Source organism: Pleurodeles waltl, chromosome 6, assembly GCF_031143425.1.
Source record: "Pleurodeles waltl isolate 20211129_DDA chromosome 6, aPleWal1.hap1.20221129, whole genome shotgun sequence".
Lineage (NCBI taxonomy): Eukaryota > Metazoa > Chordata > Amphibia > Caudata > Salamandridae > Pleurodeles > Pleurodeles waltl.
In genome coordinates, this window is record NC_090445.1 from 166,881,862 (window position 1) to 166,953,950 (window position 72,089).

The window sequence follows — 72,089 nt, forward strand, 5'->3', positions numbered from 1 at the left end:
CACTCTGATACAACTTGAACTGTAGCAAAAGAGTTATTAATATGTTCCCTAAACACTGAAAGAAGCTTGTCCATCCCGTACCACAAAAAGGCAGGGGTGGCAGGGTCAGAAGGAGAACCAGATTTAACAGATAGAAAAAGGGACTGTACCTCGTCCAGGTCCAAAGGTTTAAAATGTAATAGTCTGGAGTGGTCTGTAGATAGATCAAACCATGCTTCAGAACATAGAACATTTCTGGATGCTTCTGGAAAGGAAAAATAAATGCACATTAATTTATCCAGAAAAAAAATAGCAAGAGCATTACATCTATCCTCCAAAGGAGATATCAATAAATAAACCCTCTCCAATGAGATTAGAGACTTCACAATAGAGACGATTTCTCTGGACAAGTTTTGGGCCTGCCCTATTCTATTGGCATAAAGCTCCTGGCGCACCTGCTGTATGCGCCTTTGATACATTTTTACAGCTGTACTTGATAAATGTCCTTGCTGGCTTCCGCAAAATCTTTACTGCAGATGCACTCACAACACTTATAATTCTTTTTAAGTGTGACTAGCTCCTCATTGAATCATTCCGCAGTGAGCCTAGTTCTTCGTGCTAATCTATCAACTACAGGAGTGATTAAATCCAGAACCCAATATATCCAGTCTTCAACCCGAGCATTGGCTAATGTAACACAGTTTCCCAGCTTGGGCTGATTCATGACCAAGGCACTGGTAAAATTAGCCCTGGTAACCTTCGCCTATTTTGCGTCAAAAAGTATAGCGCCGGATTGCAGCATTCCAGAGTGCCGGCCGAGTGCCAAATTTATGGAATCCGGCAAGCCGGTGCAAAGGATGGGCTAGTGTCTGGGAAAATTACATTAGCCGGGTGGGAGTGGAGGTATGGGGTAAAGGGGTTTTGTACCAAAAAATGTAGCTAGGCTGGTTAGAGGCAAAAAAATGCCTTTAACCAGCCTAGTGTCATTTCCTGATTCAAAACCATCCATACCACATGACTCCTGTCTTCTAAAGGACAGGAGTCGTGCTCACCACCCCAGTGGCCAGCACAGGGGACAAGGGTCCCCTGGCATGGCCACTGCACCCAGTGCCATGTAGGGGGCCCCTTTCAGGGGCCCAATGGCACTTTCAAAACATTTTAAAAGTACTTACCTCTACTCACCCTACTTACCTGGGATAGGGGTCCACCCATCCTCTGGTGTCCTTCTGGTGTGGATGGGGGTGGGCACCTGCGGGCTCTTTCCATGGTGTCTGACCATGGAAATGGGTCCATAGATTCCCTAACGGCTGCCCTGACCCGGCATTAAATAATGGTGCTAAGCAGGCTTAGTGCCATTATTTAGGCCCACACCCCGACTGTGCACCATTTTTGTACAGGAGGATAAGTAAGGCGCTAGGGGCTTTGTGTAATTTTTTGGACGGGAACACCTGTCTTGGATCTCATTGAGGCAAGGTGGTTTCACGCATCCAAAAAATGACTTTAACTGCAATATTTTGAGGTTAGACGGGTCTAGCGTCACAACATAAATGGGGAGTTAAGTTTGCGCTGAATTTGCATTTAAAAAAATGATGTAAATTCAGCGCAAACAAAGTATAAATATGCCCCTTATACTAGGAACAGATTGAGACAATGATTTGCCCATAGGGACCTGGAAGGGAATCACCAAATGATCTGACAATGGAAGGGGCACAGGGGAATCAACAACTAGCCCTCTACAATTGGAGAAAAGAGGATCTAATATATGCCCACCCCTGTGTGTAAACAGAGACTAAGGGGCATATTTATACTCTGTTTGTACCGAATGTGCGTCATTTGGGGTTTTTTTACGCAAATTTGGTGCAAACTTAACTCTACATTTATATTTTGACGCTAAAAATATTGGAGTTGGCACAATTTTTTGGATGCATGAACCTACCTTGCGTCAATGAGATGCAAGGTAGGCGTTCCCAAGTAAAAAATGGTGCTATCCTCATAGCCCCATATTTATCCCCGTGCTAAAATGACGCACGGGTGAGAGGAGGGGCTAAATAATGGTGCAAAGCTTGCTATTTTTAACGCCTGGGTCAGACCAGGCATTAGGGGACCTGTGGACCAATTTCTATAGTTAAACACCATGGAATGGGTCCACAGGTGCCCACCCCAAGACCCAGGAACACCCACACCAGACGGACACCATAGGATGGAGGACCCCATTTCAGGTAAGCAGGGTAAGTATAGGTAGGATTTTTTGGTTTTTATTTTAAAGTGCCATTGGGGGCCCTAACCAGGGGCCCCTGCAAGGCACTGGGTGCAATGGCCATGCCCAGTGGACACTGGTCCCCTGTGCTGGCCATTGGGGTGGTGAGCATGAGCACTCCCTTTTATAAGACAGAAGGCATGTGTTATGGATGGTTGTGCATCAGGAAATGAAGCTAGGCTGGTTTGTGGCATTTTTTTGCCTCTAATCAGCCTAGAGTCATTTTTTGACACTCAACCTCCATCATCTCTCCCGCCACCCCCACCCGGCTAGCGTCATTTTAGTTAACGCTAGCCCAAGTTTAATGCCGGCTTGCGCCATTCCATTAATATGGGGTCCAGCTGGTGCTCTGGAATGGCGCAAGCCGGCGCTAAACTTTAGTGCAAAACTGCGTTAGTGCAGTTTTGCACCACAAAGTTTAAATATGGGCATTATTGCAATAACTGAAGGCGTTCCAAATCAGCACCTTACACTGCCACCATAGGACAAGATACATTGTCAAAATGAAGGTTAAGGTCACCTATAATAATAACATTAGAATAGTGTAGGACCAGAGGTGGCAAAACATCCACCACGGATGTCCTAAAACTTGAGGCCGACCCCTGCGGGCAATAGATTAGGATCCTCAAGAGGGAGAAATTGCTGGAGCAGGCCAAAGTAAAGAGAGTTGCCCACTGACATTTCCTATCTAACCTGACTATCCCATACCCAGGGTTGGTAGCTAGCAGATTATCTGAGTCCAAACGTTCTGTAAACCTGGTTTCAGTTAGAAAAATAGCACATGGCACCTGATCAGTGATAAAATCAGACAGTTCATAGCATGCCACACCATGTCGCATAAATTGCCTTTTCTTGCCAAATAGTTTAATCAACTCTGCTGCAAACATGGCTCTCTCCTGCTACATAATTCCAGTGGCCCTGACTATAGGTGTCCTTAATTAGTCAGGCTGAAATGAGCGGGCGATAAGTTCCCCAACTAGGTACATTGGTAAGAAGGCAGCGTTTTTGTGTCAAATTGAAGTAAATGTGTCAAATGTTCTTCCACTGAAGATGCATGAATGGCTCAATATGCTGCAAAGCATTTCCAATAGAATGAGGTGTAAAAAGGAGACTGTTCATTTAGTTGGTAAATTCTGTGTAACTTACAGTATTGTAACAAAAGCTTAGGAGGCTGCTCTGCTGGTGTTCCACCTGTCCCAGCATTCTGCTATCTTGACATTTCGGAATGGTAAAAATACCATTAAATTAAAATTGGTGCTGCAGCGCCTTAACCCTACAATTCTAATGTATGGTGCCATATGCACATGTACATGTTGTGATGCTGGGGCCACACATTTGCGTTGGGGGAATTGCTTTTCCAGTGACAACACGTTTTTTGTATTTTTGCAGTGGTTGCTCAGCATTTGTAAAAACCATTGGCAACGCCAAAAGGATACCTAGCACCTTTGAATTTGAAAGGTGATATCTAGCCGCTTTGCCAGGGCTTGTTTCACATGCCTTTGTCCACACACTGCAGAGACAACTGAGGTGACCCCCTAGAGTTGGGAACCTCCTGAGCTCTGTATTTATCCCATATCTGTATTTTGGTTATTTTGTCATCTAAAGAAATTGGCTGTTGTACTGTTAGAGTGGATGGGGTACTACTCTCCATTGAACAAGACGCCACTGGTGTTTGCATGGGCAGCTAAAGTGGTCAGCTCAGTCACGCACAACTCCACAGGTGAACGTCCAGTGGCTCTTTCACATCTGTCCCACTCCATAACCTTTTGCCATTGTTTTATTATATATATATATATATATATATATATATATATATATATATATATATATATATATATATATATATATATGTATATATATATATACACATCTATATATGTATATATATCTATATAAAGATTTAGATATAGATATGTATATATCCATTCCCCCCTCAAAGCTCAAAGGCAACTGCACTCTAGAACCTCTTGTTCACCAAGTATCACAAAACCCAGGAGTGTCAGATGAACCATCAACTGTCAGTGGCATTCCAATCACTGACCCATTGGAGATTGGGCCCAAACCAACACACACTGGTCGCCTGGATCATCAGAGATTTTTTGTATGCGGCGTGGTACTTTATTGGCAAGCTCGGGGTAGGAAATACTACCTCAAAAGTACCTCGAACTGGTGTTGAGATGTAGTGGTGCCTTGTTCACTAATGGACTTTCACAAAGAAGCATCGACATGAGTCCCAAAACAGCACTTCCCCAGCCACTACAGCATGATTGTGGCCACATGATCAGATGAAAGGAGGAGTGTGCCCTTCCCGGAGGGGGTGGACTCCAGCACTCTCAGTATGTCACTGTTAGCAGGCACTATGGCCAAAGCACATTTACAAAGGAACCAGTAACTTGGTGAAGTTCACTTCTGAGCTTCACAAAAGTACCAAAGGCTTGTCAAACACTGAGACTTATCCACCAGCGAAGAATACACAGACTTATAATTGGGCCACATAAGAGCCTTGATTTGTTTTAATTCTTTTCTCCACCTGGAATTTTTTTCCCCAGTTGGTGAATCGTCCACAGGACCAAAGCCCCAATCAGACATGGAGTGGATTGGGTGCTTTTTATGCCCAATTTTTTATACATTTCCTGTCTTATTTGGTACTACCTTGTGCAAATTAGATGAGATTACCATTGGTACATTTCTGAATACCAATAAAGATGTAACTATGTGTGTGCTTACCATCTTCTAATGTCCCTCTCCCCAATCCTGTCATGGGAACATCAATGTTCATACAATTAAGGGACTGATTTCAGCAGATGGGTTACTCCCTCACAGCAGTGATGGATATCCTGTACGCCAAAATATGAATCCCATTATTTCGATGGGATTTATATTTCAGGGGTCTGGATATCCGTCATCTGCCGAAATCTAAATCAGGCTCTAAGTCTAAATTTTTGATTTAGGAAAATCAAACAAAAAAAAAGCACACAAAAAAAACTACTCACTTAGACAAATGAGGCAGTGCACAACCTAGGTCCTACCTACCTGAACAACTGCATTAGCTTTCACACCCCCTCCCAGATAGCTTCGATCCACCAGATATCGCTTCCCTCTTCCCCGCGCATACAAAGAGCCAGAGCCCCTTCTCGTACCTAGCTTCTAAAGCCTGGAGCAAACTCCCCTCTCAAATTACAGCCACTAGCTCGAACATTCCAGAAGAAACTGAAAACTTGGCTCTTCCAGTAGACCCCAGTCAAGGCTCCTTGAAAATGTTGGCATGCCTGCTCCGCGTCCATGCTTTTTCCCCATCAAAGATGAATTTTGGTGTAAAGCGCATGCTTTGTTGTGAATACAAGCTCACCCTAGGCTTTATTTAAACCGCATTCTTCTACCTGTATGACTTGACGCGGTGTAGCGTAGTGGCCCTGCTAGTTCAGAATTGCACTCTAGAAGGTGTCAATAATTAAAACTAACTGAAATAAATAGTCCCTGGAGGAATTGACGGGGGTCGCCATTGGTTGCAGCTGCGACCCCTGGCTTGCCTTTTGCTACCCCTGGCACTGCCTTTGGACCCCTGGCCTCAGGTGGCAATTCCAGTGCCAAGAACACAGTGGCACCTGGTCCTTAAGGACGTCAGTTGGGGCTCCACTCTTTGTTTTCTGTCTTTTTTCTATTACACTAATATATTATTATTACCACAGTTCTTGAGATGGAAAAATTAAAGTGCAGGTACTCTGCCAGAATACCTGCTTGTTTCTGAGAAGTGCAGGTACTCTCTAATTAAAAGCATTACGTTTTTCTTGAGATGTGCCCATACTCGCCCTCTCAAAATAAAAAATTGCCGGTACTCCGTACCGGACAGTACCTGCCCATTTAAAGCAATGGTTAACGTGATAAAAATGGAGTATAGTTAGCTGGAATATGCCATTTGAGGCAAATAAAAAATGCTTTTAAGTGTATGTTGTGTTCGTGCTTGCGACTGTGTTTATGTGACAGAAAGTGTATGTAACTGTTAACTTGTGTGTATGTGTGTGTGTGTGAGTGTGTGTGTGTGTGAGTGAAAGTGGAGGTTAAAAGGCGTGTGACATCACTTCCCATACCCTTGAGATTTCGATTAATTGAGGTCCATGCCTGGAGGGCGCGTAATTGCGCTGTTATATGCCAACAAGTACACTCAGCCTGCTACACTTTAGTACTAGAATAAATAAGTACCGACTGCAATTGCGTCACGAGGCTATCTAGGCCAGAATTTCGTAGCAGGAGCACGGTTACGCAGAATATCGCCTTTTCAATTGACTCGAAAACGTCTTTACATGTGTTCTTCTTTAACTCAAGTTTACCCCCTTGTGGTCATAGTTGACATCTCGAAATCATTTCCTCGAAACTGAAGTAAAGCAACAATGATGCAATATTTAGGTATTTTCCCTGAAAAGTAGCAAAGATTAATCAAATACAATTCTGACGTGTACCTGTGAAGTTATAACAACTCCTGAAAATGTTCAGTAGTCATAAGAAAATGCGATTAAAGCTACCCACTAGGGCCATGAGAAGGAAGCGTCACAGTTAATGGTACCCACATTCCAACGCACCTGTCTCGCCCATTGAAGAAGGCGGGGGCTTGATGCTTTGGGTCTTATGCGTGCTAACTGTGGAGGTGACATTATCAACTACCTCCTAATTCAGCTCAAAACGCGAGCAACGATGTGGGTGCCAGAAGTGAGTGGGTACACAACAACTCAACGGGGAGAGCCGAGCAAGAGCCTGGCTGGGCTCTAACAACCCGTGCATGAGCCGACCCCTGAAAATGTCTTAGCATCTAAACCATGAAACAAACATCATGTGATAATAAGATAGTCTCTTTCACCCCTTCAATCAATCAATCAATCAATCACAGACATTTATAAAGCGCGCTACTTACCTGTTAGGGTTCCAAGGCTCTGAGGGGGGGGGGGTGACTGCTACTGCTCGAAGAGCCAGGTCTTGAGGAGTCTTCTGAAGGCGAGTAGGTTTTGAGTCTGTCGGAGGTAGGTAGGGAGCGTGTTCCAGGTCTTGGCGGCGAGGTAGAAGAAGGATCTGCCGCCGGAGGTGGTTCGTTGGATGCGGGGGACAGTGGCGAGGCCGAGGCTCGCGGATCGCAGTTGGCGGGTCGGCGTGTAGAAATTGAGTCTGTTGTTGAGGTAGGTGGGGCCAGCTTTGTGGAGTGCTTTGTGTGCGTGGGTGAGGAGCTTGAAGGTGACCCTCTTGTCGACGGGAAGCCAGTGGAGCTCTTTGAGGTGTGGGGTGATGTGGCTGTGGTGGGGTGCGCTGGTGATGAGTCTGGCTGAGGCGTTTTGGATGCGTTGAAGTCGTTGGAGGTGTTTTGCTGGGATTCCTGCATAGAGTGTGTTGCCGTAGTCCAATCTGCTGCTGACGAGGGCGTGGATCACTGTCTTCCTAGTGTCGGTCGGGATCCACTTGTAGATCCTGCGGAGGGTGTTGTAGCAGGAGGAGGTGACGGCGCTGACTTGTCTGTCCATGGAGAGTGAGGAGTCGAGGATGAATCCCAAGTTGTGGGCGTGGTCGGTGGGCATCGGAGCTGTTCCAAGGGTGGTGGGCCACCACGAGTCGTCCCAGGAGGAGGGGGGTGTCCCGAGGATGAGGATTTCTGTCTTGTCGGTGTTCAGTTTCAGGCGGCTATTTCTCATCCAGTCGGCGACTGCTTTCATTCCTTCGTGGAGGTTGGCTTTGGCGGTGGCGGGGTCGTTGGTGAGGGAGAGGATGAGCTGGGTGTAGTCGGCGTAGGTGATGATGTTGAGGTCGTGACGGCGGGCCACTTGTGCGAGGGGGGCCATATAGATGTTGAACAGCGTCGGGCTCAGGGAGGAGCCCTGGGGGACGCCGCAGATGATGTTGTTGGCTTCTGAGCGGAAGGGTGGGAGGCGGACGGTCTGTGTTCTGCAGGAGAGGAAGGATGAGGTCCAGGCTAGGGATTTTTCCTGGATTCCGGCTTCTTGGAGGCATGATAGTAGGGTGCAGTGGCAGACCGTGTCGAAAGCCGCTGAGAGGTCTAGGAGGATGAGGGCGGAGGTTTCCCCGTGGTCGAGTTGGCGTCTGATGTCATCTGTGGCGGCGATGAGGGCGGTCTTGGTGCTGTGGTTGCGTCTAAATCCGGTTTGCGAGGGGTCGAGGATGTTGTTGTCTTCGATGTGGCGTGTCAGTTGAAGGTTGACGATCTTTTCTGCGACTTTCGCTGGGTAGGGGAGGAGGGAGATGGGGCGGAAGTTCTTGAGGTCCTTGGGGTCGGCTTTGGGTTTCTTGAGGAGCGCGTTGATGTCTGCGTGCTTCCAGCTGTCCGGGAAGGTGCCTGTTTCAAAGGAGGCATTGACAATCTTGCGGAGTTGGGGCGCGATGATAGGGTCGGCTTTGTTGAAGATGTGGTGGGGGAAGGGGTCAGTCGGTGATCCGGAGTGGATGGAGTTCATGATTTTGCGTGTTTCGTCATCGTCAACGTGGGACCAGGCGTTGATGGGGTTGGCGATGCTTGGGTTCGAGGTGGTGACGGAGGTGGGCGTGGTCGGGGTGTTGAAGCTGCTGTGGATGCCGGCGATCTTGCTGTGGAAAAAAACTGCGAGGGAGTCGCAGAGTTCCTGAGAGGGTGGGATGTCGTTGACGTTGGCGCTGGGGGTGGACAGTTCCTTTAAGATGCGGAAGAGCTCTTTGCTGTCGTGTGCGTTGTTGTCTAGGCGGTCTTTGAAGGAGGACCTCTTGGTGGTCCTGATGAGGTGGTGGTGTCGGCGGGTGGCGTCTTTGAGGGTTGCGTGGTTGTCCGGTGTGCGTTCTTGGAGCCATTTCTTTTCCAGTTTCCTGCAGGCGCGTTTGGAGGCCAGGAGTTCGTCGGTGAACCAAGAGGCTTTCTTGCTGGCAAGGTTGCTGGGGGGTTTCTTCAGCGGGGCGAGGATGTTGGCGCAGTTGTTGATCCATTGTCTGAAGTTGCAGGCCGCGGTGTCTGTGTCGGTGGGCTCGTTCGGCGGGTTCTGGGAGAGGGTGCTGAGAAGTTGTTCTTCAGTGACTTTGCCCCAGCTGCGGCGGGGGAGTTGGCGGCTGTGGTGGTGTGCGGTGTTTTTGTTGTAGGTGAAGTGGATGCAGCAGTGGTCGGTCCAGTAGGGTTCGGTGGTGTCGTTGAAGGTAACGTGGTCGCTGGTAGAGAAGATGGCGTCCAGTGTGTGTCCGGCGGCGTGGGTTGGTGACGTGACGAGTTGTCTGAGTCCGAGGTTCGTGAGGTTGCTGATCAGCGTGGTGGAGTTGTGGTCGTTGTTGTTCTCGAGGTAAAAGATGAGGTCCCCGAGGAGGATGTAGTCCGTGGAGGAAAGTGCGTGGGTGCTTGCGAGGTCGGCGATGGCGTCGCAGAACTGGGCCCATGGTCCGGGGGGTCTGTAGACGAGCGTTCCTCTGAGGGTGGTGTTGGGGTCGGTGTGGATCCGGAAGTGTAGAAGCTCAGCGGTGTTGAAGTGGTCGTCGGTGTGGGTGGTGATCTTGAGGATGGACTTGTGGATGATGGCGAGTCCTCCTCCGTAGCCATTGGTGCGGTCCCTGCGGGAGATCTTGTATCCATCTGGGATGGCGATGGCGATGTCTGGCGCGGATGAGTCGTTCCACCATGTCTCGGTCAAGAAGGCTACGTCCGGGGCGGTGCTGTCGAGCAGGTCCCAGAGTTCCACAGCGTGTTTGCGTGCGGAGCGGGTGTTGAGGAGTATGCAGCGGAGGTGGTTCGGTCTGGCGGTTGTTGGTTTGGGGGTTCGGTCGCAGGTGAAGTGGCAGTTGCGGCAGGCGAAAGGTCTGTGGGTGTGCTTCGGGGCGTCTTGGTAGCAGTGTTGGTCTCGGCCGTTGTTGAGTGCGTGGTGGGAAGCGGCGTCGTAGCTGAGACTGGGCAGTGTCACTGCCAGGCCTTTCCCCCCTCCTGTGCCAGGCCTTTTTTTGCCCATTTGGAATAGGTTTCGCTTAGGCCCTCATAACTTTTTGTCCACATAAGCTACCCACGCCAAATATGCGTCCTTTTTTTCCAACATCCTAGGGATTCTAGAGGTACCCAGACTTTGTGGGTTCCCCTGAAGGAGGCCAATAAATTAGCCAAAATACAGTGAAAATTTCATTTTCTTAAAAAAAAATAGGAAAATGGGGCTGCGGAAGAAGGCTTGTGGTTTTTTCCCTGAAACAAAGGGTTTCCGCTGCTAAAATCACCAGCTTCCCAGCTTTCAGGAACAGGCAGACTTGAATCAGAAAACCCAATTTTTCAACAAAATGTTGGCATTTTACTGGGACATACCCCATTTTTACGATTTTTTGTGCTTTCAGCCTCCTTCCTGTCAGTGACAGAAATGGACGTGAAACCAATGCTGGATCCCAGAAACCTAAACATTTCTGAAAAGTAGACACAATTCTGAATTCAGCAAGGGGTAATTTGTGTAGATCCTACAAGGGTTTCCTACAGAAAATAACAACTGAAAACAACAAATATTGAAATTGAGGTGAAAAACACAGCAATTTTTCTCTACGTTTTACTCTGTAACTTTTTCCTGCAATGTCAGATTTTTTAAAGCAATATACCGTTACGTCTGCTGGACTCTTCTGGTTGTGGGGATCTATAGGGCTTGTAGGTTCATTAAGAACACTAGGTACCAAGAGCCAATAAATGAGCTGCACACTGAAGTGGGTTTTCATTCAATTCATTTGCTGAAATATAAAGAGTGAAAAATAGCTATCAAGAAAACCTTTGTATTTCCAAAATGGGCACTAGATAAGGTGTTGAGGAGCAGTTGTTATTTGCACATCTCTGAATTCCGGGGTGCCCATCCTAGCATGTGAAAGACAAGGTGCAATAACACTTGTTTTGCTATTCTATGTTCCCCCAAGTCTCCCGATAAAAATGATACCTAACTTGTGTGGGTAGGCCTAGCGCCCGCGACAGGAAATGCCCCAAAACACAACGTGGACATATCACATTTTTTTGACAGAAAACAGAGGAGTTTTTTGCAAAGTGCCTACCTGTAGATTTTGGCCTCTAGCTCAGCCGGCACCTAGGAAACCTATCAAACCTGTGCATTTTTAAAACCTAGAGACCTAGGGGAATCCAACATGGGGTGACTTGTGGGGCTCTGACCAGGTTCTGTTACCCAGAATCCTTTGCAAACCTCAGAATTTGGCTAAAAAAACAAATTTGCCTCCCATTTCGGTGACAGAAAGTTCTGGAATCTGAGAGGAGCCACTAATTTCATTCTACCCAGTGTTCTCCGAACTCGCCTGATAAAAATGGTACCTCAATTGTGTGGGTAGGCCTAGCGCCCGCAACAGGAAATGCCCCAAAACGCAACGTGGACACATCCCATTTTTTGACAGAAAACAGAGGTGTTTTTTGCAAAGTGCCTACCTGTGGATTTTGGCCTCTAGCTCAGCCGGCACCTAGGGAAACCTACCAAATCTGTGCATTTTTTAAAACTAGAGACCTAGGGGAATCCAAGTTGGGGTGACTTGCTGGGCTCTGACCAGGTCATGTTACCCAGAATCCTTTGCAAACCTCAAAATGTGGCTAAAAAAACACATTTTCTTCACATTTCGGTGACAGAAAGTTCTGGAATCTGAGAGGAGCCACAAATTTCCTTCCACCCAGAGTTCCCCCAAGTATCCCGATAAAAATGATACCTCACTTGTGTGGGTAGGCCTAGCGCCCGCAACAGGAGATGCCCCAAAACACAACGTGGACACATCCCATTTTTTGACAGAAAACAGAGGTGTTTTTTGCAAAGTGCCATCTTGTAGATTTTGGGCTCTAGCTCAGCCGGCACCTAGGGAAACCTACCAAACCTGTGCATTTTTTAAAACTAGAGACCTAGGGGAATCCAAGATGGGGTGACTTGTGGGGCTCTGACCAGGCTGTGTTACCCAGAATCCTTTGCAAACCTCACAATTTGGCTAAAAAAACACATTTTCTTCATATTTCGGTGCCAGAAAGTTCGGGAATCTGAGAGGAGCCACAAATTTCCTTCCAGCCAGCGTTCTCCCAAGTCTCCCGATAAAAATGATACCTCACTTGTGTGGGTAGGCCTAGCGCCCGCGACAGGAAATGCCCCAAAACACAACGTGGACACATCCCATTTTTTGACAGAAAACAGAGGTGTTTTTTGCAAAATGCCTACCTGTCGATTTTGGCCTCTAACTCAGCCAGCACCTAGGGAAACCTACCAAACCTGTGCATTTTTTAAAACTAGAGACCGAGGGGAATCCAAGATGGGGTGACTTGTGGGGCTCTGACCAGGTTCTGTTACCCAGAATCCTTTGCAAACCTCAAAATTTGGCTAAAAAACAAATTTTCCTCACATTTCGGTGACAGAAAGTTCTGGAATCTGAGAGGAGCCACAAATTTCCTTCCACCCAGCGTTCCCCCAAGTCTCCCGATAAAAATGATACCTCACTTGTGTGGGTAGGCCTAGCGCCCGCGACAGGAAATGCCCCAAAACACAACATAGACACATCCTATTTTTTGACAGAAAACAGAAGTGTTTTTTGCAAAGTGCCTACCTGTAGATTTTGGCCTCTAGCTCAGCTGGCACCTAGGGAAACCTACCAAACCCCTGCATTTTTGAAAACTAGAGACCTAGGGGAATCCAAGATGGGGTGACTTGTGGGGCTCTGACCAGGTTCTGTTACCCAGAATCCTTTGCAAACCTCAACATTTGGCTAAAAAAACACATTTTCCTCACATTTCGGTGACAGAAAGTTCTGGAATCTGAGAGGAGCCACAAATTTCCTTCCACCCAGCGATCCCCCAAGTCTCCCGATAAAAATGATACCTCACTTGTGTGGGTTGGCCTAGCGCCTGCGACAGGAAATGCCCCAAAACACAACGTGGACACATCCCATTTTTTGACAGAAAACAGAGTTTTTTTTTGCAAAGTGCCTACCTGTAGATTTTGGCCTCTAGCTCAGCCGGCGCCTAGGGAAACCTACCAAACCTGTGCATTTGTGAAAACTAGAGACCTAAGGGAATCTAAGATGGGGTGACTAGTGGGGCTCTGACCAGGTTCTGTTACCCAGAATCCTTTGCAAACCTCAAAAATTGGCTAAAAAAACCGTTTTTCTCACATTTTGGTGACAGAAAGTTCTGGAATCTGAGAGGAGCCACAAATTTCCTTCCACCCAGCGTTCCCTCAAGTCTCCCGATAAAAATTATACCTCACTAGTGTGGGTGGGCCAGGTGCCTGCAACAGAAAAAGGCCACAAACTTGTAGAGATCATGGGGATAGCACAGCGAGTTGCTAAGCACATATTCTTCTTTTATACATCTTTAGGCTGACTCTGCTTTGGGGACCCGCACAAGTGAGGTGTCATTTTACTTGGGAGACTGAGGGGAACGCTGGGGAGTAGGAATTTTGGGCTGGAGCGGTGATCGTACAAACGAAAGTCAGGAAAATATGCATTTTTAAGCAACTTTTGAGGTTTGCAGAGGAGTCTGGGTAAGAAAATGTTGGGGGATCCACACAAGCCACACCTCCCTGGACTCCTTGGGGTGTCTAGTTTAAAAAAATGTCTGGGTTTGGTAGGTTTCCCTAGATGAAGGCCACACCCAGGACCAAATACATAGGTGCCCCCTCCTCCCAAACACAGGTAGTTTTGTAATATATCATTTTGATGTGTCCACATACGTCTGTGATGTGCCAAACACTAAAATTGTGAAAAGAAATGCACTTAGGTTATGTGAAAAAGACCCCTCACCCACCAACCAAGTTGGTGGCACGCTTCATCATCGGGGTCCCACCTGAGACACCTAGAGTGTCACAAGTGTGCTGCGACGCCTGATTACAGCGGAGCAGGTTTTGTCATTCGTACCAGACATACTGGTTGGATTTAGCACGAGGGTGAGTGATGGTTCAGTAGATCACATTTTTATTAACAAGAGATTTCACAAAAGTGAAATGCACTGGAAATAACTGAAAGGCCAAAAAACTGAACCAATGACTCACAGCTCGTGAGCTGTAAAGCCACGGCAAGGCACCAACAACTTTACAGTCCATTCACACACCTTTCATACATGACATGCACAAGACCATTCACGCTGCCAGCCACGGGCCCAGCACATTACAACACTCGCATTGACAGACAGTGCCAGTCAAGGGCCCATCACTTTCATACGCCCACATGCCTGATACAGCAATCACACCAGCTGATGAGTGTGTGGACTGGCGTTTGGCTGGCACCGCTAGCCAAGCACCACCCCACCCATACTGCCAGCCAAGCGCCACCCCAAGCACACCGCCAGCCAAGCGCCACCCCACCCATACCGCCAGCCAAGCGCCACCCCACCCATACCGTCAGCCAAAGCCACCCCAAGCCCACCGCCAGCCAAGTGCCACCCCACCCACACCTCCAGCCAAGCGCCACCTCACCCACACCGCCAGCCAAGCGCCACCCCACCCATACCTCCAGCCAAGCGCCACCACAAGCACACCGCCAGCCACGCGCCACCCCAAGCACACCGCCAGTCAAGCGCCACCCCACCCATACCGCCAGCCAAGCGCCACCCCACGCACACCGCCATCACTTTTTTTTTGTTTATAAACAACAAATAAACCACTAACTAATTATAAAATAAGTACAAAACTACAAACACAAAAGCTCTAACTAAATACATGACAGTAATGCCAACCTTGAAACTGAACATATGAAAATATAAAACAGGCAGTTTACGCTCACGGTATTTCCCAACATTTTTTCCTTGTGTGGTAACTTCTAACACAGCAGGGCACACACAGCCCAGGCTTTGGAGGGCATTCGGGGCAGTACACCCGGCTCTCCCTCCGGGCACATACTCTACATTTCTTTGTGGGCAAGTCTTTTTTGGGAGTGGGAGGAATGTGATCTGGAAAGTGGCGATCTTTCAATCTAGCCACTTCCTCCACCACTTCTACTCTAGGAACTCTTGCCCGTTCCACCACAATAAGACTCTCTATCACTGACTCCTGAAATTTAACAAATGTCATCCTTGACTCAGGTGAACAATCCTTGAACACAATAAAAGCATTAAAAGTTGCCAAATGAAATAAATGTAGGGCCAACTTTTTATACCACACGTAAGACTTACGAAGAGCAGTGTAAGGTCCCAACCTCTGATCTACTCTATCAACACCACCCATGTGCCTATTGTAGTCCAAAAAGCACACAGGTTTGCGCACTTCCGCAACCTGACCCCAAACAGTCACAGGGGAAGTACTCTCATCATGGATGGTAGATAGCATGTATACATCTCTCCTGTCTGAAAATTTCAGAGCTAGCAGCTCATTATTCCGCAAGGCACTGCACTGTCCCCTCTCAAGTTTTTTACAGACAAGCTCCCTTGGATAGCCTTTCCGGTTAGAACGGATTGTGCCACAAGCAACAGTGTCCACTCTAAACAACTCCTTGAACAACTGCACTCCAGTGTAGAAATTATCTACATACAAATGGTGACCTTTGTTAAACAGTCGTCTACCAAGTTCCCACACAATTTTTTCGCTAACTCCAAAAGTGGCCGGACAACCAGGAGGGTCAATACTGGAATCCCTACCAGTGTAGACCCGGAAATTATACACATATCCTGTACTGCTTTCTGACAGCATATACAATTTAATCCCATACCGTGCCCTCTTACTAGGAATGTAATGCTTAAAAACTAAACGCCCTTTGAAAAGGACCAAAGACTCGTCCACACTTATCTCTTTGCCTGGAACATTGACCTCTAAAAACCGATCTACAAAATGATCAAGGACAGGCCTAAATTTAAAAAGACGGTCACAATCAGGGTGATCTCGTGGCAAGGCTAAAACATTGTCTATAAAATGCAGCATACAAAGAATAAGCAAATAAAGATTACGTGTCATAGTTGCAGGATATATAGCCATGGCCATCAAGGGACTAGTAGACCAATAAGAAGCCAGTGACGGCTTCCTGATCAACCCCATCAAAAAAGTCAAACCTAAAAAAAATGTCATCTCTTCCAGATATGTGGGAACCCACTGAGTAGCTCTAGACTGAGGCCTAAGTCTGGCAGCGGTGTCCCTCAAATATTGCTCTGCATACAAATTAGTCTGTTCCACAATCTCTTCCAAAAATACATCGTCCATAAACAAGTGAAAGAAATGGACAGGCAAAAAGTTTTCCATATTGACTCTACACCCTGGGAGACCAGTAAATGCAGGTAACTGTGGCTGCTCCATGTTTGGGGCAATCCAGGTGTCAGGTCTTCTAATGGGAAACCCTTCAGCCCCAGGATGCTGCACTCTTGACACATCAATGTCCTCCTCTAAAACAGGCCCTTCATCTGCACTGAGAGTAGCTTCCTCATCAGAAGAATACTCTCAGACAGAAAACTCACTGCCAGAGTCTCTCACTTCCTCCTCTGCCTCAGATGCAGAGTCAGTCTCGTAATCATGGTCTGAAGACGACTCAAAGAGCATGCCAACAACCTGCTGAGCAGTCACTCTGCGGCTAGCCATGATCCTCACTAACAACAAATGGATTGCCAACAACAACTAGCACTAAAATAAGTAATAAACAAAGTGTAGCTTTATCAAGAGTTATGTACTAAAAAACTATACCACTCACTTGCCTACTCACCAGCAACTACTCTGCACAGACACAGCAATCACCAATGATATCCCACTAAAAAGAAAAAAGTAAATTAGACATATGGCAACACAAATATCATTGTGCTCAAATCTAAGGACAATTTCACACACAATACTGCATTTAATACACTACCTACAATCATGTCATTCATGCATGTCAACAATACTCCTTTGGAGTAAATTGCTTTCACTTACCTAAAACATGCAACTATGCAAACCACAGGACAACTACTGCCAAAACCGCAAGGATCCACAGCAAAGGAAGCAAAAGCTTTGAACTAGAACAAAAAGAAGAAATAAACTGTTATAATCACAAATACAATACTTCGCCAGTTGACAAACACCCCGCCACCAAGAACTTAGAAATTGTCCCTGGTGCCTAAGTGGCTTCTGCCCCACTAGGAGGCAGATGGGCCTAAAAAAATAGGCTGATCTGCCTCCAAGGTGGGCAGAAATGGCCATCACTAACGTGCCCCCTTTGGGGGGCGACCCTTGCCAAAGGTGCCGCCCCCCACACAAAACACACACACAGGATCCCTGGTGCCTAAGTGAATTCTGCCCCAAAAATTGGCCGATCTGCCCCCAAGGAGGGCAGAAATGGCCAACAGCTCTGTGCCCCCTTTAGGGGGAGACCCTTGCCAAAGGGTGCAAACGGGGGGCACCCCCAGCACTAAACAAATAAAGGGGAACCCCAAAAAAAAATTCCCTGCTGTATTGGTGGTTTCTGCCCTCCTTGGGGGCAGATGGGCCTACAAAAATAGGCCCATCTGCCCCCAAGGGGGGCAGAGATGGCCAATACGAAATTTCCCCACTTTGGGGGGGCGACCCTTGCCCAAGGGGTGCCCCTAAACACACAAAACACACACACACCTCACAATCCCTGGTGCCTAGTGGGTTTCGACCCCCCCTCCTGGGCCAGATCGGCCAAAAACATGGCTTATCTAGCCCCAGGGGGGACGAAACATATAAAAAATTATTGCCCCCGGGGCAGCGAGCCTTGCCTAAGGGGTCGCTGCCCTAAAACAAAAAGAATAATTTCCCTGGTGTCTAGTGGTTTTCGGCCCCTCCTGGACGAAAAATCAGCCGATCTGCCCCCAAGGGGGCCGAAATAAGAAAAAAAAATAGCCCCCAATGGGAGAGACCCTTGCCCAAGGGGTTGCTCCCTAAAATACATGCCAAAAACAATTTCCCTGGTGTCTAGTGGATTTCGCCCCTCCCCCCCCCCCCCCCCGGGGGAGATCGGTCGAAAAATCGGCCGATCTGCCCCAGGGGGGTCAAAATTCGGAAAAAATTAGCTCTCCATGGGAGCAACCCTTGCCCAAGGGGTCGCTCCCTAAAATGTATGCCAAAAATGATTTCCCTGGTGACTAGTGGATTTCGGCCCCCTATGGGGGCAGATCAGCCAAAAAATCGGCCGATCCGCCCCCAAGGGGGGCCGAAATTCAGAAAAAATTAGCCCCGCATGGGAGCGACCCTTTCCCAAGGGGTCGCTCCCAAAACTAACACCCAAAAGAACCCCCTGGTGCCTAGTGGGGATTCCGATCGTGGAGCAGGAATCCACTGAAAACAGGCACAGGGGGAAAGGAAAAACCCTTTCCTTTCCCCCGTGTTTGATTTCCCCTGCCAACCCCCAAAGAAGAAAGGACTTACCTTTTAGTTCCTTTCTCCTCGACGCGCTGGAAGCAAATGGCTTCCAGCGTGTCCCTCAGCAATATTTGATGACGTTGGCGCGCTGTTGGCGCGCTGTAAGCGCGCTGATGTCATCGGATTGCCGAGGGGGGTTCGGGGGTGGAAGGGGAAGGGATTCGACCGGAGGGTGTGGGTGGGCAGCCCATGGGAGGAGCACTAGCGCTCCCCCCGGTTCCCGGGTGCAGGACGAGGTGATCTCGTCCAAGGCACCTGGGAACCGGTGTCTTGGACGAGATCACCTTGTCCAAGGCACCGTACCGGTTAAAATTAAAAAGATACTTCTTTTCTTTTTAAGTGTTTCACCTTAGTACCTCAGATCAGCGCACACACTGAACTCATACATTGGAAATTGATCTCATATCGCACAGCGAAAAAAGAGGATCTGTAAAATAAAATCTTAGCCTAGGATCACACAATTTGACCAAGCAAGAAAGCCTGAATTGGTCACAGATTTTCAGTTTTTACATGCTGCAATTCACCCAGTAGATGGCTAGATCATTCATTCATTTTTAACCCCAAAGGTGTATGCTTTGTTTTTAATTGCTGGCACATGATGGTGGAGCATGGGTAGAAGCCACATTAAAGTGTGGCTCATTTTGGGCTCGAGGGTCCAAGAGGAACTCAAGCGGAGCTGGAGCCATGCCTCTGGCTAGAACCTGGCTCTAGCCTTAAGTCAGTGGTGTAACAAAGGCCCCCAAAGCCCTTGCAGTGTGGGGGGCCCCAGAGCTTCATGGTGGCCCCCTTCATCCCACTACCCTGGCCTGAGAGCTCCTGAGGCCAGAGGGGGGGGCCACCATGTAATTTGCAGGAGTGGCCCTCAAGTTTTGTTACGCCACTGCTTTAAGTCTAGTACCAGATGTAAACCTCCAGCGTACCGGGCGCATCTGCTTCCCGCAGAGGCAGCAGCAAAGGCTGATCTTGTGCTGTGTCGATCAGACTGATGCTTGGAGAAGGTGATATTTAGACAAGACACCAAATAACTGTGCCAGAGAGAACCAGTTTCCACTAATGTCATGATGCCTACTCAAAACTTGACCCATGAATTAAAGTGCTTCTCTTTTCTCATTACAATTTTAGATTTCTACCACTCTAATTGTGCTTCCACCTCCCTCCACACCTTTGGCACCATTTTTATGCAAAGGTAAATCATCGTGTTTGGGAAACAACAAATTACTACCTAGGCTGCTTACGTTACATTTATCATTAAAAACAATTTTCATTTTATGGATTACATTGGTGTGCATTAATAAATGTCTCTCTATCCCAAGGAATGTTTCCAGAAACCTAAAAAAAATGTAAAAATTTATCATTTAAAAAAAAAAAAATTTAAATTGTGACTCAGACCTATGTACCAACTTCGGGCTAACTCTCCCCTGGTCAAGGGAAGTTATCCAGAGATTTGAGCGCCTTCATTACTAAGGAGAGTCTGCTAAGATTACCATTCTGGATTCTGCCCAGAATGTGGTATCGAAACAGCCACCCTAAAAGTCCTGGATGTTGATAATCACATGCTGGATGAAGGAGAACTCTTCTTGATCTGCCAGCGGCTTCCAAGAAGGTTGAACATAGCAGGCTTAGTGCTACCCTGGCACACTGCACGGGCTTTTGCAGCAAGGGCTTGAGTTGGTTCTCCATTTTCTCCAACCAACATAAAGTGGCAAAGAGGGGGAGTCCCATCTCTTGAAAATCTGCAGTGACGCGGTGTTCCACAGGGTTTGATCCTATCTCTCGGTGTTATTGGAGCATCTAAGTTTGAGCTTTGGTGAATTAACATGCAGAAGACACACTCGAGGATTTAAAAATGTCCATTCTTGGGGACATCATCACTCTCCATTAGTGTCTCGAGCTTAGCTCTTTGATTTCTGAAAATGTCTTAAGCCTCAGCCCACAGAAAATAGAACTCCTCCTCATATCTTCTAATCAAAAAAACAAAATACACCTCCATCTCTACTAAATATGCTGGCTACAAGGGGTTTATCACTGTCACTTTCCCTATTAGTTAAATCTTTGCATTTTGCAATGTACTCAAACGTCGCCCTTTTACCTCACATGAACTAATGTGCTAAGTCTAAAAATTACTTCTTCCACACACTAAAAGACTTCTGTTCAAGTCCTAAACATCTTAAAAGTATAATTTAGTAATAAGAATCTAGCAGACACCAAAAAAGCCTCTCACCACGCTCAATACTATTTTGCATTGAGTGGTTAGACTTGTTACCAAAATAAAAATAAAGAAGAGGGTGTAATAACAGGGGATTGATGGCGCTCAGGAAAAAACTTTGCCAAATATATCTTCAGGGGTTGCCACCACAAGGGAAAACACCCATCCCTCCGAGGTTTAGAATAAACCCAACAAAAACATTTAACACAGTGTGAGGCCCCCTCAGTGCAAGTTATACTTTTGTCTGTAAAGTAGAAGACATTTCTAATAAATTTCTGGATTAGAATGGACTGTGAAACGATTTATGTGAAACTTTTTTGACTGCATTCCCTTGAATTTAACTCACTTGAATTTGACCTACTTGTGTCACAACATTACTCACTTGATTCTTGATTTGGGTTTATTGTACTGACAAAAGTATAACTTGCACTGAGGGGGCCTCACATTGTTACCAAAATAATACCAAATTGGCCAGTTAATGCTGATTTCATGGGATCTAAACTGGCTTCTAATTCCAGAAAGAATAACATTTTAGTTGAGATGCCTTGCTTATAAAACTGTAGATCTGGGGAAGGCCACTTATCTGGGGCAGCTCCTTGCCATTTTAGGTTGCCATAGAAACGGATAAGTCTAAGCTTTAATTTGCAGGTCCCTCACTTTAGAACATCTCATGCGTAGAAACAGACATTCTCTGGTGTAGCAACTTTTGCTGGAACTTTTTTCCCACTGACATGAGAACTAAATTAATGTCCCCCATCCTCTGCTTGGACGAATTCTTCCACAACATAGATCACTTTCTTAACAAATTCATTTGGAACTCTAAAAAACCTCATATCTCTAATCTTGCAGTGTTTAGGAAGTAGTAACTCGCCTTTCTAGACACCCAGTGTGTGAGATGGTTTTACAATACTTCTGACTTCATATCCCCAAAGCTCTCCCTTGAACAATCTCTTACAGATGATCTATCATTGATTTCTCTCCTATTTCCAAAGACCACCACATTTTTGACAACCTGATTCTTAAACAAACTAGAAACGTTTTGCTACAGCTCAACCCCTGCCTCTCGTCTGTGAGCGTCAATAACTCCTTACAGACCTCAATCTGGTTCAATAAAGACAATAAATGTGATCCTAACATCTCCAAAGGCAATTCGTGGAGGCCACAGGGAATTTCTACAGTGGGTGACATTGGTTCCAAACAAAATCCCTTATCCTTCTACAACATCAAGCAAAAATACAACATTGATTTCTCCAACTTTTATGATTTCCTCAAACTTAAAGTAGCCATCTCCAATTGCAAAGTATATCCCTTTAGAGATGCTTTACTCCCAAACCCCCTAATGTTATTTGGGAGAGGTGCACAAGTGGCCTCTAAGATATGAGCCAAACTCAGACCTGTATCCATGTTGTTACGTTGCACTACTCAACAGAGGTGGTGCACTGACAAGTCCTTAGACAAACTATCTAACCCATCAGACATTGACTGGCCAAAACTGTGGGATTCCCCTTCACTAAAAAATAAAATCACATAAAATCTTGCCCAGACCAAACTACACATGCTTTTGGACCCCACCCCACTTGGCTGCACTGGGGCTCATGGGCAAGTATACTTGCTGGAGTTGTAACTCCGAAAATGCAGACCTTTGTCCCATTATGCATGGATGTCTTTTGATCCACACTTTCTAGACTAAAATCCCCAACACTATTGATGGCATCTTTCATACTAAACTTCCTAGGAACTTTTTGTTTTCTGTTTGTGGTGCTTTCAGTCCCTTACACACGACTGGACTACAACAGGATGGCTTACTTCTAATGGATTTAATGTTTACCTTAGTCCACAAAGCCATCCTATCTTCTTGGAAATCACTGGTGAATGCCTCCAATAACACATGGTGGGATAGGCTGGGATAAATTAGGGGTGCACACTCCATACTGTCTACCCAGTATCCCTGGATCTCAGCTAATAAAGCTACAAGAGCCTAGATCGACACTGTGAGCTTCTCAAATCTCCCTGAATCACTACTCTATATATGCCATCAATGCCAACAACCCACTACGCTGATTTGCAACCAAGATTTCTGTGCCTTCTAACGTGGCCTTGCTGACACAGCCTATTTAGGCTCGCCAGGTCCTTTACAATAACCACCTGTTAACCATGACAACCTTCCTTCTACTCTTTCGTTTATCTATTTCTTTGTTTTCTTTTTCTTCTATCTTCCTCTCCTTCCTTCTTTCTTTTTTATTCTCTATTATTTTCCCACCATGCAGTTGAGCAACGTAGATATTGATACCTTAGTGTGCTCTGATACATGGTTAAAAGCATTTATATTACCAGTCTGTAAACGCCATGACATCATACTGTTTACAATGTATTTACCTCATATGCCAATCGCTTGTTTTGCACAAAAATCTTTAACAAAATATTTTGCGATAAAAAGAACTAAACCCAAACTGACCACTTTCAGGAAACATGAAAAAATATTCCGTCATTTGTTGACCTAGATTGATTTGTTTTTCTTTTTCCCTTCATACTTGATCACTTGTATACCCAAATACTATACTTGGCCCAATTATATTCCTGTCTGACTTCAATTATGTTTCAACTTTATTCTGCATACCATGGTCTAATAACCCTATGTGCAGGTGTACCATGTGAACCCTGTGTGCAGATGTACCAAATGGAAGTTTAAAATAATTATGTGGTGAAATTGTTCAATTGCTACATTCTGTTTACTGCCAAACAGTCAATGTGGCCCTGGAGCCAGAGAGAATGTAGAAATATATCATATTTGCAGTGGTGCGCCGGTGTAGGTTCTTAGAGGCTTTGGGTACAAGACTGAACATTGTTTATGAGCATGAGGCAGAGTTATAAGCAAAAACTTGTCAAGCCCTAAAATGCAGGACCTACACTCGGATAGAGCCACCACAGTCCAAAGGGTTACTTTTGCTTGACAAAGGCAGGTTAGCACAAATGTCTGTTCAGTTAATAGTGCTAGACAAAGTACCCTAGCCTGATTCTGGTTCATGGAGGTCTGCCACAGCTGGGGTAATGGGGCTGATAAGGACAGGAATGGTCTCAACTGGTCTTGCGTTACTGCAGTGGAAAATTGCACCAGACAGAGAATGCACCAACAATGCCCCCTGGGATTATGTACAAGCTAGGGGCTGTGTATCTCAGAACTGGTCATATGTGGAAGGGTTTGTCAGCCTATGGGCCTCCTTTGTTTGGAGTCGTCCACTGACCCACAGGCTCAAGCAGTAATGACAGGGAATGGGATTTAGAAGTCAGAAATTAACCACATCTTTAAACTTTGAGGTCCCTGAAATAGTTTAACCTATACTAAACTAAATCATTTTAACAGCCCGCACTCCGTAGAACATTATCCACAGGTACTTTGTGAAGAGGTAGAACCTGTGTATCCTATATAGGCTTGAAATCAGAGAGATACCACTTTCCATAGAGTCTGAGATGGTGCTGGACAGATCATGAAAGTTGCAGACTCAGCACTAGAGAGGTCTTTCCAGGTCCTCAATTTCTAATTTTGCGTTCATTTTTATTGATATTATGCAAACACGCATAGGGCAACCCCATATTCCCCCAGGAAATGGGTACTGACAATCATAAAACATACAATGATCCTAAAGGAATTATTTATCAAAATCCAATTATTATAAGGGATTGTGGGAAGCATCTAATAAAAAAACAATCAATATAAATAATTGATGTTATGGTGTACTTCAAAGACACTTTTTAGGACAAATGTAGTTATAGGTTTGACAGTATTATAAAATATATAGTACAATCAACATAAATAAAACAACATAAATATATATTGCAGACAGTCATAATACAAATGAACGCACAAACCAGGTAACAACCACTAAACACAATTTATACTTAAAAGTGGAATCTGAAATGGGGTAAAAGCCAGTCAAATTCAAATGTTATCCTATTATTAAACGTTTTGTCTCCAGTGCAAATTTCAAAGTATTTGCATCAATGTGGCTTGAATATCGACGTTTTAGTCACCTTAAGGACAAACCCATTAGAGACCATCACCAGGAACAAGTGACCATCACCAGGAACAAGTGACAGTAGCCAATCACTGAATCATTCAAAGTCACTGTGGTTTACTTAAAACGGCACACTTCATGAATACATATCATATGAACTAGAAATGCACTTTCAAAGTATAATAATTCTCGTTAGAATGTAAATGCAAATAAATAAAATAGCAAACAGTTACATATTGTAAACCCTATGCAAAGCCTTAGGCAGCAAGGAACATAACAAACAAATACACACTATGCGGGGGCTGAGAAGCAGGAATTACACAAAACATACAACACACTTTAACGTTGTTATATTTCACACTTCAGTAATGTGAAATAGTTTGGGTCAAAGAAATAGTAGATGTGTATGTTGACTTCAGGATAGTTAATACTGCTTAAGCTTACCTGTTTGGACATGCATGTTCTGGGAGAGAATTTTAATGCAAAACTCTGCAAGAATATTCTCTGTTTAAAATTAAGTTTTGCTGGGTTTCTCACCTGCTAAAGTATACATTTTGTTGATGTTTTGATTTGTCTTTCTTTATCTTTAATTTCATTGAAACGTTGCCATTTTCCTGAAATTCCATGAGTTGGTGAGGTTAAAAAAAGAAGAAAAGAAAATTCACAGAGTAGGTGAAGAAGAACATCTAGACCCAATCCTAACGTTGTACTGTGATAGAAGCTGACAACTAGGCACACAGTGGAACAGAATAAACAACAGACCCACTGTTATCTACAATGTACTAAACGTTCTGTGACGTTGCCAGACCCATACCAGCAGTCATTATCCAGTGCACATAATAAATAATAGGATAACTAAACTTGATGACAACAGACCACCCTGCAGTCAAAACTACAAATATAAGAAGCATCCAGCATCCACACACTGTAAGAGGTAGAACAACAATTGGACAAAGCGTGCTCGGAAATGGTGGTAAAATAACATATATGTTGCTAGTATCACAAGGTCGTTGCTACCTACAGCACTGTCTGGATTTCTTGATATTTCTCAATATATGCATTGTCACTACTTTATACTTGCAGTCCCTGGGCTGATCAGCTGTCCTCATGGAAAAAGTGGTCCAGTGGCAGACAGCGGCTGTGGGGCCCCAACTGTGGTGGTTAAGGTCATTTTCCACTGGTATCCTGAGGTCTTACACGCTGTTGCTCTGCAAACTGGGCCAAGTACAACCCTTTACACACTTGATTCCCACAGCATCAAGTGACAGCAGTCACAGGCTTCTCAGGGAGGTGCTGTGCAGAGCAAAAGCAAAGCTCAGAACTCAACGGTTAACCCAAAGACGCAATAACATATTTTCCAGCCAAGTGCTTAACTTTAACATACAAAAAAGTACTTTAATCTCATAGAAAAACTAAATACTACACATTGTCATGGACATGTCACAGAGAGCTGCAATCTGAGTTGCATTCAACAGTGAGGCACTACACCACCCTCTTGCCTGTATCCTATTGCCCTCCCGCTATGATTGAGATCCCATATGAGATCACTAGCAAAATGATCTGTGACAAAAGCAGTATCCCAATGAACATTACACATAAAATAAGTTCTATGATCAGCATAGTATGTGCTCTTTGCAGGACGCATAATAACACTCTGAGCTACCTTCGATGAGCCAAAACTGTCACTAGACAAAACTCTGATCTCACTCCACCAGGTACATTAATCACCAGAGTTATCTTGGCATTTTTATTGTTGCCTGAAAACTGTTGGATATACAAGGAACTCTGCAGTGCTGTTAAACATTTGCACTGCTACAAAACCGGCCCCAGTAACAAAAGCAGCCTTCCAGCCTCCTGGGAAAACGTCCGATGCCTGGTACGGCCAGTCCAGCCTTGGGAATCCCACTTCGGCAATAACATGGTTTCCACTCTCCATGTCAGCAGTGGCAGCACCAGTCTTTCAAGCCCACAGCAAATCGGGGGCAAAACAGAGATTCCTGATCTCATAATTGCGCAGAGACCGTGGGTCTGCTTCTAATCACGGGTCGCTACAAGCTTAAATCTCCTCCTTAAGGGCTAGGCTTATTCTTCCCTCTCTCTGCAGACAGGCAGGCATGCAGGCATCTAAGCACTTTGGACAGACGCTTGATATTCTCTTAACTCTGGAAGACTGGTTGTTAGGCAGACACCAGCCATGGTTGCACGGTATCTCTTTGAGTACACTGTGGAGTATTCTCTTCCTTGGTCAAGAAGAACTTGAGATTGGAAAAAGGTGGGTGGTTTGGATTCCACTTTTAAATCCGTTTTCCAGACAGGGAATGTGGATACACTTTCTAAAGCTTCAGAATCAATTTTGATTCTCTTTCAAATGTCAATTTCAGACTGCTTCCCAGACACATCCTGTAGGCAAAGCCATGGCTCTCACAGCAGGTAACAATGGGGCTGGCTTCAAACCGGAGGATCCAAAACAAGGACAGGATGAAGCATGAGATCTCTGCACCTGCCTCTCATCATCCTTCCTGGATCAGTGATCAGGGACAGACAAAGGACAGGCCCTACCAAGAAACGTCCTCTCCTTGCCCAACAGAAGCTGCTGTCCCACTATTCACTTCTACTAAGTACCAAATTACAGTGCTGGGGAAGACCTAATTAGCTGCCCTTTGCTAAAATGGTCATCATTGAATTTCTAAAGATAGCTCAGTCTTCATCATCCCTCACTGCTGTGTCTAACTCTCCACCCTCCTGCCACAGGCAACACACGACTGGGAAAGCTGTATTCATCCTTCATCTTGTGCTATGCTAAACCAGGGGCATACAAATTAGATTTCACTAGCCCCTTACTGTAACTCACATGTCACAAAGAGACTGTAGGGGCAGCCCCTCCATGTGAGATGAGTGTCGCCCGTTAACAAAATGTGCCCAAACATGCCCCCAGAACTGAAAAATAAAATGGTAATAAACTTTCTTTATTACCATTTTATTTTTCAGCACCCCGTCCTGAACCAAGTGTCAGGGCAGGTCAATTGCTACCGAGTGGCAGCAGGGAGCTGTGCACTTGTTTATAGTGAGCATGTCCCTTTGGCCAGCCGTCTTGCGACGGCCAGCCTGACATGCGCACTTTAAACTGCTCTAACCCTTCTGTTTTAAGGCAGCTTTTGTGAGTGCTGAGAGCGGCCGCTCCCACCAATCCTGACCTTACTTTCACACTGGTTACCAGCATGAAAGCAGCATCAGGATTTGTTAGTGGTGTTTCTTGGTCCGGCGATGGAGGTTCCAGGAGCAGGAGGACACCCTGAGGGAGACGTTTGCAGGTAATTGACTTTATATATTTTTATTTTGTAATGTGTATTTTGTATTGTGTCCCTCCCCCCCGTACTGTAAATACAACCCAGCCGCCACTGGCCTATTACCTTACAATGCTTCACACTCACTGCACATACATGCACTCAACATGCTTCGAGGATCTCAGCTCTCAGCACAAGGTTCTGGATTTCACATAACAGCTTATCTTTACAAAAGAGTAGCCAATAGGCTTGTATAACCTTAGCACAGAGGAAAAGGTCTAATCACACTACAGCCTCCATAACACGATACGCTGTAACTACCACTTTATGTGATACACCCAGGGTAAGCACATTAGTCCATTTACCACCATGCAGGGGACATTACCAACTCAACACACAAAAACATCTACTTACAATTATTATACTTATATTCTGAGGAGTCAAAAGTCCTTTCAGAATGTGCTCTACATGATATGGGGGACAAAGTGTGTCAGAATAATTTACACCTTACACTTTGGAAGAGGATGGTTTACCTACATTGACCCCCTGTTTTACATGAGTGACTGCTGCCCAAATCTCTAGGCTGTGGCATGACTGATTGCTGAACCTGGCTGAATGACAGTAGGTGGGTCCATTGCTACACTCCTTTTTACCTCCACTCCAGGCAGAGTGTTTAACATCCTTGCTTGTTAATCCATGTAGGATGTCATGACTGGGACTCTCAATTAGCCAGAGTGTTAGTCCCCAAGTATATTCTAGTCTCATAGCCTACCGCAGCAGGCTATAACAGCCATTAAAGGCCTGCTATAGTCTTACAGGCCCAAGCCAAAGGAAAGGGCGTTTAACAAGAGAACAGACTTTTAATAGCCAGTATAGCCCAGATATGGTGGGCTATAAGGCTATTAGAACATTTCGCTCATAGAGGGCACAATGTTCTAATTAGTAAAACAAATGGGAAAATCTCCTCGGGCTCCATGAGGCCTTTGGTCACATCAACAGCTGGGAAAGACGCACATTGGAATTTTGGAGCTCCGGGCTTCTACCAGCCATTAGAAGCCCGGAGCCACTCCATTGACTCCAATGGAGTGCTCGATATTCCAGTGGCCTAATTACAGCTTTAAGACAGTGAGTTGTCATGTTTAACACTGTTAAATAGTAATCACTCTTTGGAAAACTGTGTACCAAAGATGAATAACCGTGGTATGTAAATAACACAAAATCAGTGTAAATCCAAATAAACTGCTATCTCAAATAATGCAAATACTCCTTTCCACTCTCATGGTAATTTCCACCATGGTGCCGGTGCGGTACCTAACATGGTACACACTCATATCTTCAATAACTACTTAAGTATATGTTCAGCATATATATACATGATGTGAACCGTGATGCAATCAAACAGAATATATGGGACTGCCACCAGACACAGGTTGTATGGTTCTGGACTAAAGCAGCTAATTGCATACTTTCAAACATTCCTATAAAAATGAACAAAATGTTTATCACAAAAATTAGATGTCTCCAGATTGACCTTCTAGCTTTGATCAATAAAATATAGAAATAAAGCACAGAATCTTTTGGTCAGAAATTCTTACCACTCTCTATGAGTCGCTGGGCAAAAAATGGCTTATAGCAACTCAGTTTCAATTTTTCGTTTAATTAAATTCCAGGCTCTTTTCTTCCTTCTGGAATGTTTCTGATTGGTTTTGAGTGACTCCTGCTGGAGCGATCTTCAAGTGATTGGCTTCATATGAATCAGTCCTCTCTTGTAGCAGCTGAGCCCTGATCAAAAAGATACAATAACCTTGAATCTTTGGTGCAGACAGAGTCTCCACATGCACTACTTACAGTTGCTTAGATTTTTCTATTGGGTCTACGGCCTTGAGGTACAAAAGGGCAGGTCACAAATTGCACATCACATTTTTGCAACCTCTTTCTTTTTGTGAGGCAACATATTTACTAAAAGGTTGCGTCGCAAATTGCAGAAGGAACTGTTTGATGAACATTAATCAGACATGTCACTTTAAGCTCCCCTGCCATTGGCTACTTACACAGGATTACGGCCTGCAAGAAACAGCCGACTAACCTTACTGCATCCCAATTACCAAGCAGGGAACCTATTTTAAAGCAACCTGTGTTCATTCAGAGACTGAGTTGTTTCTATTGCAGACACTAAGAAATGGAATAGTAGGCACACTCAGGTATTTTCCACACACAGAAGAAGACATGACCACTATTTGGTGTTAGGCATCCGTAGCTTATTTTATTACATCAGCCCTAATCCTTTGAAATAACAGGGAAAACAATTGACAATTTTAGGTTGTTCCGAATACCTTAGATATACACTTTGAAATGTGAGGAATAAAGCATGATAGACATTAGAACCATATGAAAGTGATAACACAACTTGCAGACTTTAATATCATGAGGAGATTGCAAGTATTAACATTTTGAACAGCTTGGAGTAACCTCCTTTTCTAACATGGCTGTCAAAATATATCATCATGTGCATTATCTTATTTGTTTACAGCGAATCAGGAATTCACCAGACTGATGCCAAACAACCAGGGAGAGCCACCCATGATAAAGACATATCACAGGCCTCCCAGCAAATGAAGACTCCATGATGTGAGCAATCCACGGCTGAGCTAGAAGACAAGGGCTACCAGCAGGAACTCCTTCACCACAAGCCAGCCCGCAACCCACATCAGACTCCCTTTAGACAAATTTAAATTCAACAGCAAGTGCCATAAACGTATCCATAATCTTTGGTTTTACCGCATTTTTGGCAAAAACTAAAACCATCTAGGAATCTAGGGGAACGGGTGGGTGGGAAATTGCTGCTTCGTGTAGGGCAGACCAGAGCAGAGACAAAAGTCGCTCCATGGGGTTCATCTGGGCTTATAAACTTGTCCCTGTGAATGGCCAACACCCCTAGGTGTGCCAAGGAAGTCCACAACACTCCTCTCTCCTTCCGGAAGTCATTTGATTTGATGCCACAAATCGCCACGGGGAAGGGGGGCATAAGGACCCTGCAGGGGAAGCTTTTGAACCTGTCTGATCCTGGATGCACTAAGCACTATAAGAGAGTGTGTTCAAACCCTCAGTGAGACTAAGGCCCTCACTTCGCTAATCGCAGGTACAGGCCACATGAAACCCCCTCTCTGACCTTGCTTACAGTTTTCCAGAAGATGCTGAAAACTTGGCTTTTTAATCCACAACATTGGGATCTCTTAACATCATATTCTTATTTCCATTAAACCTTCTATTTTTAATATTTAGGTCCTGGTTATTGTTGTGGCACTTTGTAGAGCAAATGAGCTCTGATATATGTGTGATTTATAATTATAAAATAACATAACACAAAAAATGTTTCCCATTAGGGAAGACAAAGGCGTCGCCCGACACAATTACTAACTCCCAAAGGGAAATTGTCTAAGAGGAATAGCTTCCCCTCTGAATGAGTTAGCACCTCCTTTGAAGAGCTGCATTTATTTGCAAACTACTGATATATTTCATTGTCAGTCGCAATTAGGAGGAGACGCCCCCTTTCATGACCCCTCCTAATTGCAATATGCAATGAGTAGCAAAACACCATTTGTGATTCAGAAAGGCTTTCCCGAACAAATGAAGGGGCCTAGCACATCTCAGAAACTCATCCTGTAGTCACAAACCCTGCCGATTTGTGAATGGCAGGTATTTCAGCCGAAAATGTCTTTATTTACGCCGTATAATAGCATAAATTCTGTTATGAGTCCAGGTCTTTGAAGCAATTGAGCTCAATGGGCACTATATGAAAAGCATACTTTTCTGTTTGAACCCTGTAGTGCTACGGGAAGTAGCGTTATGTAAGAATACATCAAATGGAATTAATTTTGTGTAGGGTGGACTAAATCGGTTATCGATATTTGCAAACGTGTACATTCAATGTGGTAATTTTCCAATGATGAAATAACTATTGACTGTATTTGCTCACGAGAATGGGACAGACGTTAAGAAAGGTTTAGATACTGAATAAGGGTGCAATGATAAGTAGAATGTCATCTTCTCACTTGAAGTTACTGTATGTCCTTTTATAGCTCAACTCCACCACCTTCTGGTGATAATATAGAACTCACATGTGAGCAGCTAACGTTGTCAAGTCTCTTAAGAGGCACCTCCACACAGTATGATTGTTTTGGCCATTGAACGACTCACAATGCAAAATGGCAGATTCACCCGGTCACTTTATATTTTCCAATATAACCTCGGCATCATTTTTCCAGTTTCAACAAATGAAATCTAAGACTTAGCAGGAGACATCTTGCTTCCTTCTTACTTTTTTGTGACACATAGGCCCTCATTCTGACACGGGCAACGGAAGCACCGCCAACAGGCTGGCGGTGCTTCAGTGTCCATTCTGACCGCGGCGGTAAAGCCGCAGTCACAAAAGGGGATCCGGCGGTTTCCCGCCGGATTTCCCCGGGCCAGAGAATCCTCCATGGCGGCGCTGCTTGCAGCGCCGCCATGGGGATTCCGACCCCCTTCCCGCCATCCTGTTCCTGGCGGTAAAACCCGCCAGGAACAGGATGGCGGGAACGGGTGTCGTGGGGCCCCTGGGGGCCCCTGCACTACCCATGCCACTGGCATGGGCAGTGCAGGGGCCCCCTAACAGGGCCCCACAAAGATTTTCACTGTCTGCTATGCAGACAGTGAAAATCGCAACGGGTGCTACTGCACCCGTCGCACCCCTGCAACTCCGCCTGCTCCATTCGGAGCCGGCTTCCTCGTTGCAGGGGCTTTCCCGCTGGGCGGGCGATCTTCTGGCGATCGCCCGCCGGCCCAGCGGGAAAGTCAAAATGACCCCCGCGGTCTATTGACCGCAGTGCGGTCTTTCGCGGTTTCCGCCCGGCGGGCAGCGCCCGCCTCCCGCCAGGCTCAGAATGAGCCCCATAGTGTGGAAAAGAGGCATCTGGCTATTTGTTACTTTATGGGGATGCATTAGCAGCAGAGCTGCACATAAAGTAACAAAGTATGATACAGACCACACACCGCATGAAGTGGACCTCTCCTCACAGCCCAGAAACTCCCTTAAGCAAGAGGATCCATATCACTAAACCTGAATGTAGGTGCCAGAATTGGGCATGTCCTTTTGACTCAGAAGAAGCTGACTACAGTAAATGATGCTTTAGTTGCTTCTCTACCACCCATTAGTAGTAGGCCTGGGCATAATTTTGATTATACCGGATTAATTTTGTTAACTCCATATTACTCTTTGACTTGGCTTTATTAACTACGCAATTACTCCTGCTTGCGTAGTTAAGAATATTTTTTTGGGGGGGGAATCCTACAGCGAGAGCAAATGTAGCGGGTGACAGCGACTGCTCGCTAGATGTGTTCTGCTGCATTTTCAGAGGTTTCTTGGTGCAAAAATACATCCTCACGTCTATTTTGTTAAGAAAATAGTGCTAAATGGCAGTAGTAGGTTGGAGGAAAATTCCTCCCCAAGGGCACATTTAGCAAGCTTGGATGGCTGCTCTATATTCATATTCTACTGCATTTAGCACAAAATGCATCCTCACATCCATATTGGATGCATGGGGACATTTTTGCTCTAGGAAGTATTATTAAATGCAGAATTACTCTTCCTGCATAATACAAGTGTTATCTTGCAGAATTCTTGGGTAGTTCCCCATAATTATGCCACACAGAATTACGCGAAGTTACACCCACCTTATCAGTAGGTACTGTTCAAACTACATAAGCCACCTGAAGAATATGCTAGACCCTTAGTGCCAGACTACAGGTGGACCATTAAATTGCCATCCCTTTGCAAACGCCTGTCAAAATACTGGTGCAATGTTTACCAGGTGTAATAAAAGTCGGTGCCCTTTGTTAAATTTAAAAAAGAATAGATGATGCATGGAATGCTGAACAATGCAAACATTCACCACTAGTCACAAGGATCTTGGTTTAATCTAACTGGGTTGGCGTGGTGGGCAAAAAAACAATGGATTAAGCTCAGATCTTTGTGACTGGGGGAGAGTGTCTGCATTGTTCAGCATTCCGTCCATCATCTGTTCTTTTTGCTTTTTTCGCCCTAAGTGAGAAGGGTATGCCCAGAGGTGGGTCCTGTGCTCACTACGCCACTGGAATCAAGCTAGCCTGGTTGATGAGGGGTGATAACCTTTACCAGGTCCCAGGATGCTTGATTCCGGTCCAGGGAGGACCTGGCCTGGCAGCTAGCTTTGCTGATGAGGAGTGATAGCCACAAACCGGTCCCAGGATACTTAATTTCATTGTAGGGAGGTCCTGGCCTGGGCATTCAGTCTGGACTGTTCCCCTAGGGAACTGTGTCTGATTTGCATATGGCTGGGTCCAAACTAGGGTTGCGTGGTGGGCAAAAAAAACAATGTCTTAAACCCAGATCTTTGTGACTGGGGGTGAATCTTTGCATTGTTCAGCATTCCATCCATCATCTGCTCTTTTAATTTTTGTTACCCTATGTGGGAATGATATGCCTAGATGTGGGTCTGTACTCACTGCACCAATGGAATCAAGCTAGCCTGGCTGATGAGGGGGTGATACCCTGAAACCCATCCCAGGATGCTTGATTCCGGTCCAGGGAGGACGTGGCCAGGAAGTTCGGGCTGGATTGTTACCATGGGGAACAGGATCAAGATTGATTTGCATATGGCTGGGTCCAAACTGGGGTGGCATGGTGGGAAAAAAAACAGTGGATTAAACCCAGATCTTTGTGACTGGTGGTTAATGTATCTGTTCTTTTTGCTTTTGACACCCTAAGTGGGAAGGATATGCCCGACGTGGGTCCTGTGCCCACTGCGCCACTGGAATCAAGCTAGCCTAGCTGATGAGGGCTGATACCCTGAAACTGGTCCCAAAATGCTTGATCCTGTCCAGGGACAACCTGGCCTGGCAGTTTAGGTTGGACTGCTCCCATGGGGAACAGGGTCAAGACTGATTTACATATGACTGGGTCTAAACTGGGGTGGCGGGGTGGGCAGTGGGCAAAAAAACAATGGATTAAACGCAGATCTTTGTGACTGGGAGTGAATGTTTGCATTGTTCAGCATTTCGTCCATCATATGTCTGCTCTGCCTGCCTTTATTAAATTTCAGCAGGTCAAACCTTCCAAATGTAACAGGGGTAAAAGTTCTGGTATTTATCAGGATCTACTGATTTTGGTGCTGTAAGCAATCATAACTGCTTTTTCATCTTCACAGTGCCAAACAGTTCTGCACATGGGTCCTTGGATTTTTATGGTTTCACAAGCAGCAGGTAAAGGAAATAAGTTCTACAGCTCTAATGCCTCCTACACATCCTCCTCTTATTCAGACCAGCAACATGCCTGGACCCATAAAAGGTGAGGAGCATTTTCACAATTGCAGGTGCTTTTATAAAAAGTGCTGCTTAGTAGATGATAGCCTACCTAATGCACTAGGTTATAAATAAACTTCAGGGACTCCTGGAACTGCTGGAGGATGGCAAAACCAGAAGTCAGCATAGTCTAGCTAACAAGGAGGACAGAATGGCCAGATTATGAATCCTGTGAGTCCTAGAGCCCTAGGGCACACGTGTACAAGAGTATGCACTGTTTTAAAAAAGATCAGTGATGTTAACAATTTGGTTGCACTGGGCTCTGGACATGGATCCAGGTAGGTGTATCACACTGATACATGAAAAAAAAAAAAATGCAGTTCCTTGATCCATTGCCGATCCCAAGGATGACTCATCTCTAGATATAACACCGAAGGCACTGTTGAGGCACTTCTTATATCTGTCTCACTTAGTCTGATGCCAGTAAGTATTATGACCTCAACAGTGGGGACAGTGTCCTGGTCACAAGCAGAATCTACAGGATGTCAGGTAAGGCAGAGTGGGCCAAGATGCTGGAGAGAACAATTTTGTAAATACTGTACAAAAAAATTGAGACTTCGCATGGGTATCTACTCACTCAAAGAGGTCACAAAAACAGATTTGGAGTCTATCTCTGAGGCAGATGAGCTTGTGGACAAGATCAATGGTATACAGCTTTTGAGTGCCTTTAATCTATTGAAACTCCAGGTGTTAAGAAGAAATATCCCCAGGCGTTCAGATGGAAATGTACCAGTTCCAAGTCTTGCCATTTGGGCTGAACAAATGTACCTATCACATTCCAAAGGCTGTTGATTCGTGTAGTCGCTGCATAAGAAAGCCTCTGTGTTACTTACCCAGACGACGTGGTAATCTTCAGTTTGCTAGCTCGCCTGGTCCTTAGTAAATAAATTTACAAGGAGACGCGTATAGGTCGATGAACCTTTTGGATCGCATGGAGTATCCTAGCTATGCGGTAGACAACTGAACCATCAACAACACTAAAAATCAAAATCAAACATTAATGAAAACCTATCTAATAAGAAATACCATCACTCTCAAGAAGGTTAATTGTTTTATTTCCTATTGGTTACAATTCTAATCAGAAACCTTATTTGACTCTATCATTAATCAAGCTTTATTAATCATCCCAAAAACGTTATTCAACCAAGAATCACAAAATCAAAGCAACATTAAACTAATACTTTCTCAACACATTATATAGTCAGTCAGCAAAGCAATTTTTCGTCAGTCAATTGTCACCGTCAATGTCGCCCTTGTCAGCCTACCTAACCGAGATTAGTATCAGCATGTGGGTCTTCATGCGAAAACAATTTGGAAAAACATTAATTTGGAAAAAGCTATCTAAATGTGAAAATACCTTGAAACAGCGCAGTTGGTACCTAGAAGAAAAAGCCCAAATTAATCAGTTGCATTATTATAGCTACCTATCCAAGATGGGTCTGCAACAAGTCAGTCTTCGTCTCCAGGTCATCAGTCATCAGCAGAGTATCAGGCTCGCAGAGTGTAAGCCCAATTATCAGCACTTCGGACAGCGTCTCCCGACGTCATCAGCTTTCTCCTCTCCGCTCTGATTTTTCTCCTCTTGTCATTACTTTTTATTAGGGTCTCTCAGTCCATCCCACTAATTGCTAATTGGTCAACCTTATCAGAAGTTATGACTCTAACCTTTTACCGCATCTACACGTCTACTTAGGATTCAAGTTCCCCCTAGTTTGATTGGTTCTTCTGTTGATGAGAACATCATCCAGCTCTTCAGGTAACAAAATTGTTGCACACAGTCTTTTAGTCAGACCTCCATTGTTCAAGTCCTGGGAAAGTGCGTTTAGCCTACACTACACATATTTGTATCAAATTGTCTTCATCATCTCCTGTCTGCTGGTACATTACAGAATGTTCTAGCAGAGCCATCTGAACTCTGCACAGTTCAAGGTCTTTCACTCCAGTTCCAGTCCTCGCAAGCCTTGTCGCATCTTCACGTTAGAGCAGGCAAGGCCCAATGAAACCAGGCCTTTAATTTGGCTAAGTTAAATGTGCGAAGTAACACAAAACATAGGTTATACATCCAAGTATGACATATTAATACATTTTACATGAATATTTTCTCATTATTTAGCATCTTGTTAATAGATATGGTGACGACTCCCCTTGGGCACATTTTGCTTACACATGTTATATTTTAGGTACTAGTTTCTTTATCAAATATTCTCATTAATAAACACACGCAAATCATAAGAAATTTCTTATATTAGCATATTCGCTCCATCAGTCCCTCCTCTGATGACTAAATATGTCATCACAACTTTCCTCATCAACATTTCACAGATTGGTTTCGGCTACATTTTGATTTCTCCTTCTTGTATTCTCCCTATAAATTCTTTTCTTAGGTTGTTCTTCCCTCCTCTGATTATTTTTGCCTCTTTTTAATTTTATTTTTGCCACATTTTATATGCACCCAATAATCCTAATATGATAATAATCACAATTAGTATTCCTTGGACAATTTTCCAAAGTATCTCACCCCAAATTTGACTAAACCAATTTCACACAGCAACAAATCCATTTCCAAACTTTTCCCAAACTCCTGGTTCTTTCAATTCTTTCAAATCCTTACTTGCATTAGTTAAATTAGTAAGTAAATCTTTTATCTCTTTCTCGTTCTCAGGAATATACGAACAACAGTGCCGTGCATTAATCATTTTACAGACTCCTCCGTCCTTCACTAATATTATATCTAAAGCAAGCCTATTTTGAAGCGTCATAGCTCTATCCGCAACTAATTCACTGTTTAGCAAACGTATTGCTCCTGTAAAGTTTGTTAGCATATTATCCACAATAGTAGACAATTTTCGTATCTTGTTTGCATTTAGCATAACTCCTACAGAATGAATTATTGCCCCAAAAATAAATATCCCCTACGATTGCAGAGGCTGTTTCTCTTTTTTGTCGCATTTGGTGTAATTCAGTCACTTTTGGTATTTTCTTTAGATCAGTGGTTCCCAACCTGTGGTCTGGGGACCCCTGGGGGTCAGCGAAGCCTTCTCAGGGGATCCGCGAGAGCCTAGAAAATTAAAAAATATTAACAAATATTGACATATTTGGTCCCCAGCTTCCAGTAATGACTCAGACGGGGGTCGCTGGATTCTAATGATGATTCAGTGGGGGACCCTGGGTTCCATTAATGTTAAAGTAGGGGTCCACAGAAATCAAAAGGTTGGGAACCACTGCTTTAGATCATCTATCTGATAGATCTTAGGGAAGACTATTCCTAAATAACATGTCCCATACCATCCTCTAGGAAGATGATAATAGGCATTAAGCCCACAAATATATTAAATTCCAGGAATCACAGGGTCTGCACCATTCTGCATAAAAGTCCACTTACTCTGAAATAAAAATAAATGCCTACATTCACTTGTTCCCACAAACAAAGTGTCAGTGCGTGATTTTGGCCTATATACAAAGGGGGTCATTCTGACCCTGGCGGCCGGTGACCGCCAGGGTCACCGACCACGGGAGCACCGCCAACAGGCTGGCGGTGCTCCCGAGGGCATTCTGACCGCGGCGGTTCAGCCGCGGTCAGAAAGGGTAAACCGGCGGTCTCCCGCCGGTTTACCGCTGCCCCAATGAATCCTCCATGGCGGCGGAGCGCGCTCCGCCGCTATGGGGATTCAGACACCCCCTACCGCCATCCTGTTCATGACGGGAAACCCGCCATGAACAGGATGGCGGTAGGGGGTGCCGCGGGGCCCCTGGGGGCCCCTGCAGTGCCCATGCCAATGGCATGGGCACTGCAGGGGCCCCCGTAAGTCGGCCCCGCAAAGTATTTCAGTGTCTGCTTTGCAGACATTGAAATACGCGACGGGTGCAACTGCACCCGTCGCACCCCTGCAACTACGCCGGCTCAATTCTGAGCCGGCGTCCTCGTTGCAGGGGCATTTCTGCTGGGCCGGCGGGCGCTCTTTTGGAGAGCGCCCGCCGGCCCAGCGGAAATGTCTGAATGGCCGCCGCGGTCTTTTGACCGCGGTGCGGTCATTCGGCGGCGGAACCTTAGCGGACGGCCTCCGCCGTCCGCCAAGATCTGAATCAGGCCCAAAGCTTCCCTGCATGTAATGCATCTAAAGCTAGTCTCCCTTGTGTTCTAATAGTAGTGTAAGCGTAACCATTTTTGTAAGACCTTTTCTCTAACCCTTTTTCCAGTTTCTTTTTTAGTGCTTTTCTCCTATCATCAGTGTGCCCTATAAAGCTCTTCTCCATTGGGGTTAATAAGCAGGTTAAATTGTTACGATGCGCATAAGATGTGCCAAAAGTCAGAGTTGGCTCAAAGAATCCTCTAACTAATGCTATATCATGGTCCTTAGTTATCTTACTCAAATATCTAATAATTGGAACAAAGGAAAACACTAAGGGGGTCATTCTGACCTTGGCGGTCCATGACCGCCATGGCGGAGTGCGGCGGAAGCACCGCCAACAGGCTGGCGGTGCTTCCTAGGCGATTCTGACCGCAGCGGTAAAGCCGCGGTCGGAAAAGGGGAGCCGGCAGTTTCCCGCCGGTTTCCCGCTGGCCCAGGGAACCCGCCATGGCGGCGCTGCTTGCAGCACCGCCATGGGGATTCCGACCCCCTTCCCGCCAGCCTGTTTCTGGCGGTGTCCACCGCCAGAACCAGGATGGCGGGAACGGGTGCCGTGGGGCCCCTGGGGGCCCCTGCACTGCCCATGCCACTGGCATGGGCAGTGCAGGGGCCCCCTAACAGGGCCCCACAAAGATTTTCACTGTCTGCTTAGCAGACATTGAAAATCGCGACGGGTGCCACTGCACCCATCGCACCCCTTCAACTCCACCGGCTCCATTCCGAGCCGGCTTCATTGTTGAAGGGGCTGTCCCGCTGGGCCGGCCGGCGGTCTTCTGGAGGTCGCCCGCCGGCCCAGCGGGAAAGCCGGAATGGCCGCCGCGGTCTTTTGACCGCAGTGCGGTCTTTCGGCGGGAACCGCTTGGCGGGCGGCGACCGCCGACCGCCGCGGTCAGAATGACCGCCTAAATCATGATTCGAATAAAAATATTGTACATACTCTTGATTATAGAATTGGGATAGTAGCAAACTACAAGTTATGCCATAAGTCAAGGGCAAGCTTTGATATTTAACCCCTTCTTCCACTGAGGAAGGGATTTGCATGCACACAAGGCAATTCTTTGCATCAATTGTCTCCACATACTCACTCAACAACCGATAGAAAACATTAGAAGACAGCTCTCCTCTTGCATTAGTATAATCATGCAAATATTATTCATCTAGCTTAAACCTTTTTAAAGCTGTTAGTGTGGTATTCTTAGGTACGGATGTAATATCAACTTCCTTCATCTCAAGAATAGACATTCCCACAATCATTATTATAAACAATATTCCACACACAATTGCCACTCCCACACTCAAATATGTTCAATACCTAATGTTTTTAGTGCTATTATCTAATCCAGCCATGATCTGTAAAGAATCAGAAAGTAGAGATAACTCTTAAGTAAGGTGCAACAAGAAAAATCAAAATCAAAAATCAAAAAAATGCTTCTTTTTCACAGTTCAGATTCATACGCAAGAACCCTTTTTCTTCCTTTGTCAAATCGGTTAGCAGCTGGTCACATTCAGATTTTCAGATGTCATATCAGGTTATTAGTGTCTCTTCCGGTTAAATTCAACAGTTTTCTCAATTGTTCTTTTGATTAGCTCAGCAACTCAGTCTATTGATTTTCTTCAGGTTGCATCAAAGTACTGATTCAGTACTTCTCTGTCAAAGCAAAAGGACATGAACTCGTTTTGCCATTCACTTGTTGCGGCATATGCCCACTCAGGACCTGTGTATCTTCGACTTGCTACTCTTTCTTTTCAACTTCCGTTCTCCTGCTAACTTTGCTTCACTTAGTTCGTCTTTTCTTGTAGTGTCTATTTTTTCCTCTATTGTCTCATTTATAACTAAGGCCCTCATTACAACCCTGGTGGTAAATCCCTCTGACAGCCGTGCCGACGGCCGTCAACATACAGGGGGTCATTCTGACCCCGGAGGGCAGCGGGAGCCGCCCGCCTGGAGGGAACCGCCAGAATCCCGCTGCGCGGTCACAAGACCGCCGCAGGTATTCTGGGTTTCCCACTGGGCTGGCGGGCGACCGCCAAAAGGCCACCCGCCAGCCCAGTGGGAAACAGCCCTCCATGAGGATGCCGGCTCCGAATGGAGCCGGCGGAGTGGAGGATGTGCGACGGGTGCAGTGGCACCCGTCGCGAATTCCAGTGTCTGCAAAGCAGACACTGGAATTCAAAGTGGGGCCCTCTTACAGGGGCCGCACGACACCCCTCACCGCCATCCTGTTCCTGGCGGTCGGAACCGCCAGGAACAGGATGGCGGTGAGGGGGTCGGAATCCCCCATGGCGGCGCAGCAAGCTGCGCCGCCATGGGGGATTCCCAGGGCAGCGGAAAACCGGCGGGAGACCGCCGGTTTTCCTGGTCTGACCGCGGCCAAACCACCGCGGTCAGAATGCCCTGCGGGGCACCGCCAGCCTGTTGGCGGTGCTCCCGCATCCCCGGCCCCGGCGGTCCATGACCGCCGGGGTCGGAATGACCCCCACAGTGTCCGTGGTGGATATCCGCAACAGGTATTATGACCCACACTGATAATCCCGCCACTATACAGACACCCACACAAGTCTGCCAGACCAAAGGTCAGTGATAAACTGGTGATAAGAAAACCCACACCGTTACGCCAACAGGAATACGCCCACAGTATCACGACCCTCGAATCAACGCAGCGGTCTTTCAACCGTGGTAAACCATTGGCGGTACACACCGCCGCGCTCAAAATACACACACACTTACAAAACACAACCACATTGGACAATTCAAACTACACACAACCGACACACATACACACACCACACACCCACATCACATACTCCCACCCTCACCCTCACTCCCATGGTTCCACCATCTCCCACACACCCCACGATCACGCCCCACCACTCCCACAACCAACCCCTGCATGCAACAACAATGCATGGACAACCATCACAGACATGCATGGACACCAATCAACAAAGCATGTCCAATAGAGAGACTCACCCAGGGCACACAATCACCACTTACACAAGGGCCAAGGCGATAGTGCAAGCACAGTAATAGAGGGAAACACACCCATTGCACAAGATGGCACACACAGATAAAATAACCATGCATTTACACCCCAACAGGACCCCTACCCAACGTCATCGGGAAGGAGGTACCAGCCATATCCAGTCCCCCCACAGAAGAGGCCCACAGTGACGACAGCAGCTCTGCACGCCTGGATCAAGATGACCAGCCTGGCCCATCAGGGACCTCTGGACAGTCGGTTCCCCTGCCACAGTCCCAAGCCACCACAGAACCTCCCCCCTCAGGAATCACCAGCACAGCTCCCACCCAGCGGGCCCATGTCACTGTCCCCAGGACAAGTCAATCAGCAGTGTGTCCACCACTAGAGGGACCCCAGGCAAACCCACTAACCAAGGACGATCAGGGACCTGGGGTCAGAGGCAGTGGGCACACAGTTCAGGGGATGGAGGCACAGGACAACAGGGAAGCTGGGAGGACTGCTGTGCGATGGGGGAGGACAGGCCCAGGGAACCGACCCTCCACAAGGCACTATCACAATCATGGGAGCATACCACCATTCCCAGGAGACCATGGGCACGGTACTGGCCAAGTTTCAGGAGACCCAGCGGCTGCAGGAAGGACAATACATGGGACTCAGGGAGGACCTCACCAACATATACACCATCCTGGTCACCATTGCAGGGGTGCTGGCTGACATAGGCAAGACCATGAGGGAGGCAGTGGCACAACAAAGGGCCCCTGACACTAGCCAAATCAAGGAACAGCCCTCCACCTCCGCCAGCACTAGTGGACAGGAGGCCCTGCCACAGGAATCACAGCCCACCAGCACCCCACCACCTGCAGAAGGAGAAACACCCCGCAAACGGTCCATGCAATCCAGGCAGAAGACAGAGAACAATGCCAAGACCCCACCAGGAAATAGGACCCTCCTGATTGTCACCCTTCTGTCCCACTATGTCACCTTGTCCACCTTGAACTGCCATTACTCCCCTTCCTGTGCCCCATTGGACAATGCACCTGTGACCTTCCTGTGCACCAATGGACCTTCCTCCACCATCACCCCAGCCCCTTCCACATACCCCTAGACACATTAGCCCCTAAATAAACACCCTTGAATCACAAACCAATCTGGAGTCAGTCTGTTCTTTCACAAATGTATTATTACAACACCACCAACAAATATCAATGTAAATGTTCATTTGCTCATACCAATGTCTGACAGTTGTTGGGCAGCAGTACATATAGCAGAAGGCAGAATGAGGTACAAAGATCTATAAAATGGAAAGCCAAAGTGAACTGTCAGTGTCCTTAGACAGAGGTGAAGAGGCTGACTTATACAATGTCCTACAGTATTAAGAAATGTGAGGAGCAGTGACAGTCTCTTACCTGTGTGTCACTGGAAGTACTGCATGATGATGTTCGTTCAGTTGTCACTATCTTCTTCCTCTGCCTCCTCTTCCTCACTGTCCACAGGCTCCACCGCTGCCACAAGTCCATCATCAGGCCCATCCTCCTGCAGAAAAGGCACCTGGCGTCGCAATGCCAGGTTGTGTAACATGCAGCATGCCACGATTATCTGGCACACCTTCTTCGGTGAGTAGTATAGGGAGCCACCTCTTAGATGGAGGCACCGGAATCTGGCCTTCAGGAGGACGAACGTCCTCTCAATAATATGCCTAGTTCGCCCATGTGCCTCATTGTAGTGTTCCTCTGCCCTTGTCCTGGTATTCCTCACTGGGGTCAGTAGCCATGAGAGGTTGAGGTAACCAGAGTCATCTACAAATGTCGAGGGATACCTGTTAGACACACACTAACCCTTAGGGACTACCCCATACCCAGACACCTACTTATACTGTGTGGGGTCCTTGGCCTCACCTATTAGCCACACCCAGTGCCTCTGGAGTTGGCCTATCACATCAATCAATCAAATAACCTCTTAAGCGCACTACTCACCCGGTAGGGTTGCAAGGCGCTTGGAGAGGTGGGATGGGTGGGGTGGGTGGGCAGTTACTGCTGGAAAAGCCATGTTTTTAGGTGCTTTCTAAAGGTTAGGAGGTCCTGGTTCTTGCGTAGGTTGGTGGGGAGCGAGTTTCAGGTCTTGGCGGTGAGGTGGGAGAAGGATCTGCCGCCGGAGGTGGTGCATTGGATGCGGGGGACTGTAGCGAGGTCGGCAGAGCGGAGCTGGCGAGTTGGTATGTGTAAGCTGACTCGTTTGTTGAGGTAGGCCGGTCCAGTGTCGTGGAGGGCTTTGTGAGCATGGACAAGGATTTTGAAAATGATCCTTTTGTTGATCGGTAGCCAGTGTAGGGACCTGAGGTGGGTGGATCTGTGGTCGTGGCGAGGGAGGTTGAGGATGAGACATGCAGCTGCGTTCTTGATTCGCTGGAGTTTTCTTTGAAGCTTGGCTATGGTCCCTGCGTAGAGGGCATTGCCGTAGTCCAGTCTGCTGCTTCTGAGGGCGTGGGTGACTGTTTTTCTTGTTTCTAGAGGGATCCATTTGAAAGTCTAGCATAGCATGCGAAGGGTGTTGAAGCAGGAGGATGATATGGGGTTGATTTGCTGGGTCATGAAGAGGGCTGAGTCCAGTATGATGCCAAGGTTGGTGCGTGGGTGGTGGGTGTTGGGGGTGGTCCGAGGGTGGTGGGCCACCAGTAGTCGTTCCATGCTGTCTTGTTGGGGCAGAGATGATGATCTCTGTTTTGTCTGAGATCAATTTGAGGTGGCTTGCTGTCATCCATTTGGCGATGTCGAGGAGTCCGGCGTGCAGGTTATTCCTGTCGGTGACTGGGTTCCTAGTGAGGGAGATGATGAGCTGGGCATCGTCAGCATATGAAATGATGGTGATGCCGTAGGGGTGGAGAATGTTGGCGAGAGGAGCCATGTAGATGTTGAAGAGGGTGGGGCAGAGGGTGGGAGGATCCTTGGGGGACCCCACAGATGATCTTGGTGGCTGTAGACCGGAAAGGAGGGAGGCAAACTCTTTGGGTTCTTTCGGAGAGGAAGGAGGTGAGCCAGTCCAAGGCTTTGTGGTGAATTCCGGCATTGAAAAGGCATGCGCGGAGGGTTTGGTGGCATACAGTGTCAAAAGCTGCAAAGAGGTCTATGAGGATGAGGGTGACGGTCTCGCCCTTGTCCACCCTGGTCCTGATGTCGTTTGTGCAGGCGATGAGGGCGGTCTCAGTGCTGTGGTTCTTGCAGAATCCAGACTGGGAGACGTTGAGTATGTTGTTCTTTTCTAGGAAGCGAGACAGCTGTATGTTTACTACAATGTGTGTACATCACATAAGGGATACTGCTATTCCTCAAAATGTAGGCGTCATGCACAGAGCCAGGATACTTGGCATTCACATGAGAGATATACTGGTCCACCACACACACCATCTGCACATTCATCGAATGGTAGCTTTTCCTATTTCTGTACACTTGTTCATTTCTGCGGGGGGGGGACAAATGCCACATGTGTACCATCAATGGCACCAATGATGTTGGGGATTTGTCCCAGGGCATAAAAGTCAGCTTTCACTGTGGGCAAATCCTCCACCTGTGGAAAAACGATGTAGCTGCGCATGTGTTTCAGCAGGGCAGACAACACTCTGGTCAACACGTTAGCAAACATTGGCTGAGACATCCCAGATGCCATGGCCACTGTAGTTTGAAAGGAGCCACTTGCCAGGAAATGGAGCACTGACAGGACCTGCACTGGGGGGGGGGGTATGCCTGTGGGATGGCGGATAGCTGACACCAGGTCTGGCTCCAATTGGGCACACAGGTCTTGGATTGTGGCACGATCAAGTCTGTAGGTGATAATGATGTGTCTGTATTCCATTGTCGACAGGTCCACCAGCGGTCTGTACACGGGAGGATGACGCCATCTCATCATCTGCCCCAGCGGATGTGCCCTATGGAGGAGAATGGTGAGCAGAGGTTCATGTACCACATAGGTTGCACAAGTGTGTTTGCAGTAATGTAAGTAAATCCGTGTGTGGCGTAGTTTGTCCGTATATCTGATAAATTGTGCTGTGACACATTTAGGTGCCATGCCATGTGCCTCCCTGAAATGGCGGCTGGCTGACCTGTGAGGAGGGACAAGGGGAAATGAGGTAACTGCGCTGGCGTTGTGTAGCGTCGCGGTAGGCAGTCGAGGACCGCCGTGCAATTCAGCATTGGTTATCATTGGGCCTTATGGGTTCCAGGAGCCAACGACGAGGTACGCCGGCGGTGACGGGATGCTCCGCCCCAGACGTGACCGCCATTTTCTATCTGTTCACTCACTTGATACCTGACCTTCAACAGGAGAGTACCTACACTGCAAGTGCTGCTGCAACCTCAGTCTGGAAGCGACAATGGCTCATGTGTCTGGGGAAATGGCCCCTACCTTAACTGCGGAGGAGTTGGACAAACTGGTGGATGGGGTCCTCCCCCAGTACACGCTATTCTACGGTCCTCCAGACAAACAGTTGAGTACACTGTGAGCATGCTGCGTGGGAAATGCCTGTTTTGAGTGGTGTGGATGGAAGATACATGTGGGGGGGGCTGAGGCCTGCATGTGGGGATGGTGAGTGTATGTGCGTCAGGGCATGGGAACTGGTGGGCAATGAGTATGACGGTCCGGACGGGTGAGTAATTTCCTTTCCTCCTGTACCTTTCCTCTAGGTCAGCACCCACCAGAAGAAGGGTATTTGGCGTGGCATCGCCAAGGAAGTGCGGACCATTGGGGTCTATCATAGACGGAGCACCCACTGCCGCAAGAGATGGGAGGACCTGCGCCGCTGGAGCAAGAAGACAGCGGAGGCCCAGCTGGGGCTGGCCTCCCAACGCGTAAGGGGTGACCGTCGCACCATGACCCCCCTGATGTTCTGGATCCTGGCAGTGGCATATCCGGAGGTGGATAGGCGCTTGAGGCCATCACAGCAGCCACAAGGGGGTGAGTACAGTGTCATTAAGATCACTTTGCACGCTTTACGAAGTGTCTGGGTGGGGAATGTAGGCTGTGGGTTCCCCAAGGCTAGGGCAAACTTGGTAGGGTAGGTCCCTTGTTGGGCAGGCTCTGAGGCACTCCGACCCCAATATTTTGTGTGGGCATCTACAACTGGGCAGGCTCCTGTGGGTTCCAGGTGTGCAGCAAATGGTGTTAGGCATAGTGCCCCACGGCCTGGTGAATTTCCTACTAACTGCTAGTGCATGGCCGAGTGCATAGGGCTGATCCCTGTGTGTTGTGTCCGCCAACGGTAGTGGTGTTGCTGGCATTGACCATGTGTATTTTCTGTCTTTCCCCCCCTTCTTGTTTTATCACCCTGTCCTTGTGTGCATTAGCATCATCTGGCCGAGAAGCAGAGGCACCGGCGACAGAGGGAGCTGCACCCCACATAGCCATGGAGGGTGAATCTACGGAGGGTGAAGGCACCAGTGAGATGGAGGGCGAGGGGAGCTCCACGGCGGGGACAGGAGGGGATACCAGCGACAGCGACTCCTCCTCTGATGGAAGCTCCCTGGCGGTGGCGGACACCTCTGTGCCCACCCCAACAACAGGTACAGTCGCCACCCCCCCCCCTACCAGCACCGCCCTCCCAGCAGCCCCTCAGCGTTTTTCCCATGCCCACTCACCCAGGAGGGTGGGCATCTTCTTCGCCCCAGGCACCTCAGGCCCTGCCCCAGTCAGCTTTGCTGCCCTCAGTGAGGAGGCTATTGACCTCCTGAGATCCCTCACTGATCCCTCACTGTTGGGCAGTCAACCATTCTGAATGCCATCCAGGGTGTTGAGAGGCATTTGCAGCAAACAAATCCATACCTGGAGGGCATTCATTCTGGCGTGGCAGCCCAACAGAGAGCATTTCAGGCTCTGGCCTCAGCACTGATGGCAGCCGATGTCCCTGTGTCCAGCCTCCCCCCTCCAACTTCCACTACCCAGACCCAATCGCCTCTACCTCAGCCAATCCCCTCTACCTCATCCTATCCCAAGCACACCATCATACCAGCATGTACACACATCAACACACAAAAGTGGCTCAGGCAAACATAAGCACCACACATCCCACAGGTACTCACACAAGCACCATACCCATGCACACATACCAACATCCACTTCCTCCACTGTGTCCCCCTCCTCCACTTCCTCCACCTCCCTCCCAGGCTCGTCTCCACTCACACCTGCATGCACTACATCATCAGCCACTGCCTCCATCACCAGCACGTCCATCACTACACACCGCTCACGTGCACTCACCACCCCCACTACCATTCACACGTCCTCTGTGTCCTTTCCCAGTGTGTCTGTGAGCCCTCCTCCCAAAGTACACAAACAAAGACACGCACCCACTTAACAGCCATCTACCTCACAACAGCCTCCAACCCATGCACCTTCGTCCAAACTCAGCAGACGTACACCTGCTACAACCACTACCTCTTCCTCCACTCCCACACCCCCTCCATCTTCCCGTTCCAGTGTGTCAAAAAAACTTTTCCTAGCAAACATTAACCTCCTTCCTACATCTCCCCCGCGCTTCCCCTAAGGCCAGGATGTCTAGACCCCAGCCCAGCACCTCAGCCACCAAATCTGCATCCGCTGTGGTCCCTGCTACTCCAGTACGGTCAAAGGGGGTACCCGTCAGAGCTGCCAGTGTGCCACCAACAGAAAACAAGGACCACCCTATTCCACCACCTGCAAAGGTCAAAAAGGGGCCGGCTTCCAGCAGGGGACAGTCACACCACCCACCCAGCAAGGCCTCGCCAAAACACTGAGTGGACAGTGCCAAGGTCCCTGCAGTGACTGTCAAGATGGGGAAGGGCCACGAGCCAAAGGGCAAGTCACCTCTGGGCATGATGTCTCCTGGTGAGGGGCTGGTGACCACCATATCATCAGGGATGGCAGCCACATGCACCAAAGTCACCACTGCCACGCCAACCGCCACCTGCACTGCCACTTGCACCGCTGCTGCCACAACATAAGTCTGCAGCATCCTCCCCCAGGATCAGCCATCCGAGGCTGCCGGAGATGGTATAGTGTCTCCATCCCCAGTGTGCAACCATCAGAGTCTGCAGGTGATGTCCTGGACCCTGGACAGGCCACTTGAAACACCACCTCCAGCACTGACACGAACCAGCAATTGGCAGCCTAAGTCGCCGCAGGATGGAGTGTGGCTCCAGTCAACTGCCACACCCCAGGTGCGGCATCACTGGACACAAAGCCCCCTCCAGAACCAGTGGAGAAATACAGCCACTCACCCAGTCCTTGGCAGGATGAAGCACTCCGGGCACAAAGCCCCCTCCAGAACCAGTTGAGAAAGGCATCCACTAACCCATTCCTTGGTAGGATGAAGCACTCTGGGCACAAAGCCCCCTCCAGAGCATGTGGGCAAACCACCCACTTGAGAGACTGTGGCTTTGCACTCCCCAGGACCAAGCAGTGGGCAAACCACCCACTAGAGAGACTGTGGCTTTGCACTCCCCAGGAAAAAGCAGTGGGCAACCCACCCACTTGAGAGACTTGGGAGACTGTGGCTTTGCACTCCCCAGGACCAAGCAGTGGGCAGTGCACCCACTTGAGAGACTTGAGAGACTGTGGCTTTGCACTCCCCAGGACCAAGCAGTGGGCAGTGCACCCACTTGAGAGACTGTGGCTTTGCACTCCCCAGGACCAAGCAGTGGGCAGTGCACCCACTTGAGAGACTTGAGAGACTGTGGCTTTGCACTCCCCAGGACCAAGCAGTGGGCACGGAGCCCCCTCGAGGAGCAGTGGCATTGTACCATCATCCGGCTGAGGTGCCCTCCCTTCCCTTCCCCCTGAGGTGCCTGTTTTTTTTTACCTGATGCCCCTGCAGTTTTCTCTCCGTTTTGAGGCAGGTGTCATGTGTGGGCTTCACCCATGCTTTTTGGGACCACTGGTCCACAGACATTTAATGGCACAATGTACGGACTAGTGTACTTGCTGTAAATACTTGTGTATACTGATTATTTGCTGTTCTCTTGGTCTATCTGATTGTTCGAATATTACATTAGTTACACTCATTTAGTTTGGTACTTGCATTCTTCCAGGGGGTGACGGGGTGTATCTGTGATGTTATTGGATATGTGTGTGTGTATGTTGGTGTGGGTGGAGGGTGGGAGTGTTGTGTGTCGCGTGCGTGTGTCACTCTCTTTTCCCTCCTCCCCTCCCCTGTGTGCTAGGTGCAGTACTCACCGTTTTCGCCACCGCCTTCTTTCCACTTCGTGGTGAACTAATAGATACAGCAACATGGGTAGGATCTGTAATTAGGGCTCCATGGTGTCCTAGTTCTTCCTTGAGTATCGAGAGGTGAGTGGTTTTCCTTCAGAGTACTGTTTCTGCCGTGCTTTTGATGGCGTTGGTACCGCCCCGGAAAAGCTGGCAGATTGGTGGGTTGTAATGGGGTGGGCGGTACGTTGCCTTCAGCCTGTCTGTTGCCGGTTACCGCCACGATGTTTGTTGCTACCGCCGTGGCGGTCAGAGTGTTAAAGTGGCTGTCTGTGTTGGCGGTTTCTGACATGGTCGTGATTCCATTTTTTTTACCGCCGGCCTGTTGGCGGTGTTACCGCCACTTTAACACCGACCGCCAGGGTTGTAATGAGGGCCTAAGTCTTTCTTCTTGCCTATTTGAGATTCAGGCCAGGAGTCAGATCACTTTGGCTTTGATCCGCCTCAACTCTTTCCCCCTCAGGTTCTGGCACTTGGTCTCCTTGTGCTTTATCACCATCTGCTTCTGGGAGAACCTCCCCTGTGCTTGGTTCTTCAGTCGCCTTCGTTGGATTAGGCTCTTGCTCTGCCTCCTGAGCTTCTGCACCTTCGTCCCTCACTGGTGTAATCGATCCGTCCTCCACCAGCTCTGGATCCACTTCAGGTTCAGTCGGCTCTGGCTCTGGTTCAGGAAGAACCACTTGCTTTGCTGCTGTTGGTGCTCTAAACAACACTCCTTCATGGTCCTGGGGACTCACCACTCTCTTGGTATGGCTTGCGTGTATCCAGTTAGGCAAACCCGCACATTTCACAGCAGTTGTAATTGTCAACATCACTTGGTATCGACCTATCCAACGTGGCTCTAGGCAAGTCTTTCGCACATGCTTTTTTGCTCACGACCCAGTCTCCGGCTCTCAGGTTGTGACCTGGGTCATGGATGGGTGGCAGGATAACAGCTTGTACCTGCTGAGAGAAAGATCGAACCACATCAGCCACACCTTTGCAGGAGTCCAACACCATAATATTGACAAAAGCATTCACTGGTATTGCTGGCAACCTCATTGCTCTACCCATGAGAATCTCATGTGAAGACAGTCCTGTTTTTCTGTCAGGTATATTTTGCATTGACATCAACACCAAAGGCAATGCATCTGGCCATTTCAGATTTGTTGTAGCACAAATTTTGGGAATTCTGGACTTCAAGGTACCATTCATTTGCTCTACAAGTCCTGATGCTTCTGGACGATAGCTGCAGTGAAGCTTCTGTTTAATGTTCAATGCTGCACATAAGAGCTTGATCACTTCGTTATTGAAGTGCGTTCCCCAATCTGATTCTAAAGAGATCGGAAATCCGAACCGTGGTATTAGCTCTCTAAGCAATAGTTTGCAACTGTGAGATTATCATTTCTACATGTGGGGTATGCTTCAATCCAGTGACTAAACACACACACAATCACCAACATGTAATTCAATCCACCACATACAGGCATCTCAATGAAATCCAAGCTCCTGCTCTTCCAATGTGGCTCAAATTCACCACTGTCCCTTTTCCCACATTTAGTTGCTGACATATCACACAACAGTGACATACCGCTTCTGCTGCTTGCCTGAATTTCGGATTAAACCAATCAACTTTGAACAACCTAATCATGGCATCTCTTCCAATGTGTGCCTGACCATGGTAATATCAGGCCATCTGAGTCAATAGACTATTTGGCAACACCATCTGGCCCTCCTCAGATACCCAAATTTCATCTGGTCTTTGTATACATTTTAATTTCGACCACAGCTTTTTTGCTTCCTTGTCTGCATTCTCTTCTAATGTTTTAACTCCTCTGAAGTGTCAATTATTTTCAAAGCAAAACTTGCACAATTTGTCTCTTCTTCTGGCATTAATTCCCATTTATCCTTGAACGATATACAGTTCAATGCACATAACCTTGCGACTTGATCTGCATATCCATTTCCCAAAGAAAAGTAATTTTGTGTCTTTTGATGTGCACTGCATTTTACTACAGCAATTTCTTCAGGTAACTGAATTGCATACAATAACTCTTTTATCCGGTCGCCATTCCTGGTGTTCCAGTTGAGGTCATAAAACCTTGCTGCTACCACAATTGACCAAAATCATGAACAATTCCAAATCCATATTGACTATCAGTGTAGATTGTGACTCGTAACCTGGTTGAAACATAGCAAGCTCTAGTAGGAGCTATTAGTTCTGCCACTTGTGCAGAATATACTCCTGGAAGCCATGAAGCCTCCAAGGTTCCTGTAATGGTGCATACAGCATATCCTGCTCTCAAGGTGCCAGTCCCATCTCTGAGACATGAACCATCGACAAAGACAATTTGATCATTTTCTTCTACTGAGTGTCTCTAATGTCAGGCCTTGGTTTTGTGCACAATTCAGTCGCCTCAAGACAATCATGCTCAATATCCTCCTCCTTCTCAATTTCAACAGTATCACTTGGAAGTAATGTTGCTGGATTCAACACTGTACATCTTTTCAATGTTACATTTGGATCTCCCCAGATGCTCGCCTCATACCTTGTCAGTCTGTCCCCCATCAAATGCTGTGTCTTCTTTCTTGTCAGTAAAATCTCAACAGAATGTGGTACCATTACCGTCACAGGGTATCCCATGGCTACCCCTTCACATTTGGAAAGACTCTGACCAACTGCGGCTACTGTTCACAGACAACCTGGTAAAGCTGCTGCAACCGGGTCCAAGCTAGCTGAAAAATAAGCTACTGGGCGATAAGCACCTCCATGGACCTGTGTCAAAACAGACAAAGAACAAGCATGACGTTCATGGCAGAACAATGTGAAAGGGTTTGTGTAATCATGCATTCCCAACGCTGGAGCTCTGCACAAACTCTCTCTCAATTCAGTGAATGCCTTCATCTGGTCCTCATCTAAGATAATGGGATCCGTAACTCCTTTGTGGGTCAACTGCTGTAGGGGTTTGACTATCTCAGCAAAATTCGGAATCCACTGTCTACAGTACCCCACCATTCCCAAAAACATGCGTACATCTTTTTGGAAAGTCAGGGGACTTCTCTGCAAAATCATTGTTATCCTTTCTCTGAAGATTCTTCTCAACCCTTTCTCAATCTGATGTCCCAAATATTTTACTGATTTTTTACAATACTGCAACTTCACAGGTGAAACTCTATGTCCAAACTCTCCCAAATGATTCAACAGGGCAATCGAGTCATGTTTACATGCAATTAATAAACTGTACTGTACAAGAGTCAATTGGCAAGGTCATTCCAACGACTCCAGATTCTTTTTCAAAATCTGATTTAACAGGGATGGTGACTCCGTGTACCCTTGTGGAAGCCTACACCAGCTATAGACTTTATCTAGGAATTTGAAACTGAAAAGAAACTGACTATCCTCATGAAGTGGTATGGAAAAGAAAGCTTGTGACAAATCAACCACTGTGAACCACTCCGCATCGCAGGGAATCTGAAACAGTATCACTGCTGGATTGGGTACGATCGGGCAGCACTTAACCACCATGTCATTCACCTTTTTCGCAAATCCTGCACAACTCGTACCTTTACACGTGGCTTTTTCAAACCCATTATCGGTGAATTACATGGGCTACTCAACACTTCCTTTAGAACTCCTTGTTTTAAAAAGTCTCCAATTATCTGTGTCACTTTCATCAACACAACCTGTGCCATGTTATACTGAGGAAGCTGGGGAAACTCAACATTCGGCTTCAAAGTAATTTTGAATGGTTCCACTCCTTTAATCAATCCCACTTCCTCTCCTTTCACGTCCCAGATTTCCTCTTTCACAGTTCCCTGTAAATCTGCATGGAATTCTTTCATAGTGAACATTGGGAAAAATTCAATCAATGGGTATTCTTCATAAGCATCATTGAATACCCTGGCTGACACCTGCTCCTCTTTATCATCACTATTTGTTTGGACTTCTATCCCTGCATCTGTACACTTTATAGAGCATTTTGGCTTGCACAACAAATCTCTACCTAGTAAGGAAACCCATTATCGGTGAATTACATGGGCTACTCAACACTTCCTTTAGAACTCCTTGTTTTAAAAAGTCTCCAATTATCTGTGCCACTTTCATCAACACACCCTGCGCCATGTTATACTGAGGAAGCTGGGGAAACTCAACATTCGGCTTCAAAGTAATTTTGAATGGTTCCACTCCTTTAATCAATCCCACTTCCTCTCCTGTCACGTCCCAGATTTCCTCTTTCACAGTTCCCTGTAAATCTGCATGCAATTCTTTCATAGTGAACATTGGGAAAAATTCAATCAATGGGTATTCTTCATAAGCATCATTGAATACCATGGCTGACACCTGCTCCTCTTTATCATCACTGTTTGTTTGGACTTCTATCCCTGCATCTGTACACTTTATAGAGCATTTTGGCTTGCACAACAAATCTCTACCTAGTAAGGACACAGGACTTGAATCACACACCACAAATCTATGCAGTCCCAAAAAAAATCCGATTTCAACTTGCACTGGTTCCGTGATGGGGTTCGTCAATTGTCTATTCTCCACTCCCACAACCTGAACTGTCCTGCCTGAAAGAGGCAAATTCGGTACTTCTATGCTCCTTACTGTAGAGTGCGTAGCTCCAGTATCAACTAAGAATGAGACCTTGTGACCCATCACCTTTCCTTTTACAAAAGGCCCTCTCTGGTCTATTACTAAGGAAGCAGCAAAAATACAGGCTCCCTCATCCGAACTGTCACTCATCCGTTCTTCATATATTTCATCCTCACTGTGAAATGGGAACTGGTGTACTGTGTTATTACTATTGTCCTGTCTTTGACCTGTGACCTGTTGAGTAAGCATAACCTGTTGCTGTTCCATCGGTGCTTGGGGTATTTGCATTTGCTGTCTAGGTACCATAGAAACCTGCTGCTGTACTGGTGATAATGGAGCAAATTGTGCACAAGGCACCTGCATTTGTTGTACGGGCAAGAAATTCTGTCCTAGATTCTGAGCGTTCGGAACTATGCCCCTCATTTACGGGATTTTCACAGTTTGAATTGTACTGACATCACCTTGCTGAACCACTCCATCCTGCACCATCAACAGGCACTCCCGCTTCCAGTGTCCCACGTTTCCGCACAAATGACACGGTAACATCCTTTTCATACCCTGCACATCATTCTGAACAAGCAAAGTTCCTAAATCTGGACTGCGCATCATATCCATTCCGCACCCTCTGCCCCTTACTTGAGGTTGAAACAAGACAGCTCTCTGTTGCAGTGGCATCAGCGGCACTAAAGCTCCTTGCGCTCCTGTTTGGGATGCCTTAATCTGCATCACCATTGCTTTTTCTTTCAGTTTCTTTTGTTTCAATTCAATCTCATTACTACAGTATTTAGCATATTGCAACACCTCATCAATCGGTTTTGCCTGCCAGCAAATCAGATGACTCTTAATCATCTGTGTAACTTCTGGTCTCAACCCTTCAACAAATCTGAACACAAAATGCATCATGTCTTTTTGTTTGATTGCTTCCTTGCCACTGTACTCCTTGAAAGCTTTCAGCAACCTCTCCTAGTAAGTATGTATTGACTCTTTAGACTCCTTGACTGTTCTATCAATCCTCTGCCAATCAATGTTTTTGGGACAGATTCTAGTCTTCAAAAGCTCAATCACCTTATAATAATTCTTCATTACCTCGGGTGATGGCGCACCTGTAACCCTGTCTCTCTCTGGTTCACTCGTTGGCCAGTCTACTGCCCTCTTACACTCAACCCATAGGTCAGCTGGAACAACTATCTCCAATAGTGTGTTCAAGTCTTCCCACAAACATTTAGAAAGTTTCACAAATCTCTCAGTCTGTTGATACCATTCAACTGGCTTCTCCCTCAACTTGGGATAATCTTTGTAAAAGACAGTATGTCACTCCTGTGCCATGGGACATGAACAAATTGACCCCCTGGGATTTCCCTCATCGGAAGCAGTTTAACTGATTCCCCTTTGTCAACTCCTTCCGGCCCTTCTTGGGAATCTCGTTTTCGTTTCTCTTTTTTTTCATCCATCTGCCTTCCCACTTCTCTAATGCTCCCCCAGATCTGTGCACTCTGCAACAAATCTCTCAAGTGTGTTTTCATCCCAGCTGATCTCATGTGTTCAAAATCTTTTGCCTCAAAATCTAATCTGTAACTTCGCCTCAGATGTCTTGTCATCTTAAGATCAATGTCATGTTTCTCTGCTAATTCCGCTAGCTTCTAATGTATTTTCCCCAACTCTTTTGTAACCCTTGGGCAGAAATACCTCAGCTTTTCCTCTGTATAGGATTCTAACCGATTCATTCCCATTGTTCCCTCAACTAACTCGTTTGCTTCTATGTTTAATCCCACTCGGTTTAACTGGTCTTCACATTTTGACACATTCTGAGAAGTATTTAGATTATCCAGCCAATTATTCAACTGTTGAGCTGTTAACCCTTGCAATAAAATGTTATTTGCATTCAGTTCTGGTAACTGCTCTGCCACTGTGCCTGAAGCTTGCGGTGTCAGAAGTCTCAGACTCTGACTTGCGTTTGAGACATTTACCGCATCAGGTAATGCTACAAGAGGACTAAAACCCATAGAAAGTCTAGGTTCATTGAAAGCCTGTCCTGCGGACGATTTCAAATGTGCAGAATCTCCCACTCCCCTTCTCACAAGACTATGTGACATGTCATTCTGCTCTCCTATCTCTGTTTTCTTCTGTGCATATAAGGGTACCGCTGGACCAACAGTAATCGTTAGCGTTATTGCATCCGGGGCTGTTCTAGCACCCGCACCCTGTGCTAGTGGCACTCCCATTGCCTGATTCATAAATGGTGTGTAATCAGTCGGTGTTCCTGTCAGTGGTGTAATCTTTGACAAACCCTGCCTTTGGGCAGAGGGTAACAACATTGGTGCCAGGTCTGTCTGAATCAGGGATACTCAAAGTACGGCCCGGGGGCTGCATGTGGCCCTCCTGACCTTTAATTGCGGCCCCCTCATGAACAGCAGCTGTTCACTTGACAAAGCAGAAAAACTCTGAAAGCTGTGGAATGGACATACTTTATTTACACATTAACTAAGTAGCAAAGACAACTTATCTTTAGGAACACATTTTGTTTTAAAGATATCTTGAACTAGACATGATAAACTGTCAGCAAAATTTTTAAAAGTGTTTAACGGCATGAGCGTTTTACCTTTCTTTGCGCCCCCCCTTTCTGCCCCCCTTCCATCAGCCCCCCTACTCTCAGCTTACTGGCATCAGTGAGGCCCTCGAGCATGCCACAGGCAGTGTTTTGTGGCCCGTGGGAAATGTTTGAGAGTATCCATGAATCAACATTGGCTTTGAAAGCACCTGCTCCCTCAGCACCATGATATTCGAAACAGTCTCAAGAACTGGTACATCTGGATAAATTCTCTGTACTGAAGGTGGATGCATCTGTGCCTGAGCTACAGTACTAGCTCCTGAAATAAGTGTACTCTGTACTACCCCTTGCAATTGTCCGCCTTCTGCCTGTCCAGCTCCCCCGGCTCCCTGGGATTGCACAGGAGTAGTTGGAGGGGCGGTAGCATTAGTACCCGGACCCCCTGCATAGGTTGTCAAAGGTGGAGGTCTGTCTCTTAACAACTGTGTAATGAGATCCTCATCATCTGAGTCACCATCATCTACATAGGACTTTTTCCTTTTCTTTTTTCCCCCATTCTCTTCTTCCTTAGCACTATCCCCTTCTTCTGACTCATCTCTCTCTGTAATTGCTGGGAACATTTTAATCTCTTGCATTTTCGCCACACTCCATCTCTTTTGCTCCCAATCCCATCTAGCTTCCGCTAATGATTTTTCCACTCTCTTTACCCTTATATTAAATTTCAATTCCTGCTGCTGTCTGGCCACCAACTCCCAGACAGCTAAAGCCTCGAACTGTGCTGGTCTCAGTAATTGCTTCATATCATACAGTGATATTCGCAATTGATCCAAAATTCTCAAATTAAACGTTCCATATTCCGGAAACGCTAAAGTCCCTTGATTCTTCGTCAATTTACTCCATTGCTTTAACCAAATACACGGTGCTACACCTCGCTCTGCCATCACAAAATAAGCTGGAGAATCCTCTGGGGGGGGTGGTCGGCTCCCCCACTGATGCCTTAATGTAAGTATCACCCCTCATTGCACTCTTAAATGCCTTGAAAAACTTGATTTTGCCTGTTTTTGTTTACGGTTGATTCAATAAATGAAATTACTTTTGCTCCTGAGATTCCCTTCACCTGTTTACTCGACCAATTGCCTCTCACGGACGGCTGCCAATCCGGTCGCGGCTCTTCTTACCAACCAACCTATCCCAGCGCGGCACACTCTGATGTCACACTGACACAAAGCAGCTGACAACGTCTTGCGGCTTGTCCTTCTCAACTCGCTTCACTCAACTAATGCTATTTTATTGCGAGCGCCTTTACCAACAATAACTAAAACAAACCTGCTGGTTTACTACGAAAAGGGACACAATCGCTTCAGGGACCTTATGGATTTTCACTAATGGCTCCTTTGGCTCTTCTAGCTATTCCTCTTTCTCAGTCCCCCACATTCGCAAGCAAAATTCGACCCGCAAATTTTACTCTCAACTGATCAATGGGTCTGTCCTGGTGCACATTGGACTCACCAAATCTCTGTCAAAACTTCTTTTACTCAACTACCACACACACTAACTTGTTGACCACACCCGATCAACCTATTAAACCAGACAGGGTCCGTACATCACCAACAACCATGTGGATAATTTTTTAGCACAAAGCGCCACACACATATGAAGTGCAACAACTTCCCTACTCTCACACTGTGGAGTACGCACACTCCTACTAACCTAAATCAGAGTATGCAGACTCCCTACTTTACCTCACATACATCACAATTCACCTGCGATCTGCTTAAGCTTTGTGCAAGCACAACCTACCACTTTCATACTACTTCAAAAATACGCAGAGAACATACCTAACCTTACCAACGGGATCCGGGAACTGGGAAAGTCATTTCTGGGCTTAAGGGGACATCATCCTTGCTACAATTGCCATTTCAGAAAAACAAAATTCAAACCTCATAAAATACAAACAACTAAACCTAAGTTAAACTACGACCATAACCAATAGTCACCACATAACTAGTTCCCCAAGAAAACAAACAAACAAACTGCTACCAAAAACTTCTAGCGCGCCTGGTCCTTAGTAAGTAAACTTAAAAGGGGACGTGTATAGGTCGATGAACGTTTTGGATCGCATGGAGTATCCTAGCTATGCGGTAGACAACTGAACCTTCAACAACACTATAAATCAAAATCAAACACTAACGAAAACCTATCTAATAAGAAATACCATCACTCTCAAGAAGGTTAATTGTTTTATTCCCTATTGGTTACAATTCTAATCAGAAACCTTTTTCGACTCTATCATTAATCAAACTTTATTAATCATCACTAAAACGTTATTCATCCAAGAATCACAAAATCAAAGCAACATTAAACTAATACTTTCTCACCACATTATATAGTAATTCAGCAAAGAAATTTTCGTCAGGCAATTGTCACCGTCAATTTCGCCCTTGTCACCCTACCTAACCAAGATTAGCATCAGCAAATGGGTCTTCATGCGAAAACAATTTGGAAAAACATTAATTTGGAAAAATCTATCTAAATGAGAAAATACTTGGAAACAGTGCAGTTGGTACCTAGAAGGAAAAGCCCAAATTAATCAGTCGCATTATTATAGCTACCTATCCAAGATGGGTCAGCAACGAGTCAGTCTTCGTCTCCAGGTCATCAGTCATCAGCAGAGTATCGGGCTCACAGAGTGTCAGCCCAATTATTAGCACGTGGGTCAGCGTCTCCTGACGTCATCAACTTTCTCCTCTCCGCTCTGATTTTTCTCGTCTTGTCATGACTTTTTATTAGGGTCTTTCAGTCCATCCCACTAATTGCTAATTGGCCAACCTTATCAGAAGTTATGACTCTAACCTATAGTTTTTGTTTACCGCATCTACATGTCTACTTAGGATTCAAGTTCCATTAGTTTGTTTGGTTCTTCTGTTGATGAGAACATCATCCGGCTCTTCAGGTAACGAAATTGTTGCACACAGTCTTTTAGTCAGAGCTTCCATTGTTCAAGTCCTGGGAAACTGCATTTAGCCTACACTACACATAATTGTATCAAAGTGTCTTCATCATCTCCTGTCTGCTGGTACATTGCAGAATGTTCTAGCAGAGCCTTCTGAACTCTGCACAGTTCAAGGTTCTTCTCTCCAGTTCCAGTCCTCGCAAGCCTTGTCGCGTCTTCACGTTAGAGCAGGCAAGGCCCAGTGAAACCAGTCTATTAATTTGGCTAAGTTAAAGGTGCAAATTTACACAGAACAGGTTATACATCCAAGTATGACATATTAATACATTTTACATGAATATTTTCTCATTATTTAGCATCTTAGTACACATGGTGACCACTCCCAGTGGGCACATTTTGCTTACACACGTTATATTTTAGGTATTAGTTTATTTATCGAATTTTCTCATTAATAAACACACACAAATCATAAGAAATTTCTTACATTAGCATATCTGCTCCATCAAGTTCTAGATGAAAGGACAACCTGAGTCACCCAAGGAAGTTTAATGATGTTTTTTGAAGAGAGCTAAACCAGTGGTCATGTGTAGCAAGTGACAATTTGGGCACAGCTTGTCATCTAATATGGTCACTAGATGGGTAGAAGATAAATTCAGCCACCAGAGGTCAAGCAGTTTTGAACTAGAAGGCTCTCCAATCTCAGACACTCTGCTAGAGCCTCTTTAAAGGCCAAAGGGGCCTAGTGGGCCCAAAGGTGGTGGCTGAGGTTGTTTGGCACTGTTGTCCCCGGACCATCCTACTATGACTTCATAAACTGGGCCAAGTGCAACCCTTTTAGTGCTTGGCTCTCAGGGTAGCGTGGGGAAGCAATCTCAGGTTTCTTAGGGAGTTAGTTTGGGGGGGAGGAAAGACCTCAAAACTCAACTGCCAATCAACAAACAAAATAACTTAATTTCCAGTCGGGAAACGTCCTCAACAACAACACGATACAGAACGACTGCACCAATGTGATTACCAGCTGAGAGGGGGTAAGCTGTAACATGAAGCTTTTGAGGATAGGCCCAACATCTGGCGCAGATTGATGCAATACGTGAGGCAGAAAGAACGGCGCGGGTCTGCCCTGGCTGATGACTACTATTGCTTGGGGAACTTGCAGAACCTGGGGAATCGCGACCGTAAGCCTCTGCTGCTCTACGCCGTGTAAGGTAAGCCATCACGTCAGCGATCGTCCAGTCTGCTCCTGCCCCCCTAGTGCTGAGCAGTGGGGAGAGGCGGGACTGGCAGGAATATTTGCGCATGAAGCACACGAGCAGAAGGATATCCCAATGGAGATACTGCTCCCTCACCTGAAGTGAAGATAGAACTGAATCATAATTATCCATAGCGAGTGGGGATCCCTCACCACTGCTCTGGAAAGAGTGGAAAAAGCAACTGATACAGAAATGCCTGCCACACTGTGCGCACACAAGCTATTCTGTGCTGTAGCATTTGGATACCCTACTATTTGTGGCATGTTCCAGCTACGCTCACCTGAAGGCTGAGGTCTCAATTGCACATAAATCATCACGCTTGGAGCTAAACGCACACTTACTGCAATATAGGCAAGACAGATGGACGTCAAACTAAACTCCGTTTTGATTCACATCGAGCAACGAAGATGCCAAACCATGGACCGGAATCTTCAGAAACCCTGTAGAATCAATGGAGCTTCCCCATGAAGATGCTGACATGAAGACACTCTTACTAGCAATGAAATAAAGCCATAGAGGCAAACATGAACACAATGTGCACTAGAACAGACTCCATGGCACACAAGCTTGAGAAACATGAGCAGAGCAACGCTTGTCCACCATGGAGGTCACTGTGGCATCCCGAGGCGAGCACTCCTAAATATGGAGAGAGTAATCGCAGCTAAAAATGAAGCCTTACAAGCACGGTCGCGTGCAACAATTTGCGCATTTTAGGAATACCGGAAACCACTAATACAGGCAGGATGGAAGACTATACAGAGAGACTTCTTATTACACTGTTTGGCACAGACTCCTTCCCGCCAGTGTTTATTGTGGCACGAGCACACCGATCACTAAGGACTCAATACCCTCCAGGTGCTGCAACTCGCCCAATAATTGCCCGAATACTTAGGGCCAGATGTAGCAAAGGGTTTTTCCCATTCTGTGTCAATGGGAAAATGTGGTTGTACATATGGCCCTTAATTACAAAGACCGTGATGCAGCTCTCAGGTTGGCGAGTCAAAAGAAAACCATGAAATTTGATGGGAATACTGCATCCATCTGTCCAACTTTTACTGTTGCGGTCCAGGAGGCTCGAAGAAACTTCAATACAATCAAACAGAGGCTGCAGCAGGCAGTGGTACCGTATGCAGTGCTTGATCCAGCCTGATTGCACATCACTTTTCAGGGGAAAGACCACACCTTTGGTAATCCACAGCAAGCCCTCGACTTCATGAGGAAACACCCCATTGTCGCATTGAGACCGAACCGAGGGCAGCTTCGTCCAGATCTGCCTCCTCGACATTGGACATGAGCTGAGTCAGAATTTTTGGACTGAGGTTTGCGGTTAGCATAGAATGCTGGCCCAATCCATCGTCCTAAACAGACCAACTGGATCTCCTCTAAATGTCTGAGAATTATATAGTTCAATTGTAATTTTCGCTGGTTATGCAACTGTTATAGGAGTGCTGCTAATAAAGCAGAACCCCGAGACACCCTTGTTAACTCGATGAGGTCCCCGTCTGGCTCCTGCAGCCACCCCAGCAGATTAAGGGCCTGATTACAACTTTGGAGGACGGTGTTAATCCGTCCCAAATGTGACGGATTTACCACCTACCGTATTACGAGTTCCATAGGAAATAATGGACTCGAAATACGGTAGGTGGTATATCCGTCACCTTTATGACGGATTAACACCCTCCTCCAAAGTTGTAATCAGGCCCTAAACCTTATTTCCTTTACAGTCCTTTAGTTATGTGTTACTTATTGTTTCACTGCTGTTTGATGGCTTCCTTGCAGATGTTTTGTGTCATCAGTGCAGCTCCCTGCACAGCTGGTGGGCAATAGATACCAACCAATTATGTTCTCTTCTGTTTATGTAGGCAGTTCCCTAGTTTTTGGGAGCGGTAACATTCTCTGGTGGAATTGGGACACCAGTGTGGGATGCGCTTGGGAGGGTCTCCGAAGTGCACGTTCTTATTCGATATGGTCACTACGGAACATACGTTTTTTAGTGCTAAGCTATTTCTACACACATGATATAGATCGCATGCTAAATGACGAGCCCTGATCAGTCCCCCAACGTTAACATACGTACATATATCACATATGCAAAGTGTAGATGTCTTACATGGAATGGTAGAGGACTAGGTGAACCGCGCAAACGGAGACACATTTTAGCATATTTAGATAGACACGAAATACACATTGCTCTGTTACAGGAAATCCATTTTGCAGCTGCCACTGGCACAATATTTGCAGCCCGCTGGGCATCCCATTGGCAATACTCCACCTACTCCTCCTACGCGAGAGGCACTGTAACACTTGTGTGCCATACATACCACAAGGATCTATAAATGATGATCAGGGTAGGTGCCATCATGTGGGGCTGACTACACTCCCATTCCATTATTATAGCCAATTGCTATGACCCCAGTGTAGATGACCATGCCTTCTTTGACTGATCATAGACATTGGACCAAATCTGGTACTATGGGGTGGAGATTTTAATGCAACATTGAATGCTGAGGTAGACCGATCACCCGGTCACCAAAGGATGCAAAGCGCAGCAGCCCGATGTATAACGGGCATCATGAGAGAAAATAGTTTAATAGATGCCTGGTGACAGGTACATTCAAACACAAGGGAAGACACATACTACACTGGGGTACACAATAGTTGGTCTAGATTGGATTATTGGCTTATTTCTAAGGGGATGAGTGGCTGGACTCATGAAGTGCTCCATCTCACACAAATCTATTCGGGTCACTGCCCAGTTTTAATGGTACTGCATATACCATTTAAGGCCCAAGATAAAACTTCCTGGCAACTTTCACCTTTGATACTTCTAGATGCACCTTTCTGTGAAGAACTGTGACAAGAAATCGCTGAACCCCTAGAGATCAATGCAGATTGTATCCCATCAATCGGTACGGTGTGGGAAGCACTCAAAGTTACAATAAGAGGCTTTTGCATGGCAGGGAGGTATGGAGTACTGCGTGCACTTCTCATCAACCTGATCAAACTAGAAAAAGACCTTAAATAACTGGAGCAACTACAGTTTACCACAGGAGACCCTACTATATCCCATAAAATCAGAAGAACTCTTGCCAGAATTTTGGGATATAGCCGAAAGAGAATGCCTATATAAGGCAAATACACCAAGGCCCGAGCATATGGGGAAGGAGAACGGCCAGGCAACACCCTGGACACCATGACCCATAAGCTGCCCTCAGCTAATGTTATTCTAGAAGTTAAGATGCTGGAGGGTCACCCCTGTAAAGACATGCCAAGTATACTCCACACCTTTGTGCAGTTTTACAGAAATCTTTATTGCAACTCATAGGATGGCACAGGTTGACATAGCTGGGTTTCTGGAGAATGTGGCATTGGGATGGATAAGCGATGCAATTCCTTGCTGAGAACATCACAGACAAACTGCGGGAGGTGATCATGCAACTACAATCAGGAAAAGCTCCAGGTCCTGAAGGCCTTCCAGCTGACTTTTTTAAAACTTATGCAGATCTGTTAATGCCAACTTTAAAGACGGTCTATCCAGAGGCCATAATGGGCGAAGCTATGATCCTGGCCCTGCTCAAACCTGGCTAGCCACCTGATGAGCGCAATTCATTTAGACCACTATCATTGAATAATTGTGACGTTAAGATACTAGCTAAAATTCTCGTCAGTCGACTATCGTTGCTCATGCCATTTCTTGTGAGACCTGAGCAATCTGGTTTCATTCCAGTTAGATCGATGTCACACAATCTGAGAAGTTTGTCTGCTTTGATGCAGGATACTGACCTGGACCTGGCTGCGTTGGCAGTCTTTCTTGATACCACAAGAGTCTTTGACTCTCTTCAGTGGGGTTTTTTAATGGCTACACTCCAGCGAATGGGGATTCCACACTCCTACTTGTCATGGGTTGCCCTATTATACTCTCAACCAATGGCGAGGGGGCAGATTAATTGCCTAGCTTCTGATCCGTTATCTATCCAGATTCATGAGGCAAGGCTGCCTATTATCACTGCTGTTATTTACGCTGGCAGTGGAACCACTAGTGCATAAACTACATCAATGGCACAGTGAATATGCTATTGGCTATCTGTCCAGACATATACTTGTATCGCTGTATGCAGATGATATCACCCTTTTTCTTACAAACCCACAAGACAGCCTTAATGGAATATTGAGAGAGTTTGTTCACTTTGGAGCGTTATCTGGTATATAAATTAACTGAGGGAAATCACCCTCTATTCCCTGTTACACATGAAGCTACATGCCGTTGACTTCTATGGAGATGGGGCTACCAGTGATGGGGAGACCTGTATATAGAAGGCACATTTATATCCAGGGAGCAATTCTTTGAGGGCGAAACATTATCACCACTAGACATATTCACCTATGTCAGAATTAGGCATAATGTGAAGGCAGCTATACCAAACTTTCCTGAGGAACTACCAAGACTGAATGCCCTACACACACTACTCCAAGCAGAGACGCCACAACACTTAGTTCCATTTTATATTCCACTGAACAGCTAGAGATGGTACCCACTACTGAACGAACACGAGCCCACTGGCAAACAGACATAGACACTGCCATTACTGATGGTATATCAAGAGATTGCTGTTTGTAAATGGGGAGACTGTGTATTATACACTATACATTTTTTCATAGAATACATTACACTCCGGAGTGGCTGTACAGATCCCTCTGCTTACTCTATTAGGGCACACATAGCAAATTGAACCATGCTATAGGAAATTTATGGCACCAGCACTATTGCTAGTAAGGCGCAGAATTACCCGCCGATGGGGTACAGGAGAGCACCTAAATTTAAGGAATGGCTGACAGACCTAATATACTGTAATAATCAGCTTGATCTGTATGCCAAGACTCTGCCGCCACAATCTAGGCCCCACGACATCTGGGATCCCTTAAGTACTTACCTGTTAACACATGCGCCTGACACTGCAAACACAGGAAATCCAGAGAATAGACCACTAGACTGCAATTACACACACAATACCCAACAAGTGGCCAATGCTGTAGCTCAGTGGCAATCGGTGTGGTATTTAATATGCTGAATGTGATATGAGAAATGTATATTATACAGGCATTACTAAAGCAAGAGTGTCTGAGCCTGTTTGTGTCCGCTGATGACTACGAAAGACTAGCGTTTCATGAGTTAAACAATTAAGAGGATGTTCTTCAAAAAAGATAGATTGGGCTGAACATTATTACTGTGCACAGTGTAAACTATCTTTTTGTTTGATGTGTGCTTGTTTTTGTACTGATATAGAAAACTAATTTTAAAAAAATGAATTATTGACTATAATGCATAGATCGCACAAGCATCTCACAGCAATAGCAGCTCCCTGGTTACAGAGAAGTTACAGCCTAACGTTATGTTATGTGTATTTGTAAAGCGCACTACCACCTCAAGGTTATCTTGGTGCTGAGCAGATGTGTGTGCTTAGCCCTGCCTATGGTAGGTTGGTTAATTGAAACACCAAATCTTCAGGTTCTTGTGGAATTTAAGAATAGAGGAGGGGGCTCTGACATGGAGTGAGAGGTAGTTCCAGGCTTCAGGAGCGATATAAGAGAACCCCTGTCCTGATCTGTTCTGTGTATGCATGGGATTTGTCCGAGTAGGAGTCCTGTGGAGCAGAAGTGCCTGGGTTTTTGGTGGAAGGAGATGCAACTGCTTAAGTAGTTGGGGCCTGAGTTGTGTAGTGCCTTGAATGCATGTGTGAGGAGTTTGAATTGAACATGCTTGTGTATCTGGGGCCAGTGTAGGGTCCTGAGGTGCGGGCTGATATGAGTTCTGTGTCAGAGATTGAGGATGAGTCTGACTTCTGAGTTCTGGATGGTTTGTAGTCTTCTATTGAGTTGCTTGTTGATCATGACATTGAGGGGTTTCCCATAGTACAAAGAGCAGGTTACTAATGTGTGAGTGACAGTTTGTCTAATGTTGCTTGGGAGCCATTTGAAGATCTCCCTTAGCATCTTTAGAGTGTGGAAGCAGGGTGCAGTAATGGCGTAGACTTGTGCAGTCATGTCCAGTTTGCTATTGATGATTATTCTGAGGTTTGTGCCGTGGGTTCTGGGTGTGATGAGGTGTCTTTGCTGACGATCACTACTTTTGTCTTGAGCTTGAGACAGTTGACTTTCATCCAGTTAGTGACTTCCCTCATGCAGGCAATGAAATTGTTTCCTGTGTTGGGTGTCTTTTCCGAGAGAGAGCCTATGAGTTGCATATTGTCTGCAAAGGAAAAGATTTTGATGTCATGAAAGTGGATGCATTGGTCATAGGGAACATATATGCGTTGAAAAGGGTGGGGCTGAGCAATGAACCTTAAAGCACCCAGCAGATGAATTTGTGGGCTTCTGAGGAATATGGAATAATACTTCACAGAGATTAACTTTTCATTAGGTACTAGAAATCCCACAGGGTCAGTGAGTAAAGATCTCTCTTAAGTTATGTATATCTCACTTGCTTATGTATCAAACAGCAAAGGTAGCCTTCAGGACACAGGGCAAAGCTTGAAATAACAGCACTCTCACAGGCTTAGGCAAAGCTACCCCCATGCGTACATACATCGTGATCAATCCTTCAGGTAATGGGACTTGTGAAAGCTTGGGCATCTAACATGGTGTAAACATCTGACAGTGGATCTATCTGTTAGGTTGCAGAGATGTTACATCTAGTAATAAAGCTATCTTTCATAGGACCCAGACCTCTGGAATCTGAGTGATCACCATATTGCATAGACCTTACATGTTCTTGACTGTAATTTCAGCCCTCTTCTATGGTTAGCTTATAAGATCCACCAGACTCTTTCAGGCCCTAAATCCACTCCTTTCCTTCACATTAGATTTCAGTCATATTTTTTTCCAGTGTTTTGGAAAGATTTTGGTTTCATTCAACGTGCGGGAGAACATGATGTGCATCTCTTAGAAGCTGAAATTTAATTCCTAAAAAATAGCCAATGAAATATTAGGTTTGTGTTTTGACAACACAGCTGTCAAACAAATATGATGTTAACAATGTCCATAGAGTGGGACTTGGGTTTGCTTCTTTCAACCAGTGGCTTCGATGGCCATCCTCTTTCAGCCATTGGCTTGGGACTTCATTAATCACAACAGTATTCGACTTTCATCCAATGCTATTGGTCGTTTGGGCTATTTTTTCACCACCACCTATGTGCTTGCACTAAACTGTAAGAGACACTACTTTACTGTTCTAACCATCAATGTCCTCTCTTGCTGGCATTCTTCGGTATATCTCGCTATAACGTAATAGCACTGCGCTCTATTAAGAAAGTAATCAAACCACTGGATGCCCTTGGAACAGTCTTCTTAAGCTCTAGCACATTCTAAGCAATTTAAGCAAATGCTGAAGGGCACTGCCTATGGTCCCCTCATACCTTTTTAACAATTACTGGATGCTAATTAAATTGCTAACATGTAAGCAGCACAATGTAATGCAGAGGCTAATATGTTGTGTGCATTGTAATAGGTATTTTTGGTGCCACACAGTGCATGTCATGAGTGAGACTGTCACCTCCATTAGGAGTAGCTCTGGATTGCATACATAGTTTTGCTGTAGATAGTGCCTTCTGCTGTAAGTGGCACAAGCAGTATGCTTTGACCAGGCCACTGGAATGATGTGATTCTGCATCCATGGGTTTTTTCACATAGCTATTGATTTACCTCATTCGCAACATAACCCATCTCCTGCTTCATAAACTCTGCAGATTTTAACAAAAAATGTGTTTCTAGTTTAAACGGATCAAACGTTATTACAAATGTGGTGACGTGAGTTTGCACGTAGTGGAATACCCTTCACAAAGGTTAACTGGTTATCTTTCAGTTTCTTATTTATGTATTTGGTTTTTAAACTGATACTAATAAAGTGCAATCTTTGCCCAGACAGTATTACTATGAGTAAAAATTGCAAACTATAGAATTAAAACTATCAAAATATGTGATGCATTGTACCACATAATGTGCTTGTCCTTGCAGCATAATGTAGTCAACCCTGCTGCATAATTTGGTGCTCCCTTCCACATAATTCCAGTGGCCCTGGCTTTGACTTATCAGCAGGGTGCTCCAGCTTCAGCTTGGTGCACTAACTGCAGTTGTGCACTTGCTTGGCCTGAGCCAGCCAAACCTAAACCCTCTTGGTGTCAGTAGGCAGTTGGAAGGCAAGAAAATGATATAGATATTTTGTATGCACACATGTTTTATTTACAGAGGTAACAAGATCAGGACCATGTGGAAGATGGAGGTCCTGGGCACTAGCCTACTTTGCTTATACTATAAAATGTCTCTGATTGAAGCCCTTCTCATCTCGAGGTGACTGGTTGGCATGAAGACATCAGTTCTGGTCAAGCAGCAGTCCTTCCAGGACTCTGAGGTGCACTTCTTTCCTTAGCCATTAAGAACTTGGAGCTGGAATAAAGTGGATTGTTTTGGATCCCACTTTTATATGCATTTTCTGGCAACGGGATGTGGATCCACCATTTCATGCTTCAGAAATGGTTTTGGTTGGTTCCTCTTCAAATGTCATTTTGAGCCTTCTTGAAGAAGTAAGGAGGGGCAGACAAAAGTGCAGCCCTGACCTAGAAACTTCCTCACAATGAGCAACGGAAACTGCTGTCCTGTACCTCACCCCTACCATCAAAAAATGGTAGTGTACAGGAAGAAATAATCAGAAGCCTCTTGCTGAGTGGGAGCCAGATTTAGATGTTGGCGGTAGTAGGCCCGCCAATTACTTTTTATATGAAAACCCGTCCACTACCACAATGGTCCACCCATCGTATTAAGCGGTCCGTCCTCCATGTTTGAGTTGGCGGATTTGATTGAAGCGGGGTGAAAACTCTCCTTTTGCTACATTCCTCCCCCGTCTTTGACTGGACATGACTGGACAACACCTGCCATCGCTGCTGCCACCGACCCACAGAGAAAACACAACCCCCTGTCACCGGACTCAAAGGTAGGGATGTAGCATTGGCAAGGTACATTGGTTGGGCACTGCATGGGGAGTCGGGGCCTCTGCAGACATATACATGTCACAGTAATTTTTCCAAAATATGTGGGGTACATAATTAATGGTGTCACACATGGCTGGAGACACATTGGCACAAAACACATCACATACATACACAATTGTCACTGTGCTGTCATCATTTATTGAAAAATGGATGCTGGCACCACAATGAGAGTACACTCACACTGGACAACGGTGTCCATGTGCTCTCATTGCAAGAGGACCATTATGGGTATCTGTTGGGTGAGTCAGTACGTGTGTGTGTGTGTGTGTGGGTGTGTGTTTGTGTGCGGGTTGGCTGTTTGAGATGTAGGGAGCTGGAGTGGGTGGCGTGGTTGTGATTGTATGTGTCATTTGCATGTAGGACCGATGTTGTTGTGTATGTTGTGTTGTTGTGTGACACATTCAGGGGAGTGTTGGTGTTTGGTGGTCATTGTCGAGCTGTGTATAGTTGTGCTTTTGTGTGAGTGTGTTTGTGTAGCTCAGTGTGTAGTTGTGTTTGTTGTGGATGTGTCGTGTGGGTGCAGTGTAAATGGTGTGTGTACGTTGTGTCATGGATGTATGCCAATGTTTGCTTTCGACATGAACAGGTTGTGTTGTGTTGGAATGGCAATGTGTTATTGTGTGTATGTGGTTTGTTGTGTAGTGCAGAGATACACATGTGGCTAAGGGACAGTGTGTGTGTGTGTGTCTGCTCCATAGCCCCTGCCATTGTAAGAAGTCCATTGGAATCTGCTGCCGTCTCCCTCCATCAGCAATCCGTCACCATTCAATCCGCTTGCAGAACTGTAACATCTAAATATGGAGGGCGGAACACAGATGGGTCCGCAGTCAACGTGGCTTGGCGGTGCGACTGCCAAGATCTAAATGAGGCCACAAGTTTTCATGGAATTTCGAGAAAAATCCTATTTCCATTCTCCCCACTCCTGTGTTTGAATTCCACCCTTCAGCACAGGAACGTGTCTACTGTTCAATAAAGCTGTCCTATTCCTCCATCTTGTGTA